Here is a 60,948-nt window from a genome sequence, read left to right on the forward strand (position 1 = left end):
CCCAAAGTTGTCCAAAGAAAATTTGATTGGTTTTGCAGATGCAGGCTATTTATCTGATCCTCATAATGGTCGGTCACAAACTGGATATGTGTTCACATATGGTGGTACTGCCATTTCTTGGCGTTCCATGAAACAAACCATTGCAGCTACTTCTTCCAATCATTATGAGATTTTAGCAATTCACGAGGCTAGTCGTGAATGTGTATGGTTAAGGTCGGTAGTTCAACATATAAAAGAAGTTTGTGGTTTATCATCTAGGAAAGAGGCACCAACAACTTTATATGAGAATAACGCTGCTTGTATTGCTCAACTTAAGGAAGGATACATCAAAGGCGACAGAACAAAGCACATCTTACCCAAATTTTTCTTCACTCATGATCTTCAAAAGAATGGAGATATAAATGTATTGCAGATTCGTTCAAGTGAGAATTTAGCAGACTTATTTACTAAGGCTCTTCCGACAGCAACATTCAAAAAGTAAGCTTACGGCATTGGATTGCGTCGTCTTAAAGATCTCAAGTGATGTAGTCATGAGGGGGAGTTAATGCGCGCTGCACTCTTTTTTCCTTAACCATGGTTTTTTTCCCACTGGGTTTTCCTGGTAAGGTTTTTAACGAGGCAGCATCTTATGCGCATTATAGTGTATTATTTTGTACAGGTTTTGTAGTAAATGTTAGTTATTGTTTTATTCAATATATAGTCATCCAAGGGGGAGTGTTATGATAATATCTAAATATGGATGACTATTATCCCATGTACAATCTAGAATATACTAGAGTTGGGTATTTGGTCTTATCCATTGATGGAACCCTAGGAAATGTACATTATATATATCCCGTACTAGATGGAATATGAAATACAATGTAACAATCTTCCCTCATCTCTCTTTATTTTCTATTCCATATTTAACAGATAATAATTCCGCTTGTTATTTTATAAATACAGTAATAATGTTGTTAGACTTAGTCAAGATTGTTGAGTTTGTTTCCTTATTAGCCTTAGCTTAATTATAGCCTTTTGTTTTAATTTTTTTTTTTTATATGGGATACAATTTATGATGATAAGTAATTAATTACAATAACTCGATTTATTAAGCCGTAATTTTTAAATTGACATATTGTAAGATTTGTATGTAACATAAGTTACTAAATTAGGCCTAACAAACTTTTGTCAAGTATTAAAGACATTTAGACATCAATTGTTAAGTTACCCATATAATAGTATATTTAATTCTCAGAAATCACCCTAGTGCCAACTTATATGAATAACTCATAGGTCATTGTTCGTTGGTTTTTAGTTAGTTGAATCACATTATTTCTAAATAAATACTTTATGACATAAGCTTGACATATAGTCCTATATCGCTTTATAATGTAATGACATATAATGTTATAGTCATAACCTTCATTCTGTTAATAATTAACATGTTAAAGTCATGATTGTAATTTAGATAAACTATTAATAGTTAAATTGAATTTGCATTGATAATCTAATAAAAATGTTTGATGATAACATAGATAATGTAACCACAAAAGTCGTAATCATATCATTCAATATAATTACAAAACTTTTTATGGTATTAGACGAATAAACAATAAAATTGTTAGTAATAAGTAATGTCATGCTAGCATATTGGTGAATACTTATTACAAAAACGAGATTTAAAATTTATCTTCGCTTTTTTTCATCAAACAAAGTTTTGAAGAAAATATTTTACGATTTCTTCCAAGATTTGCTCCACGAACCCATATCATCGAAAAGGTGAAAACATAAGATTTACGAATATATATAATCGCAGATTTCACATCATTGATTGAAATTGTCTAATTAAAGTGCATTATTTAGGATTAAGAAACAACTCAAATTTGCACGAACCTCGATCTTTGTAAACAATTTTTTTTTGCAGATGTTGTGTAGATTGGTGCATAAGTTCATTCTTTGTCAATGCGTGAGTGAATTTAAGGGACAAAATATCATAAATTAGGGTATGTTCGCGTTTGCTTAATTTTAGTTCAGTTTAGTTTAGCTCCAATCAGTTCAGTTAAGTCAGTTCAGCTTTTATCAATGCAGTTCAGTTCAGTTCAGCTCCTAATTGCCCTCTCTTATAAAATATTCAGTTCAACTCCAATCAGTTCAGTTCAATTGAGCTCCAATCAGTTCAGTTCAACTCCAATCAGTTCAGTTCAACTCCAATCAGTTCAGTTCAATTCAGCTCCAATCAATTAAGTTCACTTCAGCTCAGTAAATGTGAACAGGCCGTTAGTGGTTAATTTCATCTATAGATGAAAAATTTTGAAGAACATTGAAGAACAATGATGTATAATTTTAATTTTTTTTTTTATTATTAAATCTTATTTTTGGACTTTATTTTAAAGTGATTTAAATAAAATTATTATGAAAATAATTTATTTTTTTTTTTGAAAAATCAAAAAATAATTTTAAAAAAAGGAATTCAAAAAGAAAAACTTAAAAAAGAAGTTTGACCAAGTATTTTAAATAAAGAAAAAATCAACTAATATGATTTTTTTTTAAATATGTTTTAAAAATAGTAATGATCATTTTAAACATGACCATAATAGAATTTTTACTCCTATTTTAACAAACTTAATAATGTTCTCCGTAGAGAATAATATCACATCATGATCATATTCTTTTTGCATATCAAGAATAATATCATCATGATGTGATATTATTCTCTACATTAATGGATATAATGACAACTAACTATCTAATAATTGATGACTGATGAGAAATGTGTTAAATGTTAAACTATATTTTTTTTTTGAAACAAATTTAAATGTTAAAGTGTAGTCCTTACAGTTTGTTAACTGTCTAAATAACGTCCACAAATGTCATTTCCCTAGTGATGCTTCCTTAGTTACTCCCTCCCAAAACACTACTCGTATAATTTATTCCACGTGCTTAAATAGTCAAAGTATGCATATTATGGAAATTGGTAAGTCGTTGGAATAAGTATGGTCATCCGCAATAATGCTTATCCAGCTCCACCCGTAACTAGGGGTGTTCAAAAAAATCCGACCCGATTGTCCCGACCCGATTTTCAGATGACTCGGGAAATAACCGATGGGAAATTTAGGAGAAAAAACCATTTTTCCGGGACGAGTATCCGAACCGGGAAATATGCCTTCTATCCGGGTCGGGACACGGGGCGCATTTTTCTATTATCGGGTACCCGAATACCCGATAATAAATTAAAATTTTTTTTAAAAAAATATTCGCTACTAACTTACTAAGTCCAGCCCATAGTATAAGTTTGGAAATTAGGGTTCTCTTCCACAGTTCCACTCTCTCCGCCGCTCTTCCTCTCTCTTCCTCTCTCTTCCTGCCTTCTTCTTCTACCTTGAGTTCCTTCCTAGTTTAATTCCGTTGCTTCTACCCATAGAGATTGTTCGTGTTTTTCGATGGATCCGACGTAAGTGTCGGGTCAAAGGAGGATGTGTTCGAGCTGGGTTTATTTCTGGTACATTTCTTCGATGGTTTTTCCGGTGGTCGGAAGGGGATCGGAATCCATGGGAGATTGTTCTCTATTCTCAAACTCTCAAAACCTCTTCTCAAGAATCTCAACCGCCTTCTCATTTAATTCCCTCACTCTCGATCTGCAATCTCTCACTCCTAACTCCGGTGTCGGTGGTCCCTGCATGCTACTTTGCCCAACAATGTCGCGGTGGTCGTTGCTGTGTTCTATGTTGCAAATTTGCTACTGTTGCAAGACTTGCAACAGTACCTTGGGAGCAAAAATTTCTAATTATATTTTTTATTTTATTTTCTAATATAATTACTAGTTGCAAGACTTTCAATTTCTAATTATATATTTTTTTTTCTTATTCTAATTCTTTGTATATTTCAAATTTTATTATTATTATTGAAATAAAGCTTTGTTTAATTGGTTATTTTGTATGGTTGTTGATTGTGTGGAGTTTGGGTAGTAGATCTAAATTGTTTTTCAATTTTTTACCTTTTGGAAGAAAATTAATTATAGTCATTCAAAAATCCGGGTACCCTATGTCCCGACCCGAATAATTCGGGTACTCGGAATCCGGGTACCCGAGATATTCGGGTCGGGACATGGGACAAATCAGCAATTACCCGAAACTCCGGGTACTTGGATTTTCGGGTACCCGAAAACCCGGGTAACCGAATTTGAACACCCCTACCCGTAACTAAGTACTTCGTATATTTTTAAAGGCAATTGTGGATCATGTGATACGGAAAAAGATTAATTAGAAACAACTACATTTAATACTCTTAAGTCTCTAACCCACCATTTTAAATCCTATAATTAAAAACACTTAATAATTTATGGAAAATGCTATACATATCCTTTTTTTTGTTTTTTTGAGAAGATACTATATACATATAAGCATTAAATTTATATTTGAAAATTGTAAAAAGTTAAGAAACCATCAAAATATAAACACTAATTACACTGATTTACACGTGTTTTCGTCATAAATTCCTAATTTTATATAATTTTCTAGAATGTATTTAATGCTTGTATATAGCCCTTAGGGTTACATATAGAAATATAGAATTATCCATAATTTATAGTAATAATCAGTTGGCAGTTCATACTTGGTTTGTTTAACTATAAGCACCCTGGTTCAGCATAGTGTCACATATATCATTCATAATAACCCTTGAGAATCAAACAATTAAGATACTCTTTTTTTTGGGTGTTAAGCTAGAGAGCCACAAATGGCAGGTGTGAGAATCAACCTCATGATCTCCTAAAACCGGAAAGGAAGTTTTAACCATTTGATCTATCCCTCACTCTCAAACAATTAAGATACTCTTGTTGGTAAAACATAAACAGCAATAACAATGTTGTCCCTTAGTATTACCATCGTTGTATTATTCCTTAGCCTAATGGCTTCATGGAGATCACTTATGCAACTACTTAAACCAAAAATTACGATTATGACCTCATCAAAATCATTGAATACGCCAAAATTATCTCCCGGCCCACCAAAATTACCCATCGTAGAGCATCTTCACTTAGTAGGGAGCCTCCCACATCGTTGCTTTCAAAACTTGGCCAAAAATTATGGACCTATCATGCACTTAAAGCTTGGCTCCAAGCACGTCATTGTGATCTCCTCGCCACTGTTATTCTACTAAGCAATAAAACAAAAATTACTTATCTCTTGATGCGTGAACCAAACTGATAATAGCCGCGTCGTGGAAAACCACTAACCTAAAAGACGATTCCGCGCTACCTTCCTGAGCAGTAGACTAGAAGTGGTCGCTCTCTAGGATAAGCACGGCGCCGGAGTTTATGTGCACTCACAAACCCGACTAGAGCTCAGAATACTTTCCCAAAAAACAGAACAGAAAGAATTCGTGTTTATATATTTTTAGAAAAGAGAGAAGACTGATTGGTGTTGTATTTTTGGTTGAAGAAAGATCGAGTATATATAGCCACCCAACGGAAAACGGCTAGCATAAAACAAGGGAGAAACTTTGGCTAAGAAAATGTCCAGATTAATTTGGTTAATCAAGAACAAAAGCAATAATCAAGGAATTGAATTAGTCAACTAAAAACAAGGGATTAATGACTGATTAAATTCCGTAATCCCTTTCTCCAAAAAGATAACAAGGACCCACGCCCGTACATCGCATTCCCCAAGACCCTAAGTCCCGAGGCCCGAGCCCGACCTGACCCGGTTCGGCTCGGCGCACGCGTGTATGCGTTTGGAGTAACACATACCTCCCACTCACCCAACTAAGTAGTGCTAAGGCACTACAATATAAAAACAAGGCAAAACCTTTCTCCCCAACCAATGTGGGACTTTTTCCCTTTCATTTGTTTTTCTCTCTCTCTTGTTTTTCCCCAACTCTCTTGTTTTATATTAAGAACTTCCAACAATCCCCCACAGGTTCGAAGATATGAAAAAGAAAGGAAGGAAAAATGAATTCTGGGCAAAATAGACAATTGCATAAGTGTCAATGTCTCGCGACTTGAATTAACACATAGTGGACATCAAGCTATATATGATCTCTCACCTACCAAGTGACCTTCGTCTTGAACTCAATAGGGAGTTAGGGACCTGTCACTTTGAGCCACATAACTGAACATGTATAATATTCTGAACTTTCGCGAATAATATATATGACGCATTATACTTGCCATACGTCCATCCTGGATGCTCATAAGTGCTCTAGAGTATAAACCCACGAAATACTCATAGGAAGCGGCCACACTTCCATATCTAAGTAGGTGAACTCCATCAAGTGTGAGCTACAACACACCTCCAAAAGTATGAATATGGGATCATTAAGAGTCGTATGCTCAACCTCCTTCTCATTTGTAGCTAAGCACAAACCAAACACCTAGAGATGGACAAATAAAATAAGTTAAAAACGTGCTTCCGAATTATTACATAATGTTCTCCTTTGAACTCATAGTGATGAGTAGGAGTTCATTACTTCATAATTCATACAACGGGTTTTAGCCCTATCTCTTCCAATGTTTCCAAAATTAGTTTTTTACATAGGCCTTTAGTTAATGGATCCGCAATTTTCTTTTCAGACTTAACATAGTCCAGTGATATCACCCCTTCAGACAACAAATTTCTGACGGCTTTATGCCTCAGACAAATGTGTCTCTTCTTCCCATTATAGGCATAGTTGTGCGCAACAACAATCGCAGCTTGTGAATCACAATGAAGTGCAACTGAAGGAGCTGGCTTCCCCCATAGTGGAATATTTGCAAGCATGTTCCTCAACCATTCTGCCTCATGACCTGCCAATTCAAGAGCAATAAACTCAGATTCCATAGTAGACATAGCAATTGAAGATTGCTTACAAGATTTCCAGGATACGGCTCCACCCCCAAGGGTGAAGACATAGCCACTAGTGGAGTTAACTTCATCATTATTGGATACCCAGTTGACATCACAAAAGCCCTCCAAAACTCTAGGGAATTTGGAGTAGTGCAAACCCCAATCCATAGTTTCCTTAAGGTACCTAAGCAACCACCTTAGAGCAATCCAATGATCACTTCTTGGATTATGAGTGTACCTACTCAACCTACTAACAGAATAATCAATGTCAGGTCTAGTGTAGTTCATTATAAACATAACTCTACCAATAATTCTAGCATACTCAGACTGATTACCTAGATAACCATTATTTTTCTTTAGGTGGAAACTTGGGTCATATGGAGTCTTAACTGGATCGACATTAAATGAGTCAAAAATTTTAAGAAGTTTTTCAACATAGTGTGACTAATTAAGACAGATGTCATTTAGAGTCCTTTGGATTTTTACTCCCAAAATCACATCTGCCTCATCCATGTCATTCATATCAAAATTCGAACTAAAAAACTGTTTTGTCTCATTTACTCGATCCAAGCCAGTCCTAAAAATCAACATATCATCCACATAAAAACAAATAATTACACAACCATGACTATCAGGCTTAGAATAAACACAAGAGTCACCTTCATTAACATGAAAACCATTACCAGTCATAGTCTTGTCATGACATTGCTTTGGAACTTGCTTAAGCCCATACAATGACTTGACTAACTTACAAACCTTGTTCTCTTGTCCTAGAACAACGAACCCTTCAGGTTGGACTATATAGGCGAAAGTTTTGTAAGAAAAAATAAAATGGCGGAGGAGAAAGATTTGCCAAATTTCAAATACTTGGACCTAGTTATTAAAGAAATCTTTCGCCTATATCCAATCATTTTTGCTCCACATGTAGCCATGCAAGAAATTACATTTGATGGGTTATATTCCCAAAGGCTCACAGATTTTTCTAAATGCACGGGTAATTGGTAGAGATCCAACTATATGGTCAGATAATTATGAAGAATTTCGCCCAGAAAGATTTATGGTTAACGATGTTGATATAATTAGTGGACAAGATTTTCGCCTTGCACCCTTTGGATTTGGTCGAAGGAGATGTTTTATATTGGTTGTTTTACACAACTTTTGTGCTTATTCTTTTTTGAATTATAGAATTTCTTTATTAATAAATTTTGTTCAGGCTTGCTTTACACACATATATATATATATACTAGTATAGATCCCGTGCATGCACGAATAGTAGAATAATTTTTTTAACTTATTATCTGAAATATTATCGTAATTAAACTTGAATGCATGAAATTAATTGACACATATTTCTCACATTATTTTAAATATATAGTACTGACATTAATTTTATAAGAAAAAGGTATTATGCATAGTTTTTTTTTTTTTTTTAAAAAAAAAATTGATATTAGTTATACATTTTCCTTATTCGTTGATTAGAAATTTTATAAATTATTGGTTTGTTGAATAATTTTTTTCCACTTAAAATCTGTTGTAATATAAAAGAGAAAATTTATTGGTATTAATCATTATGAAATGATCTCTCCATTTTTAAATACTTGCTCCCTTTCTCAATCCAATTTATGACATAATCTTGGCATAAATATATCGTTTCATAATGTAATAGCATATAATGTATATGGGCATAACTTTGTTGATAATAAACATGTTAAAGTCTTCATTGTAATTATGATCAATTATTAATAGTTAAATTGACTTTGCATTGATAATCTAATAAAAATTGTGTTATTATAACATAATAATATAATCACAAAAGTTATCATCATATCATTCAATATGATTATAAATTTTTTATGATTTTAGATGAATAAACAATAAAAATTTTCAAAAAAAAATAAAAATAAACAACGAATAAACAATAAAATTGTTTGTAATGGATAATGTCCTATTAGCATATTGGTGAATATCTATTACAAAAACAATATTTAAAATTTCGTCTTCGTTTGATAATTGGATCAAACAAGGTTTTGAAGAAAATATTTTACGATTTCTTCCAAGGTTTGCTCCACGAACCCAGATCATCGAAAAAGTGAAAATTTAAGATTTACGAATACATTTAATCGCAGATTTTACATCCTTGATTGAGATTGTCCAATTAAAATGTAATATTTAGGATTTAGAAACAACCCAAATTCGCGCGAACCCTGATTTTTTAAAATAATTTTTTTTGTAGATGGTGTGTAGATTGGCGCATGTATTCTTTCTCCGTGAATTTAAGGGACAAATATCATGAATTAATGGTTAACTTCATCCATGGAATAAGAATCTTGAAGAAGCTTGATGAACATTGAAGAACAAAGATGTACAATTTTTTTATTTTAATTTTTTTGGTTTAATCTTATTTTTGGATTTTTTTTAAAGTGATTTTAATACGAGTAAAAAAAAAAGTTATGAAAAAAAAAGATTTTTGAAAAAAACAAAAAATAATTTTTTTTTAAAAAGAAAATGAATTAAATAAAAAAAAGAGGTTTGACCAAGTATTTAAAATAAGAAAAAATCAACAAATAAATTTTAAAAAATAGTAATGGTCATTAAAAATGACCATTAGTAGAATTTTTACTCCTAAATAACTTAATTATGTAGAGAATAACATCACGTCATGATACTATGATTTTTAAAATAGTAATGGTCATTTTAAATATGGCAAGCCTATGATTTGCATGCATATCAAGAATAATGTCACATCATGACAACTAACTACGAGTATTATTCTCTACTAAGGAGTAATTAATGACTATAATGACAACTAACTATCTAATAATTGATGACTAGTGAGAAAATTTGTTAAATGTTAAAGTATTTTTTATTTTTGAAACCAATTTAAATGTTAAAGTATAGTCCTTACAATTATTTAAATGTCTAAATAACGTCTACAAATGTCATTTCCCTAGTACGTGACGTTTCCTTAGTTACTCCCTCCCAAAACACTATTCTAATTCTACTCGTATAATTCATTTCGCGTGCTTAAATAGTTGTACTCGTATTTATTAAACCAAGTAAGGATTAGTCAAAGTATGATGGTGATGACTCATCTATGGTAAGTCGTTGGGACTTGGGATAAGTATGGTCATCCGCAACTATGTTTATTTTTAAAGGCAATTGTGGATTACGTGTTACGGGAAAATATTAATTACTCCGTAGAAACAACTACATTTAATACTCTAACCCACTATTTTAAATTCGATCTTGCTAACGAGTGTCCCGGGGCGTTAGTTAAGGATAAACTAGCTTTTTGACCCGTTCAATGCTCGGGTTGTTACTTGAGTTAATTATTTTCATATGTAGGAAGATTGTTTCATTTCTATAACTTAAAAGAAAAAAAAAGAGAGGGTAAAACCGTGAAAGAAGATGAAGAAATTTAGTTAGATATATACATGTGAAGACCGTGAGATATAAAATGACATTTTATTTTAAATTATATTTAAAGTTTAGGAAATGAAAAGATAATTTTTATTATAATTTATATGTAATGTGTATTAATTAAAACATTATTTTATTATGGTGAAATGAAACACTTCATTTTCTTACTTGAATTTGCAAGTTAATGCATAAAGACTTAAACATAAATATTAAGGGAGATGCATGACATGTGGCATATGGGGTGATGAGTGACTTGTGAATTGTGATGCCATGTGTCATATGAAAAATTTGTGGTTTGTGTTTTTAAATATTAAGTATAGATTATATTGGTTGAAATGGTATTAAGTTAGGAATTCATGACAAAATCACGCGTCGTTCGGTGTAATTAATGTTAATTTTACTCTAATATTTGCACTTTAATTCTCTTATTTAACTCCCCGGGGGCGCTCATTAGCTTTTAATTCTATAAGTGGAATCACTTAATAATTTTTGATAATCCGTTGGCAGGTTATACTTGGTTTGTTTACCTATAAATACCCTAGTTCAGCATAGTGTCACATATATGATTCATAATAACCCTTGAGAATCAAAAACTTAAGATACCTTTTTTTTTTTTTTTTTATGTGTGTTTATATTAAAGAGCCACAAAGGAAAGGTGTGAGAATCAACCTCAAGATCTCCTGAAACCCGAAAAAAAGCTCTTATCATTTGATCTATCCCTCACTCTCAAACAATTAAGATACTCTTGTTGGTATTACATACACAACAATAATAATGTTGTCCCTTTGTATTACCATCATTGTATTCTTCCTTAGCCTAATGGCTTCATTGAGATCACTTATGCAACTTCTTAAACAAAAAATTATGAGTATGCCCTCATCAAAATCATTGAATACGCCAAAATTACCTCCTAGCCCACCAAAATTACCCATCATAGGACATCTTCACTTAGTAGGGAGCCTCCCACATCGTAGCTTTCAAAACTTAGCCAAAAAATATGGACCTATCATGCACTTAAAGCTTGGCTCCAAGCACGTCATTGTGATCTCCTCGCCACAAATGGCGGAGCGCCTTCTTAGGAATCACGATGTACTTTGTGCAAAGAGGCCTATGTCCGAGGTTTCTCATGACCTTTCATATAATTCTAAGGGAATTATTTTCACACCATATAGTTCATATTGGAAAAATGCGAGAAAATTATGTGTCATGGAGCTTATGAGTGCTTCAAAAATTAAGTCGTTCGCATGGTTAAGGGAGGAGGAATTAGGTAAACTAATGACTTCATTGAAGGCTGCTTCGGAAGCTAATCAAGCCGTAGATATTGGCGCTAGTGTTGGTGGTGTCCTCGAGGAGTTGATATATAGAATGTTGTATGGAGCTCCCAAGAATGATTTGGCTCTTAGAGCTACTGTCCTTGAGGCTTTGAGACTGTCAGGAACCCTAAATATTGCTGACTTTTTGCCTTTCCTTGCACCATTTGATCCTCAGGTTTGTTTCAAGCATTGTCTCTTTTTTTTTTTTCTTTTTTTGGTTCCTTATCCGGTTCATCCTTTGGGCTAATCCGGATTCATGGATAAGTTCTTGGTAGTTAGGTCAAACACTAGATGCACTTAATGTTTTACTGGTTAATTTAAATACATGTTATAGTCTCTAAACTAAGAAAATGGTTAAATTTTATCCACCTCATATTTTTTAAACTAAATAAAGTTAACTAATTTACTTAATCAAAAGCTTACATCTACAATAGAAGACAAAACTAAAAAAAAATGCATATTAAATAAGATCAAATATAATTCTACTATGATAACACAACAATTGTTATATTGAAATGTTACACATTCGGAAACAATTAATTAATGCATTAGATATAGTAGAGTTTTTTTTTTTTTTTTTTTTTTTTTTTTTTTTTTTTTTTATATATATATATATATAAATAATGTTAATTATAAATCAAATCATATTTTAATTATTACTTATGTTATAATAAGTAGATGCCCATGCATGTTTTCCTATACAATTTAAATAAATCAAGCACGACTTGGGGCATTATGTGTATTAACTATTATGGAATTATCAGGGGCTAAAAAGACGCATCAAAAAACTTATGAAGATTGTGGATGATGTCTTGGAGAAAATCATCTGCAACCATGAAGATGAAGCAAAAAAGGAGCAACGAACTCATAGAGATCTGGTAGATGTAATGTTGTCATTGATGAACAACAACGACAATACAAAAGCATCATATGACATTCAAAGAGATGGTATAAAAGCCATTTTAATAGACCTAGTTGTGCCAGCAATTGATAGTGCTACCAACATAGTTAAGTGGGCACTAGCATCTCTATTAAAGCATCCAGAGAAAATGATAAAATTGCAACAAGAGATAGAAAGTGTTGTAGGAAAAAATAAAATGGTGGAGGAGAAAGATGTGCCAAATTTCAAATACTTGGACGTAGTTATTAAAGAAATCTTTCGTCTATATCCAATCATTTTTGCTCCACATGAAGCCATGCAAGAAATTACATTCGATGGGTATTATATTCCTAAAGGCTCACAGATTTTCTTAAATGCATGGGCGATTGGTAGAGATCCAACGATATGGTCAAATAATTATGAAGAATTTCACCCAGAAAGATTTTTGGTTAACGATGTTGATATAATTAGTGGACAAGATTTTTGCCTTGCACCCTTTGGATTTGGTCGAAGGAGATGTCCTGGTACGCAACTTGGTCTACTAAATGTTAAGCTAATATTGTCTACATTGGTGCATTCCTTTGATTGGCACATGCCTGATAATACTTCTTTCAACAATTTAGTCATGCAAGAGAAGTTTGGCCTTGTCATGTCCATGGCAAACAACTTGGCACTTATTCCTAAATATCGCCTCAATGTTTGAGTCTTTGTTTAAAGCTTTGGCACCTCTATTTTTTTTTTTTTTTTTTTTTTTTTTTTGATTTGGGACTTCATATATAGTGTAAGATTTTATTTTATTTTAATTTTTTTTATGTGCTCTATAGCCAATATAGTGTTAGATGGTATGTGTAATGCTTTGTAAAATATAAGTACTAGTTTTATATGCATGCGATGCGAAATAATATTTGTTGTTTTACACAACTTTTGTGTTGACTAATTTTTTCGAATCACATAATTTCTTTATTGTTAAATTTTGTTCAGGATTGCTTTATATTTTTGTATTTGTATTTTTAGAAATAAATTTATCTAAACTAATCTTTTTTTTTTCTTTTTTTTTTTTTTACTTTTTGATTGTTTTCTTTAATTTTTAGAATTGTGGGTTTTTTTCGTCTATTATGACTTATTATCCTCCTAGTCTTATATATGTGATGAAAAAAAGAATTAATAGAAGAAAGCATGTGTTTAAATATAGAAGTAGTGAAGAAAAATAAACCACACGTCAAATTTTAAATGTACAAAGCGCCAACTTTTCATTGGTGGCATGAAATGTAAATGTGTAATATATATTTGATGCATAATTGAAACTTAAATTTTAGCTAGGCAGTAAGATTGCAAAAATAGTGCTAATTCTCTTGGTAAAATATTGTTGATTCTTTTTTTTTTTGGAAAATTTTCGTACTTGTAGTTACATGTGATCTTAGATTGACTTGCAATTATCATTTGCATTGATTTGTAAATAACATTAGCAATTAACATTTTCTTATGTGATTTTGTTTGATGCGTTATTTACCTAAGGTTTGTAGGGCTTATTTAGAAATTGTAGTTGTAATTAATTGAAGCGAAAAAGGGAAGAATTATCTTTTTATATGGATACAATGACCTTATGTTTTGGCTTATATAATAGAGATGTGTCGTGCAATGTGAACAATAATTAGGTATAATATAAATAAAGTGAAATTTCATTAGCGAAGTTTTCTCTATCTTCTATATATTGTAAAATAGTATGTGCTAGTTATAATGAGTTTAATCTTTGGTTTGCATTCTTATTTTGTAAACTCTAAGGTTATATAATGTTACGATCATACAATCAACAAAATTAACAGTATGAAATGCTTTGACATTTGTTTGACTCTAGTTAATTTGTTTGAATCTACCACACTTGCTTTTGACTCAAGATACTTTGCTTGAATTCGTTTCACTTCCTTTTGATTCAATTGCTTTGTTTGAATGTATTTCACTTTAGTTTCATTGTAGTTTTCTGTTTTCAAATCCTTTTGACTTCTACTGGAATCAAAATGATTTGTTTGAATCCGTTTTACTTCCATTTGAATAAAAAAGCTTTGTTTGAGTACGTTTTACTTCCATTATATTCAAAATGATTGTTAGAATTTGTTTGACTAGTTTTTGATTCAAAATGCTTTGTTTGAATAGGTTTGACATCTGTTTGACTCTAGTGAATTGCTTTGTTTGAATCCATCGATCACACTTGTTTTTGATTAAAGATACTTTGTTTGAATTCCTTTCACTTCTATTTGATTCGATTTGTTTGAATGTGTTTCACTTATGTTTGATTGGAGTTGCTTTGATAGAATCCATTTTACTTCTACTTGAATCATAATAATTTGCTGAAATCTGGAAGCTTTGTTTGGATACATTTTACTACCTTTTCATTCAAAACTAGTTTTAGGCTCAAGCGATGCCCTGAGTTACTACATAATTCCATGATTATTGAAATCTTTATTTATATTTAATTTAAATAGAATGACAAATAATATGACAATAACTTAGTGACTAATAACACTATATTTTTAAAACTTAAGGTTGTGGGTTCAAATCTTATACCAAACTATATTATTAAGTACGTAATGAAAGACTTGATTGATTGAATAAGATGTCACGTGGCACCTAAACTTCTTTAGAAATGCCTTTTAATATATAATACATATGATTGTTTGAATCCGTTTGACTAGTTTTTGATTCAAAATGCTTTTTTTTAATTAGTTTGACTTCTGTTGACTGTAGTTGCTTTATTTGTTTCAATCCATTACACTTGCCTTTAATTCAAGATACTTTATAGGTGACTTCAATGAACAACAAAAGCTGAATGAGGCATAGGTTAAAGACCACTGAAAATGGTGTAATCAGTTAATTTATATATAAAATCTATTAGTAAATGTATAATTAATTTACCATTTTCAAACTTTTATTTATGTTGAATAAAAATAATCATGTCATTATTAGTTTTGGCGGGTTATTTTTTTATGAGAGGCTGACAAGTTATAGTTACTAGATTAGCTCTTGTGTGATGCACAGATATGATAAAAAGAATTTATAATTGTGTAAATTTTCAAGTCATATTATCACTCAAAATATGTAAAATCTTTGTATTAACATAAAATAAACTACTAAAATTAAAATAATATAAATCATATCTTCAACAAAATTTAGTGGACTTTGAAATAATAAGACGAAGTATTCACATATACAGGGTTAATATTTGCAATCCTTAAGATTAGCTATATGTAACTTAAGATAATGTATTGTATAAAATTATAAAGGTACTTACTATGTACTTAAGAAATGTTTTAGCGGGGAAAAAAATGAAGGAGAAACTGACACGTGTACAATTGGGGAAAGAGATGTGTCATCATTTGTTATTTTAATATAGTTATTGATTATAGATTTAAGTTTGAAGCATGTACTAAAAGACTATATATTCGTTGAATTTGGCAATTTGCATGTGAAAGCAACCATTTACTCATTCTAAAACACAGTACATGTACATCAGAATGATCGGAGTAAATTAAATAAGCAAAATAAAACATATAATAAAATAAAATAATAACAAAAGCTTGCAAAGACTTTAATTTTAAATGACTAATTCAAAGTCTTTAGGAACATTTGTTGGTTACCAGTAGCTTTGGATTCTAATAAAGTAGAAAAGTGCTTGTTAGTGGATTAATATTTTATGCAGTGAATTATGATGTGGGAACGTGGGATTATGTTTCCCATTTATTTAGCTAATTCGTTAGTTTTCTACAATAATTGATGTATTTTTCTTATTATGATGTGGGAGCGTGGGATTGAAACCATAATCAAATTCAGGGCCGTCCCAACTATTATGGAGGCCCTATGCAATTGAGATACATTTGGCCCTCCCCCCTCCACCCCCCCCCCCCTTTTAGTAATGTATAATAATATTGCCTTTTTTTTTATTAAAAGTTTCGCTATGATTTATTTGTTGAAAAGGTAGAATAAAAAAATATATGTAGTTTTTGTAATACTATTGAAGAGATCAAAATATGTTGAAAAGCAAAAATAAAAATAAGTTATAAAAGTATTTATGGGTTATTGTAAAGAGGAGAGAGAATGGTAATATTTTCTAAAAATGAAATTGAGTCAAGGGACCATTATTGGGGATAAAAATATAAATATTGTTACAATCTTCCAAAATATAGGAATGGAATTAAAAAAAAAAAACTAAAATGAAAAGTAAAGCACAGACAAAGTATTTGAAAATCGAAAGAATATCCAAACCTTTAAATTATAAAATTAAAATTAAAATTAAGATTGAGAAAAGTTAAAAAAAAAAATTAAAAAATAAAAAAAGTACATAAGAAGGCTCGAACCGCGTATCTACAAGACTTAGTATCACCATACTTACCACTAAGCCACAACAATAACACTAGAAATTTGTACAACAATTTTGTATATAATTGTAAACTTTGAGGCCCCAAGCGATTTTGGGCCCTGTGCGGTTGCGCATGCCGCACACCCTAAGGGCCGGCCCTGATCAAATTGAATTTTATGAAGAAACTTATACATTGAAGTCAAAATTGTAGATTAAAAATAAAAATAATAAAATAATTGATGACATTATATTCCCTCCGTATTTTAATAAGTATTACACTAAGGTTGGGATGTCTAAGGTTGGGATCATATGGCCAGCGGCCATTAGTGGAAAGAAGAGTACATGAAGCCTTTGTGGTTCTTCGGCTATCATTTTTATTAGGCAAATTGTAAACTAATAATCCCACCTTTAGGTGGTCTTCCACAAACAATCCCACCTTTCTAAAATCCAGAAACAATCCCACCTATTCCCCCTATCTTCCATTAACGATCCTTTTTACAGGTTACCCCTTAAACCGGTGAACCTATTCTATTTCCCTCCCTAAAGTTTTTCTTCTCCAACGGTTTTCCCCCAAAAAAAACATAAGTTTCGCCATTTTTATGAAACAAAGTAACAATTAAAAAAAAAAATTAACTTTCAGAAACTTATCTTCATCGAAAGGACTGCAATTGTTCATTGATTGAAGGAAATTAAGGTCCTTAGCACAGCAATTCAAGGTGGGCTAATTAGAGGTAAATTTTCGACAAACCCTAGCTTTCTTAAATTTGCGAATTAAAGCAATTAAACGAAGATAGCTTCGATTAACATAGTGAAGAGTAATTTAAGTAGTTATTGAGACTGTTTGCGTATTGTAATGGGTCTTGCATGTTTGAAAATATATCATGGTGGGAAGTTTAAATTTGACAGTAATGGTTACTGGGTTTATTTGGGAGGGAAGTTCAGAACTTTTGATGTTGATGTTGATGAGTTGTGTTGGTTTTATATGAAGGAATTAGTTGCTAAATGTGGTAATTATTCTGGAAATTTCAAACTTTATTACTTAAATCCTGCACTTGACTTAAGGGGTGGGTTAAAGTCTGCATTTACTGATGATGAATTCAGAGAATTGGGTAGGGTAATGGTGGAGAACAGAACAGTAGACTTGTATGTAGTTGTTGATGATGCTCAGCCTGAATTTGTTAAACAATCCCAGACTGGATCCAATACCACAACCCAGCCCACTTCAGCCATTGTTTCCATAGAACATGAGCCCAATAGGCCCAAAAAATTGATACCTAAGAGAGTTGGCATTTTGAGTCAGGCATCTAGTGCAGTTTCAGAGAAGCTGCACGTGTTGGAAAAGTCGAAAGGCAAAGCAGTAGAAGTGGTCCCCACTCTAACAACAAACAAACAACTTCAACCATTTCCTAGATCTAGTACCTCCATTTCATTACCTGAAAACCCTAGTCAAACAACAGCAACCCCAACTCAAACAGAAAACACATTAGAGCCTCATTCTGAATTCATTAGATGTGAAGTGTCAGGGGACTATGATTGGGAGGAAGACAGACCTAATAGCCCCATTGCCATAGATGAGTTACTGTATGGTTTAGGAAGTGATGAAGATGATGATGATAGAGATTATGTGTTAGAAGATGATTTGGAGGGTGAGTCTGATGCATATGAGTATGAGGATGAGGTTAATCTCAGAAATGAGTATGAGGAAGAGGATTGGCTAGGTGATTATGAGATTTATCAAGCTAACTTTGATTTAGATGGGGAAGACTTTGATTTAGATGAGTTACTGTATGGTTTAGTTGGGCATAGATTTGCAACTAGGGAGGACTTCAAGCAAGCTGTTGCTAAGTTTGCAATTTTTCAAGGTAGAAATCTAACTATTGTGACAGCAAATAAAAGTAGGCAACAAAGAATTGGTGTGAGGTGCAGTGAAGGGTGTCCTTTTAGGTTGTATGCCTCTTGGGACTCCTGGAGAGGTTCCTTTGTAGTTAAAACAGTAGTGTCAAACCATAGTTGCATCAGAACTATGGAGAAAAACAAGCAGCTGAAAGGGTCATGGTTGGCAGAACAACTACTTGATGTGTTTAAGGCTAGGCCTCATTGGCCAGCTAAAGAGATCATTGAAACAGTCAGGAGAGCTTACAGGGTTATCATTAGGAAAGAGTTTGCTTACAAGGTAAAGTGGCATGCTCACAAAAGGCTTCATGGCTCCATGAGAGAGCATTATGGGAAGGTTGGCAGGTATCTTGAAGCCTTGAAAAGGTCCAGTCCAAACACACAGTTGGACTTAGTCACATACATGGACAAGAATAAGCCACCACAGATTTTTCAGAGGTTGTATGTCTGTTTTGAGGGATTGCAAAAAGGTTGGATGGAGGGTTGCAGAAAAATTATATGTGTTGATGCTTGCTTTTTGAAGACATTCCTAGGGGGACAGTTGATGTCTGCTGTAGGCAGAGATGGGAATGATCAGATGTACCCAATTGCTTGGGCAGTGGTGGAGGGTGAAAATAATACTTCCTAGGAGTGGTTTCTGAATAACCTCAGCAAAAGCCTTCAGCTTGGTGATGGTTCTGGAACTGTGATTGTGTCAGATGAGCATCAGGTATAAACTTCAACTGTTTTTGGGTTTTTTTTTTTTCCTGAATTCATTAATACATATATTTGGTTATGTTGGTTTTTTTTTTTTTGCTGAATTCATTAATACATATTGCTTTACTAGGCCATTCTAAGAGGGGTTAGTGTGACACTCCCTCAAGCTGAGCACAGACATTGTGCAAGACATATTTTTTCAAATTGGCACAAGAATTTCAGAGGTGATGAAATGAAATTGATGTTTTGGAGCTGTGCAAAGTCATATAGTGAAGCTGACTATAGAGATGCACTTAATAAGTTGGAGACAACTAATGCTGCAGCTGCTGCAGGCTTCAAAAGTTATAACCCAAATGTCTTCTGCAGGGCATTTTTGAAAACTGATGTGAAGGCAGATGCCATCACATCTAACATGGCTGAGACATTTAATGGGTATATCATTAATGCTAGGGCAAAACATTTGCTTTATATGTTGGATGATATAAGGGCAGCTGTAATGAGGAGGTTGGTGATTAAGAGGCAGGAAATGGAAAAATGGAAGAGTGTTTTATGTCCAAGGATTCAGAAGAAGCTAGAATCAGAGAAAGAGGAAGCTGCTAATTGTGAGGTCATTCCTTCTTCACAGAGTGTGTTTCAAGTGAGCCATATCTTGGACACTATGTCTGTGGACCTAGAAAAAAGAACTTGCACATGCAGAAAATGGGACATGTGTGGGATCCCATGTTGCCATGCAGTGGCTGCAGTTTTTTTCTGTCATAAGAAGGCAGAAGATTATGTTGATGAGTGTTATAAGAAGGAGATGTACTTGAAAGCATATGGGAATTCAATCCCTCCAATTGAAGGTAAAGGCATTGGCCTCAATCAGAGTTGAGTATGGATCCACCCCCCATCAAAGTAGGACCAGGAAGGCCAAGGAAGAATAGAAGAAAGGATCCATTTGAGGACCCTAAAAAGCCAGGAAAGTTGACCAAACATTGCATGGAAATGACATGCTCTGTGTGTCAACAAAAGGGCCATAATAAGAGAAGGTGCCCTAACAGAGGAACTACTCTGCCACAAGCCCCACAAACCCCAGATGAGCCTCCAGCAAAGAGAGCAAGGGGTAGGCCAAGGAAAGAGGCTGCAGCTTCCCAACCTATGCACCCATGCTCTTCTACTCATCTAACAGCAACAACTGAACCTTCAAGATGATCAGCAGGTAGAGTGATCAGCAGGGGAGACAACTCAGCTGGAAGGGGAACTGGCAGAGCTAGGGGAAGGGATGCTCCAACTAGTAAGGGTGGGAGAACTGGTAGGGGAGGGGAAGCTTCAGGCAGTATGGGAAGAGGTGTTACCACAACAACAGGAGGTAACAGAGGTGGTAGAGGAACAAGGGGTGGTAGAGGATCAAGGGGTGGAAGAGGCAAAGGAAGAAATCAGGTCCCCCAAGGTTTTGGTGTTTATTTGACATCAGATGGCTCTACATTCACTAATGTATGACAGTAACTTATTGACTATTTTATTACAAAGCCTATTTATGTGGAAACAAAACTAACTCCTTTTTTTTTCAATGCAGCCACCAGGAAGTGCAGGACCTCAAGATGTTTCAGCATACGCCACTACTTTATCCTACAACTTCAGTCAGGGTTCCTCAAATTAGAACAACATGCAATAAGGATGTATTAGTTAGTTAAGATCAATGACATTCCTAAGTTTATGCAATTCAAACCTATGTTTATGTATCTTCATTTGAACAGAGTTTGTCTTGTATTTTGAAGAATTTCATGTTATGCTATATATGCTCTCTGTTTGTGCAATTTTTTCATAGTATATATGTTGTATTAAAGTGTTTAAAACAGTGGCTGCAACAACAATTAAATTGCAAGAATTTCAGCAACAACAATTTAACCAAGCAACATAAGTCATATATTCATTGAAATTGCCATGGTTACAAAAGTCAGTGAAGGTCAGCACCTACACTACAGTCAAGCCCTACTTCCTTCTTTAAGTCAAGTCTAGCCTACTGAATACCTAGCATGCCAAATTAAGCAAAAAAACCAAACACTTTCACATTTGAAAACTACCCAAAATACAGATGTCCCAACCAACCCACAACCAACTTATACTACACTTTCACAGCAACCCCAAAAAACTACCTTCACCCCATCATCAACACACCCTATTTCATCAACAGCACAAGGGTGAAAAATGCCCAAGAGAAGACCAGAATAAGCATTAGCCTTTTGTCAGTGTTGTTTCCTTGAGTTCAAACATTGTTTCAGTCGTTGCAATGCCCATTTCCTCCACCTCTTCAACCAGCTTCTCTTTCTTTGCCTTGAGCCTCTTCACTTTATCCTTCATCATGTCCATTTCAAACTCAAGCTCACAAATTCTGGTCTCCTTCTCCATAACCAAATGCTGCAGATCACGAACATCATCCACCTCATCAGCCCACTTGAAAAAGCCACAAGTCCTCTGCTCCTACAAATCACCCAAATTAGGCTATTACAGCAATAACAAAGCAAATTAAAAAAAAAACAACAATTTGGTGCGCAAATACTTACAGGCCAGTATGAGCACCCAAAAAACCGCTTCCCCTTTGTTGGACCATCGTAGCGCACTGTCCTCAGTGGTGCAATTTCATTGTGGTAGCAAACCACCTGAGAAGACGAGGTTTGCTTCGACCTCGACCTTGAAGAGGAGCCAATTGAATTATGACTTGCCATTGATAGCGAACTGGAAAAAAAAAATAAAAGAAAGCTTTGAGTACAAGAGAAGAGATGAGATGAAGAAAGATGAAGAAAGATGAAGAAAGATGAAAAAATTAATTGATGGGGGGGGGGGGCAATTTATAAAATTCTCAGAGAAGAACAGGGGAGAAGGCATTAATGGTGTATAAGCTTTTTAACGGTTGGAAATTAAATTAGAAGAAACCGGTTGTTCTAAGCAATCTAATTTTTTAACCGGTTTAAATAGGTGAAGGATCGTTAATGGAAGATAGGGGGAATAGGTGGGATTGTTTGTGGAAGACCACCTAAAGGTGGGATTATTAGGTTACAATTTTCCTTTTTATTATGCAAGGGATTTTGTTGTTTACTTAAGTTATACTTATAGAGCTATTTATGAAAGGGAAGAAATATTATGTTACTCCAAAAATCTGCAATCTGTTTTGAATTTATTGTTTAGATTAATGGAAAAAGGACAGTATAAAGTTGAGCACTTCTAAATAATCTTGGAATGTTATGGTAGTGGGAAATCTTCGAGCACCAAATACCATTGTCACTTGAATGATTTCAACGTAGAAATTGTGTAAAATTTGCGTAGCTAAAAGTAGACGATTGATGAGTTTAGGTTAGGTGAAATTATAGAATACTTAATAATAAGGAAATTTTGATTTTTACCACCTTCAAATAACGACTTTATTGAATTTACCACCTCCAAAAAAAAAAAAGATTTACTTTACCACCTCATAAAAAAATTAAACATCAGTTTTCCCACCTAAGCCTAACTCCGGTGACGGAAATCGCCAGAGGGGCCCGCCATAACAACTAGTTTTTGAAATTATCCCTAAATTCTCCCGATTTCCCATTGATTTAAACCTAACTTCTTCATTTCTACATCTATTTCGTGAAGATTGAAGTTTTTTTTTGCCATTTTCTTCACAAATTCTGATTTTGGGTGATCCTTAACAATCCCACATCCTCAAATTATCAAATTATTGAAGATTGTACTCGGCCCTGAATCAATTGAATTGTTCGACGACAAACAGCGAAAAGGTAAGCAATTTTCATGAATTATGTTGTAATTTTTTGCAATTGTTTGTGTGATTATGTTACAACTGCTAAGTATAATTGAAATTGCATGTTTTCTGTTATTAATTCAACCCCAATTTCATATTGTAAATAATTAGGGTTCATGTAAGTGTAAATTAATTTGGGGGTTTTTGATATTTCAATTAGGCAGTAAAATTAGGGTTAGATTATGGTAATTGTGTTCAAATGCAATTAACTTCAATGAAAATTTGGCAGTAGAAATGGTCACACTACCTCCGAATTACGAGAACAATTTTTTTCCAGAAGTCGAATCTATTCTTCGTCGCCGTTTGTTTTCTGAAACCTCTGTCATATAACAATCAGGTTCAGGAAACAGAAATTGAAGCAGCTCAGGTACGAGTAATTGTTGTTGCTCATCCACGGATTCGGTATTTATAAGATCAAACACGTTTTTGTTTGCAATCCTTAAGCCATTAAGGATACAAATCAGACCAAAAACCAAGCTATAAGCAAATTATAAGATGAACTTTGGCTCATTTACTACCCAAATTAAGGATTTGTAAAGAAAATCGCAAAAAAAAACTTCAATCTTCAACAATTTGATGTGGAAATGAAGAAGGTTGTTTAAATAGGAGGAAAATCGAGAGAATTTGGGGATAATTTCAAAAACTAGCTGTTATGGCGGGCCCCACTGGTGGTTTCCGTCACCAGAGTTAGGCTTAGGTGGGAAAACTGATGTTTAATTTTTTTATAAGGTGGTAAAGTAAATCTTTTTTTTTTGGAGGTGGTAAATTCAATAAAGTCGTTATTTGAAGGTGGTAAAAATCAAAATTTCCTAATAATAATATTAATAAATAAAAAACAAAACTACTTCCTCCGTTCTTTATTACTTGACCCACTTTGACTTTTACACTATTCACCATCCTTCCTTTGACCGTCTTTTGTGAATAATATGTAAGGGAAAATATATTCATGTATGATTTTTTGTTATTCGTCTCAATAAGTACCATCATAATATATAACTTTTATAATTTTTACTTATGGAGAATTTAAGTTATTGATCGTTAAAGTTTTGCATTGACAAACGTGATAAAAGAAACAGGTCAAGTAAAAAAGAACAGAGGAAGTATGTCCTTTCCACCTTATACTTATTTACACTTATATTATACGAAAACTTTAATGAAATTATAATGCGCTTATTTTGAAAGTGATTTTTGTTAAACCAATAAAGCAATAATTGATATGATTGGAAAATTGATTTTGGCATACTAATTATGAGAGCATGGTTTCCACTTTCCAGTTTTCTTCTCACATACAGAGTACTATAAATTGTTTTAAAAAAATACAAGTACTATATTATTGTAATAACATAAAATAGAGTTACGTAAAAGTACATAATTTACAATTATCATTAAAAAAAAAGGAAATTTTGCAAAAAAACCAACTTTTATAAGTAACTTTTTGCCAGAAATCACGTTATAATTTTTTTTTTTTGCAATAACACACCTTAATCAAAATTTTTTTGCAATGTCACACCTATGACAAGAAAAGAGGGTTTAGCCATGTTTTTAAGCGTTGACCCGACCACGTGCGAGGCACATGACGCAATCCACCAGAACGCTACCAAAGAGAGTGGTTTCGGTGGCAGTAGGATGGGTAAGGCGGTTTTGGTGGGGTGGGTAAGGAGGTTTCAGTTGCGTTCTGGTGGTTGGCATAGTTGGAGAGTGGTTTTCAGAGGTCACGTGCCTTTCACGTCAGGTCAACGTCGGAAAATAGGGTCAAACCTCTTTTCTGGCCAAAAGTGTCATTGCCAAAAAAAAAAAAAATTGATTAAGGTGTGTCATTGAAAAAAAAAAAGTTGATTAAGGTATGTCATTGCAAAATAATAATAAATAATAATAATAATAATGTGGTTTCTTGCATAAATTTCTTACAAAAGGCATTTTTTTGTAAAAATTCCTTATAAATAACTGGAAAATTTGTCTGGAAGAGACTTATATGTTCACTATTTTGTCTAGAATGACCTTATATGCTGAAAGTTGTCTAAAAGGACCTTATAAGTATGTTTTGTTATTTGAAAGGACCTTGACATCGGAATTCGGCGTTTGACTTTGACTCTCCGACATTGACCCTCCACGTGCATGTCACATGACATTAAAAAAAATACCCTCTCCCTTTTTTCCCCTTAACATTGGAATCCGGCGTTTGACTTTGCTAGTGTTTTGAAGGCTGGGGTTGGAGGGAAAAGGGAAAAAAGGGAGAGGGTAATTTTTTTAATGTCACGTGACATGCACATGGGGGTTCAACGCCGGAGAATCAAAGTTAAACGCCTGATTTCGATGTCAATGTCTTTATAAACAACAAAACATATTTATAAGGTCATTTTAGACAACTTTCAGCATAAAAGGTCTTTCCAGACAAAATAGTGAATATATTAGTCCTTTTTAGACAAATTTTTCTAAATAACGTTGATTTGAATGAATAAATACAAATGAAAAGGAATAAGGAAAAATGAAGACCCAATGAGTTAGGATCAACATATATAACTTGTAACTAGGAGATGTCTAAGAAATTACATTAAATCTTCTATTTTCCTTGGTTTTCTTTCGGTGTATTAGTATGTAACATTTTCATTTTCATGTGCCGCTAAGCAGAGCAGAAGGTATTCGATTGATTAATTTCAAGTTCCATTATAGCACTTTAAACTAAATAGGAAGATTAAAATCATTAAATGTTTTTTTTCGTGTTTAGAGAAACACAATGATGCGGGTGAGAATCGATCTAAGATCTCCTGGAATTGAGAGAAAAACTCTAACCACTAGAAAAACTCTAACCACTTGAGCTATCCCTCACTCTCTAAAATCATTAAATGTGATATTATGCACATTATTTTCTTGTTAACTTGTACAAAACCATACCATAACCAAGTTCAAAACAAGTGATCACTTGTAGAACTTATGGTTTATTTTATACGTACTTACTGATTCATGGCGTTGACTTTATCAAAATATAGACAGCAAAAAGTCCTTGTAAAAAATCAGGATACATGTCATCTAGCTCTTCTCTTCAAATTCAAAAACATGTGATTTTTGGCTAATTTTTTTTTAACTGTTTCAAAACATGTTGATCAAAATACTTATTTGGGCTTGTGCTACACCCGTCTAGACGTTAGTAAAAGAGAAAATCTATCTCGCAAATCTAAGGAACTTCCATTGTAAGAGTAATAATCACTTACAAAATATATAGCTCTGTCGAGAGCTGATACACATACAATCACTGTTTAGGGTCCCTACATACAATACCATTAGAAATTTAACACATCATAAAAAAGGGAAGAAAACTATGAGTCAAATATAAATTGAATTCAAATGAAACTTGGACCCATAATTTTGACTAATAAAAACATGACAAATTGTGGTTGTATGTAGGGACCACATACAACAATTGTATGTGTAGCCTTTATCAGCTCTGTCATCTACTTGTGTTGTTTGAGAATTGAGAATACTACGAGTATACTACTTCAACAACATTACATACCAACACTTTAAAGTATTAATCCAAATTTGGTCTAATAGAAAGGAAAGTACCTTACAATCATGAGTTTGAAGGTTCAATTCCCACTAATGAGAATTTGGGGTAGTGGGATTTCGCTAACTTTCTCCCACTTTTCCAAATTGTCCATCCCACTTACTCGGGCCGAGTTGAACCGTGAGGGTTTTGGCCCTATAGAGATCTTCATTCTTAACAACCAAACCAAATAAAAACTAAGAAACAGCAAATTATAGGCAAGCAACCATGATTCAAATTCTTACTATACATCACAATATCCAACCCAGGCCACAATGTAATAATTTAACATCTTACAAAGATCTATAGTTGTTTAAACAACGAAGTTATTAATTAATATTGTGAATGAATAGCAAAATCACATATGTAAAGATTTTAGCAATTTAATTATACTAGGTGCTCGTGAATATAATTAGGTATTATAGGAGCTCAATTCATGCATTAAGGATTGCATGTTACAATATGATGACCCACCAACTTCAAAAGCCACTGTTGCCAAATCTTTCAACTTCTTTGCCCGAATTCTCATCTCTAAAGCTTCTTCACCAACCATAACTTTTCTTATAGCCTCCTTTATATCTTCACGTTTCACATTCCCCTCCATCACTCTATTATGTTGCTTAGCACCCACACCAACCCCGGTGTTTAATATCGATGTGATGTATTTTTCATTACAAAATTGTTCGGCAAATACTGGCCAAGTTACCATAGGAACTCCACATGACATGCCTTCTAAAGTCGAATTCCACCCACAATGTGTCACAAATGCTCCTATAGCTTCGTGGTCCAAAATTAGCATTTGAGGTGCCCATCCCCTTATAATTAGTCCTTTTCCTTCCATCCTCTTTTCAAATTCGTGTAGTAACCACTCATTTTTCACCTCCTCATCACCATTCACCTTATTGTTTGTCCTCACCACCCAGATAAAATCTTGCTTGGAAGCTTCTAGACCCATTGCAATCTCTTCGAGTTGCAAGGTTGAGGCTTCTACTAAGCTACCATGGCTAATATAAACAACTGACCTAGCCTTCTTTGTATTGAGCCACTCGAGGCACTCATGCTCACTAATAGAAGAATCCTTCCCCCTTTGGAACTTAGCTTCTTTTCCGTGGTTGCATAGTGAAACAGGACCTATATGCCATGCCCTCCTACCCATAACCTTGGTATAATACTCAGCGTAATCAGGCTCTAGCTCATAGAAGCTATTTATAATAAACCCAAAGCTCCTCTCCTCAGCATCCTTAGCAAGACTTAGTATTTTCATCATTTCATCATTGATCTGTTTATCTCCTAGCCCTCTCATGGATGGATGTAATTGAGATGTTATAAATTTTATCTCATGAGGAAAGTGGGGGATGACGAATTCCTCCTCATCGGACAAAACTTGTTTGTGAGGCTCATACTTAAATATTGCATGCATCAAACATTGTGAAAAGTAACTAGTGCCATGAAATACTAACCTCGGTATGTTAAATTTTGCTGCTACATCAGTAGCGAAAGGCAAGAACATATCAGCAACTAGGCAATTAGGCTTGTGTTTCTCTATCACTTTCTCTAGTGATTCTTGTAGCACATAGGTGGAATTTACAAACTTCAAAGCCATTTCATCTGAAGTAAATTGCTCAAAGTTTTCGACTCCCTCAGGATAGCCTGCTTCTTTAGAATCAAATGGGATGATTTCAACATCAATTGGAGAACCAACATTCTTAATAACTTTCTAGTGGTTTTGTGAAGATTGGTGCATTATAAGGAGTTGTGACTATGGTAGCTTTGACGTGGTGTGTTGCAAAAATTTTCGCTATGTCTAAGATTGGGATCATATGGCCAGCGGCCATAAGTGGAAAGAAGACTATGTGAAGCCTTTGTGATTCTTCAGCAACCATTTTTATTTTATTTAAAGCTAGGGATTATGTTGCTTAGATTATGTTAATAATGTTATAAAGCTATATATAAAATTGAAGAAAGCATGTATGTACATTCTTATGCTTATGTCAGTCCAAAAGTCAGCATATTTGTTTGCATACTCATATTTGGATGCATGCTCCGCTTTAATATATGGTTTAGAATAAAGATTGAGCCAGAAGTTGCCGTTTCCTAGCAGTTCTTGATAACCTGTGGAAATAATAATGGGAAAAAAATAAAAATTGAAAGACTTGTGTTATTTTACCCTAATTTCACTTATAATTAATAAAGATCATTATGTTTAAAAAAGAAAATATAAAGATCATTATGTTAAAATCAGGGTCACTATACTATAACATAACTTCGACTAAAAATAATATTAAAGGTCACACAAGTATTAATAAATGTCACTATATTAAAAATACTATGTTTAAAATATTGTTTGTTACGCATGTATAGACCCTGGATCCATACAAGATTTTTCCCTTAGCCGGGATTCTTATCTCATAAGCTTCTTCACCCACCAATGACCCTACCCACCATAATTCTCTTATAGCTTTCTTTATATCTTCTTATTTTACATTCTCCACTATTCTATTTCATTTTTCTAACATCGATAGCAACCCCGGTCCTAAAAACTTGAGTCACTAATTTTTCATTATAAAACTGCTCATCAAACACAAGCCAAGTTATAAATTATAACCATAGGAACCTTACATGATATCCCTTGTCAAATATCATCCACAATGAGTCATGAATTCTCCGATAACTTCGTGGTCCAAAATTAACATTTGAGGTGTCTATCCCCTTATGATTAACCCTTTTCCTTTCATCCTTTTCTCAAATTCGTGTAACATTTGCACCCATATGCACTACATGCAATATTGCAATGGGTGGCCGATAAACACATAATTTTGTGGCATATTGTTGTTTGTCTCATTTGAGTCTCATCTTTGACTCTTTGTTGTAATAAGATATATAGTCCATAATAAGGGGTATCTACTATCTAGTAGACCTGGCAATCCTGACCCAGACCCGATCCATGACTCGAAATCGACCCAAAACTAGTGACCCGATATTAACCTAAAACCCGAATTAACCCGACCCGACCCATACCCAACCCGAAGTGGAACTGACCCGACCTTGACCCAAAACTCGAAATGACCCAACCCGAAACAACCCAAGATGACCCGACCCGAAGTTTACCCGACCCGAAAATGATCCGACCTTTAATTTCTTTTAGTAAATAATTATATAAGTTATAAAAAGTTTATATTAGGAAATTATACATTAAAATAGACCCAACAACATCTTACATGACTACATTGACTTTCATATAATAGCTAAAAAAATATGGTCAAAGTGAGATGTGTGAATAGTGTAAAATGTTAAATCGTTAAGAGTAATTTGGGACGGAGGGAGTATAAGAATAATTCAAAGAAATTATTACAACAATGACAATGATAATAAGAGTACTTATTAAATTTAAGATCAATAAGAGAGTGAGGTATAACTCAATTAGTTAGAGCATCCCTCTTAGTTTCAAGAGATTCTGAAAGTGATTCTCAATCTAAAACACACAAAAAAAAAAAAAAAAAAAGTCAAACAATTACTATAATCCATGAAAAAAAAACCTTAATAAATATAGTGAGTTTTTCGTCAAAAAAAATAAAAATAAATATATATACATAGTTGAATTTAACCCAATAAATCGCCTGAATATGACTTGACTCGAAGTTGACCCGACCCGAAAATTGGACTCGAAAATTGACCCGACCCAAAAATTGACCCGATCCAAACTTGACCCGACACGAAGTGTCAACCCGATACCCGACCCGACCCGAAATCAACCTGAAACTCGAAATGACCCGACCCGACTCAAACTTGACCCGATAACCTTTTAACCCGAAAATGACCCGACCTATACCCGACCCGAATGACCCATTTGCCAGGTCTACTATATAGTACTAGTACTTCGTTCCTCTATTTGTATTTTGACCGTTACTATGTTTGGAAATTCTAAGGTACTATTCGCACATCATTATTTGTTAACCTTTTGTGATTTAATTAAACTGAGTATTTCTCAGTTCTCACTTAATTATTTATGCATTTATGTAAAAACCAACTTAGCTATTGAATTTTAAAGTCATATACCCACAACACTATAAGTAATAAAGTACATAGTTTTGTGTTATAAAAAAAAAAAAAAATCTCCGTTTTTTTAGTACTTGCCGCTATGATTTGACTCTTACAAGTCATTTGCTTCACTTTGACTAGCATAGATGATTTATATCTAAGAGAAATTATAGCCATGTTAGACCTTGTTAGATTCGTCTCGATTTATAGCATTTTAATATCAAATGTTTATTATTTGTATATATTATTGGTAATTAAACATATTATTCATTGAAATAATGCATCAACAAGCATGAAAAGAACTTTTTAAAAAAAAACAGAGAATGCTATAGAGGAACGAAGTAACTATTAAAAAAATGTTATAATTGACTACCTAACTTTTGAAAATTGTTGTAATTTACTACCTTACGCCGGATTATGAAGTTTGACCAAAATTTTCCGGCGTTGACTTGGTCACATGACACTTAGTGACCATCACGTGGGAAAATTGTGAGAAAATTTGGGAAAGAAAAGGGTCATTAAGTGTCACGTAACCAAGTCAATGCTGGAGATTTTTGGTCAAACTCCTTTATAATCCGGTGTAAGGTAGTAAACTACAACATTTTTAAAAAATTAGGTAGTCAATTACAACATTTTTCTAATAGATAATTTCTCGCAAATTCTGAACTATAATAGGTAGTTTTTCACAAAATTTCCTAATAACAACGACAAAACTCTCATTAGAATAATTTTGTACCATGATAGACAATTAGACACAAATTTTAAACTGGACATCATCCAAAGTGATAAATTGGTATGCAACAATAACTATTACATCATAATAGCGAAGACTCCAGTTCATTCATATTATATAGTCATCGTTAAAACTTTAAACTACTCTTTTATTGAAGTGACAATTAATTAAATACTTGCATTAATCTACTCTCATTAGGACAATTAATTATAAAGAAAAGTGTGGTATTCATTTGGTCGTCGTTTATACTCTAAACTATGTACACTTTTGTTGAAGTGACAATTAATCACATACGTTGGGAGTAAGTAGGACAAACCAGCTACCATTCAATTAATACATAGCCCCCATTCAATCAATACACAATTAAATTACATTAAATTACTGAAGGCCCTAATTTGTGCATTAAATTAATTACATTAAATCTCCGATCCTCCTTAATGATCTAAATTTTAACACAAACTAGGGCAGAAAAAAATGGTCATTTTTTCTTGTTAATTCATTGCATTGAAAGCAAAAAAGTCCTAGTTAGAAATCAGGAAACATGCCGATACTTAGGGCTTGTTCTCATACATTTATGCTCGGCTCGGCTCGGCTCCTAATTTCCTTCTCTTATAAAATATTCATTTCACGTAAGTTCAGTTCAGCTGATTTCAATCTATTAGAATAGGCCCTTAGCATTAGAAACCAATAAAATAAACAATGAACATAGGCAGAGCATCAAAATTTAAATTATAACTATGATAAAATATCCAACACACAATAAACATCTGAAGGAAATCTGTAGTTGTTCTACATTTGGACAACTTTGACTCTTTCCAATCAAACAAGGAAGTTGTTTGGGTTGTGAGTGCGTAACAGAAGCAAAGATGTATATCTTGTAATGACAAATTCTTAGTGAGTGTGAATTTATTTAGACATTGTGGGAGTTCAATTCATGTAGTAAGGATTGCATGCTACAATGTGATGATCCACCAACTTCAATTCAACTACCATTGTTGCCAATTCTTTCAACTTCTTTGCCCGACTTCTCATCTCCAAAGCCTCTTCACCCACCATAACTTTTCTTATAGCCTCTTTTATATCTTCCCATTTCACATTCCCCTCCACCATTATGTTCCATTGCTTAACAACACCAACACCAACCCCAACCCCAGTCTTTAGTATCTCTACCACCAATTTTTCATTCAAAAATTGTTCGGCAAATACTGGCCAAGTTACCATAGAAACCCCGCATGATTTGCCTTCTAAGGTTGAATTCCACCCACAATGAGTCACAAATGCTCCTATAGCCTCATGATCCAAAATTAGCACTTGTGGTGCCCATCCCCTAATAATTAGCCCTTTTCCTTCCATCCTCTTTTCAAATTCATGTGGTAACCACTCGTTTTTCTCATTCTCACCATTCACATTGTTTTTCCTAATCACTATCCATATAATTAAAATCTTGTTCAGATGCATCTAAGCCCATCGCAATCTGTTGGAGTTGCAAGGTTGAGACTTTAGCTAAGCTACCAAAGCTAACACAAACAACTGACTTAGGCTTCTTTGAATCGAGCTACTTGAGGCACTCATGTTCATCAATTGAAGAAACCTTCCCTCTTTGGAACTTAGCTTCTTTTTCGTGGTTGCATAGTGATGTTGAAGTCAATGCTTCAAGTCTGTAGTATTAGTTTCCTTAGTTATAGGATAAATATCTTAGTTTAAATTTGTTAATTAGAATTAGTCAAATTAAGTACGTTAGTCATGTGTTACCTATTGTTAGTGGACTTGTTAACTAAGTAGTTGGAGTATATCATGGAGTACCCACTTCCTAGTTAGTTGCTTTATTTTAGTTATTTGGTTTATCTTGTAAAGGCTATTTATATGGCCTAACTTTCTATTATTGAATGAATTAGAAAGCATCAGTTCCATATTCAATGTGTTTCCTACTATTTTTGCTTTCTTATTTCCAACAAGTGAGACGGGACCTATATGCCATGCCCTTATACCCATAACCTTTTTATAACACTATAAGAAATAAGCTATTTTGCGACAGCTGAAATTTGTCGCTAAAATAGCCAAAACCGTCGCAAAAATTAGTTACGACAGTCAGCTGTCGTAATTATTTTGTCGCAATCAGCATTGTCGCAAAAATTCATTTTTACGACAGTTTGACTGTCGTAAAAATTATTACGACGGTTTTTACTAATTTCTGCGACAGTTTTATATTTTGTCGTTGAGATTACTCTACGACAGCTTAAAGTCATCGCAAAATTACGACAGCAAAGAAACTGTCGCAAAATTTAACTTTAGCGACGGTTGGCCGTCGCAAAAAAAAATAAAATAAAAAACTTTCCAACCTAGTTCTAGCAGCCGTCTTTCAAACCATTCACCCAAAATATCCCATCCACAAGCCATCAATACCACCCACCGCCTTCACAAACCACCCACCGCCATTACAAACCACCAACCACCACTGTAAACCACCCAATTAAACCCAGAAAAACATAAAATACCCAAAATAAACCCAAGATCTGAAATTAAACCAAAAAAAATCAAAAAACTAAAATAAAGAATGCAAGTACCTGAATATTCATCAAATTGTACAAAAATAAATGAAAACAACACAAACAATAATAATGTTAAACCCAAAAACAATAGTTAAGTTAATTCAAACGAAATAAACCCTTTACTAAAAAAACGAAATAAACCCAAAAAAATCGAAATAAACTTCAAATAAACGACAATCAACCAAGAAAATCGAAATTAAACAACAAAATAACAACAAAATCAGCCATTAAAACCGTATATAACATAAATAAATTGACATAATAAGAAAAATGCTCCAAAGAAACAAAAATAAACATAAACCACAACTACGAAAACAAAAATTACACAAAAAACAACATACCTATATCAAATTTCATCTTGTATGGGCTTTCGGTCAAATTCGACCTTGAAAACTCCAGATCTGGAATTATCATGGTCGAATTTGTCTAGAAAACCCTTAGCTCCGAAACCATTGTCGATTATATCGTGTAATTCGTAACTTAGGTTGAATTTCATGGTCTAATCAAGTTGAATTTATAAAAAATAAAAATAAATTAAAGATAATAAAAACAAAAAAAATGAAATAGCTTAAACATCTTATTAGAGAATGGAGAAAGGAAAAGAGAAAGAGATTGACGCAAAGAAAGTTGAGAGGAGGAGATTGAAGGCTTGAAGTAGAGAGAGATGAAAGGAGAAGGAGATAGGGTACGAGATCCAGAAAGAGAGATAAGGGAGAGAGCAAGAGAAAATAGAGGATAGGCGGCTAGGGTTAGATTGGGAAAGTGGGAAGGGTTTATATACCACTATTTGTTAAAAAAAAAAATGTGTTCTACGACCGCTAAAAGCTGTCGCTAATAAAGACGGTATTGTAAACCGTTGTATTGTAACATTTTTACGACAATTCTAGGCTGTCGTAGATATTTTAATTTTTTTTGCCTTTATTTTAGATACCCAGCGACGGTTTAAATAGTCTAAAACTGTCGTAATTCTACGACGGGGTGTAAAACTGTCGTAAATTTACGACAGCTAGAAAACACTGTCGTAAATTTCAATTTTTGCGACAAATTCATTGGTCGTCGTAATCAAACTGTCGCAATATGCCCGGATTCTAATAGTGTAATAATCTGCATAATCAGGCTCTAGCTCATAAAAACTTAGGGTTCTTTGTTTTTGCCCACTGACGATGGAATTTGGAGTAATTTCAAGGGGCCAATGTACACAATGTCTTTGATTCATTTTTTTTAAATTTTTTTTTTTTTAATTTTGTATGTGCTTGCTCTATTGGGCTTCAATGGAGGAAGGGGGTGAGGAGGTGGGGTGGGGTTTTTGGGTGGATGAGGCTGCATTTGGGGGTGGAATTTTCATGAAAGCAGATTTATTGGGTGAGATGGTGTTGGTGAAGGTGGTAGTGAATTGGTTGTGGCGGTGAGGGGGTGGTGTTGTTAGGGGTGGCAGTGAGGTGGTGTTGGTGAGGGAAAAGAGAAAAAAAATTAAAGGAAGATGGTTTATGAGATCACGTGACCCACACGTGCAATGTCGAAAACCAAGTCAAACACTGAAAATGGGATAAAGGTGTTACTTCGCAAAAAAAAAGTGTTTTTAGATGTGTTTTCACAATAAAGTTTTTATAAGGTGTTTTTTCACAAAAAAAAAGGTGTTATAAAATGTGGTTTTTTTTGCAATTTTCCCATATTATTAAATATGCGAAATGTTTACAAAATCTTTAATACACCTGGTTCACATTAATTAATTGTGGACCACTTATAAAGAGACACTATGATCCTTCTATTAATTAAAAAAAGTTACTATGTTAAAATAAAGGTTATTATGTTAAAATAAAGTTATTGTGTTTTTATAAAAGTCTTAAGAGATTTTCTTTCAAAAAAAAAAAGTCATAGGAGATTAAATTTTTATAATGAAATTTTTTAAAATACGGGTCAATAAGAATACAAAGTTCATCACTATATTAAAGTTAGGGTCACTATATTCAACATTATGTCGTACTTCAAGTTCGCAATAATATCAAAGGTCACACTAATTTTAATTAAGGTTACTACATTAAAATTAAGGTTATTATATTTAATATTTTGGTCATTATTTTCTATGTAAGGTCTTGTGTGTGTATGGACCTCCGGTCCACACAAGATTTTCCAGTTAGTATTACAGTAGTATATCTTCCCTTTTTACATTGGCATACACAATTAAAACAAAAACAAAGGATTTTTTTTTACTTTTACCACCAAAAAAAATCAAGAAATTAAATTGTATTTACCACCAAAACTTTTAAAAGTTTTATTTTACCACCAAATAAAACAATTAAAAATTATTTTTTACCACTTGCCGTCAAAAATCTAACGGATTTTTAAAAAAAAATTATATTTTCGTACCAAACACATGGTCTTTAGGGGTTTGGGGGGGGGCATTGGCCATTTGGATCTAATTTGAGGCCAGGATGGACCAAAAATGATCGTAAATGCCTCATTTTGCGTTTTTTAAAATACCTCGGTTTGCATGAAATACGCAAAACGAGGCATTTCTGACCATTTTATGTCAATTTTGACCACAAATTGGACCCGGCGTAGGATTAATATGCCCCCTAAACCTATGAAGAACATGTCTTGTGCATGAAATTCGAACAAATTTTTTTAAATCGTTAGATTTAACGGTTTTTTAATGGTAGGAGGTAAAAAAAACAATTTTTAGAATTTTATTTGGTGGTAAAATAAAATTTTAGAAGTTTTGGTGGTAAAAAATAATATCTTGATTTTGTTTGGTAGTAAAAGTAAAAAAATCCAAAAAAATATTAAAAAGAAAAATAATAAAAAATTCACGCCTGATATTTTTAATGCTAAGATATAGGACGTACTAAGAATAAGTTTTTTTTTTACATTACCACCTAGTTTTCTTTTTTGAGAAAAAAAAATTACATCTACCTCTTTTCCCAAACTCTCCTTAATGACGTCATAGTGGGCCCTGTATCAATTTTTCTTCTCTCATCCTTCTATTAGAAATTAGTAAAATGAAGTAAAATATAGGCAATTTCTTCAACCAAAAAAAAAAGTAATATATAGGCAAGCAACCAAGATTCAAATTAGTACAATATTACAATATCCAACCCACAATAAATTAACATCTTACAAAGATTTGTATTTTTTAAACAATGAATGAAGTTGTTAGATACTTGGGATATTAAATGCAAAAGTGCAAAACATAACCGATGTAAAGATGTTTAGGCATTATAAGAGCTCAATTCATTTATTAAGGATTGCAGGTTTGAATATGACGACCCACCGTCCTCAAAAGCCCTTATTGCCAATTCTTTCATCTTCTTTGCCCTATTTCTTATCTCTAAAGCCTCTTCACCCACCATAACTTTTCTTATTGCCTCCTTTATATCTTCACGTTTCACAGTCCCCTCCACCACTCTGTTACATTGCTTAGCTCCCACACCAACCCCGATCTTTAATATCTCTGTCACTAACTTTTCATTATAAAACTGTTCGGCAAATACTGGCCAAGTTACCATAGGAACTCCACATGACACACTTTCTAAAGTCGAGTTCCATCCACAATGTGTCACAAATGCTCCTATAGCTTCGTGGTCCAAAATTAACACTTGAGGTGCCCAACCCCATATAATTAGTCCTTTTCCTTCCATCCTCTTTTCAAATTCTTGTGGTAACCACTCATTTTTCTCCTTCTCACCATTCCCATAATTGTTTCTCCTCACCACCCAAATAAAATCTTGATTGGAAGCTTCTAGGCCCATTGCAATCTCTTGGAGTTGCAAGGTTGAGACTTCTGCTAAGCTACCAAAGCTAATATAAACAACTGACCTAGGCTTCTTTGCATCAAGCCACTCGAGGCACTCATGCTCATTAATAGAAGAATCCTTACCCCTTTGGAACTTAGCTTCTTTTCCGTGGTTGCATAGTGAAACAGGACCTATATGCCATGCCCTCCTACCCATTACTTTTTTATAATACTCGGCGTAATCAGGCTCTAGCTCATAGAAGCTATTTATAATAAACCCAAAGCTCCTCTCCTCAGCATCCTTAGCACGAACAAATATGTTCATCCATTCATCATTTATCTGCTTATCTCCTAGCCCTCTCATGGATGTATGTAATTGAGATGGTTTAAATTTTATCTCATGAGGAAAGTGGGGGACGACGAATTCCTCCTCATCGGACAAAACTTGTTTGTAAGGCTCATACTTAATAAGTGAATCCATTAAACATTGTGAAAAGTAATTAGTGCCATGAAATACTAACCTCGGTATATTAAATTTGGCTGCAACATCAGTAGCAAAAGGAAACAACATATCAGCAACTAGGCAATTAGGCTTGTATTTCTCTATTACTTTCTCTAGTGATTCTTGTAGCACATCGATGGCCTTCAAAAATCTCAAAGTCATTTCATCTGAAGTAAATTGCTCAAAGTTTTCGACTCCCTCAGGAAAGCCAGCTTCTTTAGTATCAAATGGGATGACTTCAACATCAATTGGAGGACCAATGTTTTTATAACTTTCTAGTGGTCTTGTGAAGGTTGGTGCATTATAAGGAGTTGTGACTATGGTAGCTTTAACGTGGTGCGTTGCGAAAACTTTCGCCATGTCTAAGATTGGGATCATATGGCCAGCGGCCATAAGTGGAAAGAAGACTATATGAAGCCTTTGTGATTCTTGAGCAACCATTTTTAATTTATTTGAAGCTAGGGTTTATGTTCTTAGATTATAGAGCTACATATAAAACGAAAGAAAGCATGTACGTACATTCTTATGCTTATGTCACTCCAAAAGTCAGCATATTTGTTTGCATGCTCATATTTGGATGCATACTCTGCTTTAACATATGGTTTAGAATAAAGATTGAACCACAGCTTGTTGTTTTCTAGCAGTTCTTGATAATCTTGGAAATGAACTTACGGTCATAACGAGTCTTACGTATGGGAAAAAATAAAAATTAAAAGACGTGTGTTATTTTTACCTAATTTCGCTAATGATTAATAAAGATCATTATGTTAAAATTAGGGTTACTATAACATAACTTCAACGGATAAAAATATTAAAGGTCACACTAGTTTTAATAAATATCACTATATTAACATTACTATCACTATGTTTAAAATATTGTTTGTCACCCACGTATAGACTATGAATCCATACAAGTTTTTTTTCCCTAAGCCAGGATTCTTTTCTCATAGGCTTCTTCACCCACCATAATTTTTCTTATAGCTTTCTTTCTATCTTCTTATTTTACATTCTCCACTATTCTATTCCATTTCTTAGCATCAATAGAAACCCCGGTCCTAAAAAGTTGAGTCACTAACTTTTCATTATAAAATTGCTCCGCAAACACTATCCAAGTTATAACCATAGGAACCTCACATGATATCCCCTTCAATGTCAAACACTCAAACTCCATTGCTTCGTCGACTCGTGGTCCAAAATAACATTTGAGGTGCTTATCCCCTTATGATTAAACCTTTTCCTTTCTTCCTTTTCTCAAATGCGTGTAACATTTGCACCCGTGATATATATGCATTATGCACTACATTTAATATTGCAATGGGTGGCCGATAAACACATAACTTTGTGGCATATTGTTGTTTGTCTCATGAGCCCATCTTTGACTCTTTGTTGTAATAAGATATACTTCCTCTATTCTTTTTCTACTTGACCTGTTTCTTTTATGACACTTGCCAATGCAAAACTTTAACGATCAATAACTTTAATTCTCGATAAGTAAAAACTATAAAAGTTATATATTATGATAGTACTTGTTGAGACAAATATAAAAATATCTTACATGAATATGTTTTTCTTTAATTATTATTCACAAAACACGGTCAAAAAATGAATGGTGAATAGTGTAAAAGTCAAAACGGGTCAAATAAAAAAGAACGGAGGAAGTATAGTCCATAACAAGGGGTATCTACTATCTAGTACTTCCTCTATTTTATTTTGACCGTTACGATGTTAGGAAATTCTAATGTACTATTTGCACATCATTATTTGTTAACCATTTGTGATTTAATGTAACAGAGTATTTATTAGTTCTCACCTAATTATTTAGAGTTAAGTATAAATACAATATTTAACATTTCGTATTTTTCATATTTAAAAACCTCTTTTTTTTTCCCACTTTTAAGGACCTCACTTTACGTTTAAGACCAAATTTAACCAAGGTTAACCCAAGAATTGTTTACATGTTAGCCCAAAATCTATTTACTATTATGAAAACAAAACATGCTGACATCATTATTCTTCAAAACTGTATACGTGTCGCTTTCTTATGATTTTTTTTTTCTACCTAAAACCATTGATGATGTTTTAAAGGATTTTTTTTTTTTTTTATAATTCGTAAACAAGGATATGTAAATTCTTTCAATACCTTTAATCTAGAGAATTGGAGGTATAGTAAATTGAATAGCAATTGTATTCCTTAACACTAATATTCAAAAGTCTATATATTTTCTACATACATTGAAATTGTATTTCTTTCAAGAAATTTCCTTCCAATGAATTTATGATAAAATTTAAAGATTCATTTTACATACAAGTTCTACACTATAATTTTTTGTAAAAATCGTGCATCACACGGGGATAATCTAGTTCAATACTAAGTAATGACAACTAATGTGGCATAAGGACCTAGCGCTTTCTCCTCCCCTGTTCATTTCTTTTCTTCCGTTGTTAGGTTCACACGCTTAATAATCTGGTAAAACATCAAATTAAAGCATAAATTTAGATAATAAAATCACACCTTTACTTCTTCATCAAATAACAAATTTTACAAATACTACACCTAGGATACAAAAAAGAGCCATGGACAGGGCACTCATAAACAGAGAGATACCCATTACTCGCCATTAGCAAAACCAACAGAGCTCAAACTCTCATCAGTCATCACTACTCATAACTATTTCCTCCAAATTCTTGAGCGCTTCCGAGCAAATTCTGGGCAATTTAGCAACATCACAACTCTGATTAAAAGGAATTGATGGTGAAATTAAAAGTTTGAATTTGGGGATATTTTATTGCTTTTTATTGGATTTTTATGCTGATTATTGTGGCCAAATACAAGTTGGTTACTGATATAAACGAATCTTGTTAGTTGTTAATATTAAGGCACGGAGGTCATTTCAGCTGATTTGGTGAGGGATAGTGGAGTAAAGGGTTATTTGCCTATTTGGCAATCGGCGGTTGGATGTTGGCTTGTTTGCTTGACTTATTTGATTAACTAGAAGTATTAGTTGTATGGTTTGGCCTTTTAAGTTATTGTTTAAGTCAGCTGTTTACAAATGTGACTGGTAAAATTATTAATGGTTGTTAGCTGTTTATTAGTGAAAAGTGGACCAACAAGCCAAAAGCCAATAGAAAAAGCTACTCTTATTAGCTTTTGGCTTTTGGCAGAAAAGCTAGCTTAAAAGCAAACAAAAAAGGCAACTACCAAACATATTCTTTGGTTGTTTGACCAAACTAAAAAACAAAAAGCTAGGCAAAAAACCAATTGTCAAACACCCCCTAAATTCAAGTACAGTACTACTAACAGTTAAAAGAAATCCAAAAATTAATTGGTTTCCTTGTTAACTCCGTCAAAGCTACCACCTCCATTATCACTTTTTCATCACTTAAAATTGAAACCTTTAATGGGGAATGTTCGCCTGCAATGGTCAATTCAAAGAAGATGATAAATCCCTAACCTTAGTTAATGAAAACCCTAAAAATAGTAACAGGTCGGGTTAAATTCGGGTTTTGACGAAAACCTTAATTAACATACATTTTTTTATTAATTAAAAGTTCCTGTAAAATTGGTGAATGGAAGAAGGCGAAGTGAGAAAGAATATTGAAGATAGTCAGCACAGTCAGCTTACAGAAGGAACCAACTGAGCTTCATACAGTCAGCATTTGGCTCTGCCAGCTCAGATTCTTCATAACAGAATTCCTAGGTTTCAGGGAGTTTGTTATAGATATTTGTTAAGTTAGTTACAGCTTCTTTTGGATTTCTTACAGCAGGTTCTAGATTCTGTATTATGTATATATACTCTTTGTAAACTGTAATATCATTATTCAGAAATATACACAAAAATTCTGCTCTTATTTTTCTCTCAATTTTCTCTGGTTTTCCAGAATTAACATGGTATCAGAGCTAGCAATTCTCTGATTCTGTGATTGTTTACTGTTGATTTCTTCCTGAAATTCCAAGATTCTTGCTGGTTTTTTTACTGATCTTCTTCTTTTTCTGCTGAATTTTTTGTTGAATTTCTTAGATTTTTTGGCTGATTTTTGCTGAATCTAATCATTTTGTCTCAAGTTTCTTCTTGATCATCAATGGCTGCTGAATCAAACACCTCGAATTTGCCTTTGAATCAAAATCCTGGAAGCATTTACTACATACATCCTTCAGATGCTAATTCTGCTCAACTTTTTTTCGTTCAAGTGCAATGGAGATGGTTTCACTAGCTGGAAGAGGTCAATGCCGCTGACCTTATCTGCTAAGAACAAGGCTGGTTTCGTTAATTTCACTTACACTAGACCTTTGGATGAACTGAGTGCTGAGTTTTTGGCTTAGCAAAGATGCAATAATCTGGTATGTTCCTGGATTCTCTTTAATCTTGATGAATGTATTGCTAGCAGTGTTATGTTCTTGAGATCTGCAAGAGAAATTTGGCTAGATCTGGAGGAGAGGTTTGGTTACACTTCTCTAGCTCAGATCTATGCTTTAGAACAAAAATTAACTTAAATTAGTCAAGGATCTCAGTCCGTTTCTGAATTTTTCATCTCTATCAAATCTGTTTGGGATTCAATTGATGAGGCTCATCCTTTGCCTTATTGTACTTGCAACAAATGCACTTGCAATTTGACCAAACGTATTTTTGAGAGACATCAGCAGAAGATGGTGATGCACTTCATGATGAAGCTTACATAACAATTTTCTACAATTAGAGGCAACATTCTAATGATGCAAGCCTTGCCTAAGGTGACTGAAGTTTACAGAATGTTTGCTCAGGAAGAGAAACACAAAGAGATTTCTCAGCTGAATTCTGGTAGTGATTCCTTGGCATTTGCTACTGACAGGAAGAAATTCAGTCCTGTTTCATACAATAAGTTTGCTAAACCTCAGCACAGTAATGCTAGTCACTGAGCTCATTCCAACTTGCAGTATTCTCAGCTATTCAAGCCTGGTGCTAATGTCTATTCTAAACCTAATTTTGGTGATCAGAAAACTTTCAGGCCTGGATCAAAATTTTTCTGTACTCATTGTGAAATTCCTGGACACAGCATTGATAGATGCTTCAAGCTCAATGGTTATCCTCCTAATTTTCAAGGTTTTAAAGACAAGAAGGTGGCAGCCTTGAGCATTTATGAGAATTCTGGTATGGAAGTTGATTATTTTGTCAAGACTGTTTCTGCAGCTGAATATGATCAGTTTATGGCGTGTATGAGCAATCAGCAGTCTATTGATCCTTCTCATTCTCAGAGTCATGCCATGATGGCAGGTAATTTCTGCCTTCTGTCCTGTTCCAATACTAAGTGGTTGCTTGACAGTGGTGCTTCAGATCATATTTGTTCTGATATTACTTGTTTTTCCAACTGTAAACCTGCTTTTTGTGATAAATATATCACTATTCCTGATGGTAGGAGAGTCTTGATTACTCACATTGGGGTAGTGCAGCTTGATAGTGGACTTGAGTTGCAAAATGTTTTATATGTTCCAGATTTTAAGTACAGTCTTATTTCTGTGCATAAGTTGTGCACGGATTTGCAGTGTGAGTTACTCTTTACTCATGATCAATGTTTTGTTCACATTCAGACAGGACAATCGATTCCTCTTGGTAAAATAAACTCAGGATTGTATAGAGTTCCAGAACAGCAGAATAATGATGACAGTTCTTTATCTGTTTCTTGCAAGACCGCTTGTGTTGCAGTAACTGAGGAAGCAAAGCTGTGGCACTTGAGGATGGGTCATTTACCCTTTAATAAGCTGAAAATGGTTATGCCTGTTAAAGACATTAACCCTTGTACAGACAGTGCTATAGGTACAATTTGTCTAGTTTGTCCCAAGGCTAGATTCACACTAGTAGAAAAATTGCTATTTGTAACTAGCAAATTGACTTTTTGTAACTGACATTGTTGGTTGCGAATGCCACCGTTACAACTAGTGTTAATTATCCGTAACCGACTAATGTTAGTTACAAATAATGTACTATTCGTAACTGGCTTAACCTAACGCCAGTTACAAATAGGCTATTATCCAAGTTAGAAAGCATAATATTTGTAACTGGAGTTAAGTTATGCCGGTTACAAATAAAGTATTATTTGTAATTGGCATACCAGTTACGAATAGTGTTTTTATTGTTTAAAAAAATAATAATAAAATGGTAGCAGTAGCAAATTCCTCTATTGCCACCACTCGTACACTACATTTATATTTTTTTTTAATGTAAAGACCATGTATTGTTAATTACTATCAATCTATTCAATATAAGACCAACTTTAAGCAACGTCTTGTAAATTATATTGAATTGATGTACTTGTAAATTACAAATATTTCTCTCACAATTAGCAATAAATAATACTCTATAACCAAAAAAAAAAAAAAAAAAAAATTAAAAAATTAAAAAAAAAAAACCTAGTTAGTTAACTGATACAATGGTCAACCTTCAAATATTGACGTTTTTGTCTGCTTCACAAATTTGATTGTTCTGTATGGGATAGCTGCAATTCACACTAAGTACTTGATATTGCGACATAATTCTGCATGGGAAAGAAATATATACATAAACAAAAGCCAAAATTAAAAAAGGGTTGTTTCAAACAGTCACCAAGTGTTATCATGAGATAATTAATTCTAATAAGCAAACCTATATATATATGAGGTTTTTACCAGATAAATAGAGCTGCTTGATATACCTCATGAATGGTAGCATCCATGCATAGAAGAGCTTCTGTGGGGTATTCTTCCAGATTAACAAAGAAACACTCAAGGTCACATATACCTTTGTGAACTCTTGATAGTTGAGTGTTAAGGAAAATGTGTCATCTTTTTGCTTTACCTGCATGTACAAAGCATTTTCTTCATCAAGGCTCTTTGATAATTAAGAAATGAAAGACAAAATAAACAAGTCAACATTTACAAAATTCATGCCAATTCTTTATTAACGGCATGTATGATACTTTGGGCGACCACCCACCTATATAGGTGATAAAACATACTTTGGGCGACCACCCACCTATATAGAAAAATCAACAATAACATCTTGTTAGTAAAAGGATGACAAAATCATTAATTATTTGGAAACAAATATAATTAATTTAGCAACACAGGTATTGTGTAAGACTCAACGGACAAGATCCTAGTAATAAGGATAAAACTAAAATATAAAAAGTAAGAAATCTAGGAAGTTATATAGTTTAAGTTGGAAATTTTACCAACTCGGGAAAGAACTTTATTGTACACATTAGAGTATTAGACCACACCACGTGAACACTTAAGATATTAATCTGAAGTGATTGAATTCTTCTAATTGAAATGAAAATTTACAGGTCAAGATACCTCTAAACAACCTCAATTAAGTAGATTATATGGAGGGAGCGATTACAGAACTCTTTTGTCCATCTTCTGGATATTTTACCAGGACATGTAGAAATCTATAGAGGGCAAAACCAGTGCAAACACAAGATCTACAAAGTCCTTGTACTTGATTAGGATATAAGTTAATAGTGCCAAGATGTTGAGACAAAGGCAAACCATGCTGACAACTAAATTCCACTGTATTTACACCAATCAATTCTTATGTGCAAAAAAATTAAGATACAATACAAAATATTGATTCTTAACTACAAGAAGAGCAACAAGAAAAAACAGAGATCGATATCACATACATAACCAAATAGGAACCACACGGAAAACATAAGGGGAAAATCATGGGGAGTAAATAAATTACCAAATAAAGTTGAGTCTAATTTGAGAAACATCCTTCTCCCATCCAGCAGCCCACATTTAGTGTCCCTCCACGGCGATTGCAAATGGAGTGAGAAGTACAAGAGAGAGAATCGACAAACAAGCATAGTAGTTCATCCCACTGACAGACTTCCCTTTCATGCCTTTCTTGGAAAATATGTTGCGGAAGACAAATGCCAAATTTGATATCATTGCTCCCATAAAACCTAGAATGGAACGAACACATACCAAACTTAGCATTAAGAAAACAACAGAATAGACATCAAAGTGGAAGCCCCTAGCCAACACAAAACTGGGAGGTCTAAGTAGAGAACTTCTAAATGCTTGAAATTTTGTGTAGACTTATAAGAAGGAAAAGGTACATTCTATTAAATAATTCCCTCGGGTGTTTTATTTTCAAGAGTCTCTTATGTTTTCATATTTCTATTGTGCAAACCCAACATTAGATGTGAAAACATAAGCGAAATGAAAACATTATTAAAAATTATTAGACATGTTTAATAAATGTTTTGGAACATAATAATCATACCTATCATTTAAAAGTGCACGTATTCAACCAAACCTTACCCCGATGAGATCTCGGCATCTAATTACCCATTGGCGGACCTGGGCTTGTGCCTGGTGGGTCAAGTGACTCACCAGGGCCCAAAAAAAATTCTAAGTTTTCTTTTTTTTTAAAAAAAAAAAAAATAAAAATAAAAAATAAAAAATTCTAACTTCAGCCTGTTCCCCTTTCACCTTCTCCTCGCCGCAGCTGCAACAACATTTCGCGTTCCCCTTTCATTCTCCCTCCTCATTCACTAATGGTCATGGTGGTCGTGAGAGATAACGACTGTGTGGTTTGATTTCTAGGATTTTTTTTGGTGTTCATGGTATGAGCTTCTTTAAACTTTCCCCTTTAAATTTCAAATTTAAGGTTTCTTTGCATAATTACTAGTTCAAATCTTTGATTTTTTTTCGATTTCTAGGGTTTCGATTTGTAACTGTTGGTGGTGGTGGAGAGCAGCGATGGTGAGGTTCGATTTGTGCATATAGATATGCAAAGTAGCTAGAATTTTGAATGTGTTTGGCTTCATGTGTGTTTTTCATTTGCTAATTGCCTAATTTAATTTACGATTTGGGGATTTTTGATGTAGGTTTTCTGTATTTGATTTAATTATGTCATTTTTGTTTAAATTTGTGTTTTGTGCCAGTTTTTGCTCGGAAAGTTGAAGGGGTTTTGTTATCTACTAATGGGTAGTCAGGATTAGCTGATTTTTGTGTGAATAAGGATTGTTTTGAAGTTTAATTAGCTTAATTTATGTGGAATTTGTGCTCAAATAAAGTACTTGCTATGAGCTATCTGTATAATCATTTTGTTTGCTTAAACTAAACAATTTCGTCTAAAAAAGTAGAAATTGAAGATTGGTTTTGAGTCTTTTGACTGTGTTTAGTTATAGTTTTGTCTAATTGTCTTCATTATAATTTTTAAGTCCCAAATGATTTATTTTAATATGATTAGCCGATTAGAAACTGAAGATTGGTTTTAATTAGCCGATTTGGGAATTTTTCCTCTAGAAACTGAAGTTGTGACCGGATATTTGAGCTATCTGAGTTGCCTGTGCATAGGTATTCTTTTGAGAGGTGGTTTCATTACATTTTGGTTTCTTTATGATCTCGCAGATGTAATTTGGACTACAAATTTTGAATCCCTGACAAATAAGACTTTGAATTTATGAAATTATTATTAATAAATTTAGACAGTTTACCCGTAATTTGATCTAGATTGTTTGTGTGGGTGATAGCTGTTTTGCCTCTGCTTTGATTATGGCGTATAGATTCCAAGAGCTTATTGATTATTTGTTCTAAATTGATCTGTTACATATTAGCTGTATGTTTTGCCTAATTGTATTTTAAGAGAACAACTTCTATTTCCACTGTTTTTGGAGTTTATTTGTCCCCGGTTTAAATTTGTGTTTTTTCCGGGTTACAGGCTTGCTGATTGCATTGCTTGTGGGTCTGCTGTTGCAGAGTTGCTTGTTCTGTTGGGGTTAGGAGATCTGTGAAGGTATCTCTTTTGTTTCTGGCATGTACTTTTTTTGTATATACTTCTTACCGAGCTTTATGAGTTCATGATGTCGCTTAGCTATCTGGAATTGTGCTTTTGTTTCTGGGGAATATTGCTTGATTTAGTTGAATATTGCTTGATTTAGTTGAATATGAACCGTCCAACCAATTATGAATAGGGGTAATTCGCTGTTGGGGTTATTTGCATATGATTCATACTTGTGATTTCATTTGTTTTGTTAACTTTGTGTTTGATTAGGTTGTTGAATTTATATGCAGGGAAGACTCAGCTTATCAATCATTTTCTAATCAACAAGAGTTGGTATATTGTTAATTTGCCTGGATATGGGTGAGTCTCTGTAATTTTGGTTTTAATTTGGGCAATTTCTGTAATTCTTGAGTCTATTTCATGCTGGGAATATTGTATACTTGTATTGTGAATCAATTGTTATTCGTGTTTATTCCTGATCATATGCTTGAATCATATTGAAGTGCCAAAAAAGGATTGCTTTTACGCCTTGAGGCATTGCTTCAAAATTATTGATCATCCTGTAAAACATGTTGCGGACTGATATGTATTTAGGCTACATCCGTTGTAGTTAATTGGTCTCCAATCGTGTTGTTTATTTTCAAGTTTAGGAAGTAAATGTCTCCTTACATGTCATTGTGAAATTTTATTTTACATATTTGATTATCGATTGTGACTCACCAGTCGGAAATTCCTGGGTCCGCCACTGTAATTACCTTTCACATGAAATTTCATCACAATCAAAATTATATTTAGACCTTCAGCAAACTAAAATTCCCAATTCTACAGAGGCTAGATTCACATAAGTCAACCACAATTACATGTCTAATAATGAGCAAAAGTACACAGCTAATATTTATAAATAATTTTACTAGATAAATAACTCAATTATAGCTAAGAGGTTGGCTGACCTGATGTAGTATCATATCTAAAGAGCAATTCCAGCAAACTCAAATAATGATGGTGAGGAATTACGATTTTGGAATCATCCCACTACTCGAAACTCTCACTTGCGCTCAAAACTCTCGCCCCCAATCTGCTACTATGAAACCCAAATTTCAAATTTGAAAGATTCATGTTATGAAACCCCTTAACACCCAATAAATTAATTTTTTTTTTTTTTAAAAAAACGAAAATAAACCCTAGAATTTCATATTTTTATTTCTTGATCAAATAATCGGTTAGATCAGTATTAATTATAATATAAATAAATTAGGAGGAGATCGAGGGCGTACCTTGTTGATAACTTCCATTATTGAGTTTTGGAGGAGCTTCAGAGCAGATTCAGAGGAGAATGAAAAAAGGAGGTTGTGAAAAAATGGAGTAATTGATAAGGTAGGTTGTATGCCGTAGGAGGAAAAATATCCTAATTTCTAAAAAAAAAAAAAGAAAATTGTAGTTGCATTAGTAAGTGGCCTTAATCAAACCCATTACATTTAATTAAGTCAATAAAGTTTGACTTGCTATTTATAACTGGCTTTTTTAATGCCCATACTAATAATTGGTCAGCCTATCTTTAACCTAATATTTGTAACTGACTTTGGTTATGCCAGTTACTGATGTTATTTTATTTGTAACCTGCATTAGCTATGTCAGTTACTAATACCCTTGTAGTAACTAACATAATTTATGTCAGTTACTAATAGGGTGTTACAAATAGCATTTTTTGTACTAGTGTCAGCAAACTTCCTTTTCCCATTAGTAGTATAAAATCTAAGAAACCTTTTGATCTTATACATATAGATGTTTGGGGCCCACACTCTGTAAAGACACCAACAGGTTGTAATCAATTCCTGACAATTGTAGATGATTACAACAAATTTACTTGGGTTCATTTGATGAGAAATAAAACTAAGGCTGTTGGTATTATGTCTAATTTCATTTCTATGGTTTCTACTCAATTTGATACTAGAATAAGAGTTATTAGATCTGATAATGCTCAGGAATTGTGTGAGGGAATTATGAAGTCTTTGCTTCATAAATGTGGCATTATACATCAGACTAGTTACAGTGACACATGAGCAAAATGGTGTAGTTGAAAGAAAACATAGGCACATTTTGGAGACTGCTAGGTCACTCTGTATACAGGCTAGGGTTCCTGACAAATTTTGGGGTGATAGTGTTCTACGTGCAGTTTATTTGATTAATAGAATGCCACTTTCTGTCATTGATATTAGCATTCCCTTTCAGAGGTTGTATGGTTTTGTTCCTGATAATTTTCATCTAAGAACCTTTGGTTGTTTATGTTTTATTTATACATCAAAGGTTCACAGAACAAAACTTGATGAAAGGGTTGATCCTTGTATTTTCTTGGGATATTCAGTTAGTCAGAAGGGATATAAGGTTTACAGTCTTGCTACTCACAAAGTTAAGGTGTCTAGAAATGTTTAATTTCATGAGAAACATTTCCCATATCATTTGTTCTTTAAGAAACATGCATCATCCTAATTATGTCTTGTCTACTGCTATCTACCTACCTGCAGTTACTTCTCTTGACAATACAGATGATTTTTCTCCACCCCTCACTTCCAATGCCATTTAGCCTGCTCATGACATTCACCTACATACTTCTTTTGATCCCACACAAACTTTTTCTTCAACTCCTTCCCAGCTAAACACTAATTCTTCCTGTTCTGCTTCTTCTGAATTCACTACTGGTTCAGATTCTTCCTTAAATTCTTCTCAACTTCCCTATCCTACCTCTTTCTTCTTCTTCTTCTTCTTCTTCTTCTTCTTCTTCTTCTTCTTCTTCTTCTTCTTCTTCTTCTTCTTCTTCTTCTTCTTCTTCTTCTTCTTCTTCTTCTTCTTCTTCTTCTTCTTCTTCTTCTTCTTCTTCTTCTTCTTCTTCTTCTTCTTCTTCTTCCTCTATCCAACTTCCTGAACTAAGAAAATCTTCCAGACCTCACAAATTTCCTTCTAAATATGACATATATCAATGTCATATTGCTGGTTCTAATAAACAACAACATTGGTGCAATTTGCTCATGTTTGATGATTTTACTAATGATCACAAGTGTTTCTTGGCAAATACTTGTGAGATACAAGAACCCTACAATTATGCTCAGGCTTCTTTGGATCCTTTGTGGGTGGAAGCTATGGATAAGGAGATCACAGCTTTACTCAGTAATGATACTTGGGAATTAGTAGATTTGCCAAAGGGTAAGAAACCTATAGGCTGCAAATGGGTTTATAAGGTCAAACTTAAGGCAAATGGTGAGCTGGAAAGATGCAAAGCTAAACTGCTTGCTAAGGGGTTCACTCAGAAGTATGGTGTTGATTATGAGGAAACATTTAGCCCTGTTGTAAAAATGAACACTGTCAGAAGCTTAATTGATGTTGCAACTTGCAAAAATTGGCCTCTTTATCAACTTGATGTGAATAATGCCTTCTAGCACGGTGATTTGAAGGAAGAGGTTTATATGAGAGTACCAGAGGGGTTGCCTAACCTACATAACAAAGTCTGCAGGCTCAAAAGATCCATATATGGTCTTAAACAGGCCTCAAGGCAGTGGTTTGAGAAGTTAGTTCATACACTTCTGCTTTTAGGGTTTGTGCAGTCTAAGAATGACTACAGTTTGTTCATTAAAAGTGCTGGAAGCCTGGTTTGTATTGCTGCAGTATATGTTGATGACATCATCTTAACTGGTACAGATGAGTCATCTATGGATCTACTTAAGTCAACCCTTCATCAGAAATTCAATATAAAAGATTTGGGGAGATTAAGCTATTTCTTGGGCATAGAGGTTGGTTATTCTGCAGATGGAGTGATTTTAAGTCAGAAGAAGTTCACTAAGGAGCTATTACATGACTGTAATTTTGCTTTAAGCTCTAGGGCTGTTACTCCATTGCCTTTACACCTCAAGCTTCAGTTAGAGGATGGTGATCTACTGCCTAATCCTGAGATATACAGATGTCTTGTAGGCAAGTTGAATTTCTTGACACATACTAGACCTGATCTGTCTTTTGCAGTTCAGTGTTTAAGTCAATTTATACAGAAGCCAAGGACTAGTCATATGCAAGCTCTTATTCATACTGTTAGTTATGTTGCTAACACTGAAGGGCAGGGCATTCTTTTAAGAGCTGCAGACCAATTGATTCTCCAAGCCTTTACAGACTCTGACTGGGCTAGTTGTGCTGACACCAGAAGATCTGTTACTGGTTATGTCTTGATGCTAGGTACTTCCCCTATTGCCTGTAAATCTAAGAAGCAAAGTCTGGTTTCTAAATCTTCTGCAGAAGCTGAGTATAGAGCTATGGCTTCTGCAACCTCAGAGGTCATCACTTGGTTGATTAGATTACTAAAAGAGATTGGAGTGATTAAAATCTGAAGCCTGTCACTTTATATTGTGATAACCAATCAGCTATACACATAGCTAAAAATCCTGTCTTTCATGAAAGGACAAAACATATAGAAATTGACTGTCATTTCACCAGAGATAAAGTTCTTGAGGGACTTATTAAACTTGCATATCTTCCAACTAGTGAACAACTAGCTGATTTGTTCACTAAAACTGTCCCTTCTTCTCAGTTGAGGTTTTTGTTGTCCAAGTTGGGAGTGATTTCATCAGCTCCCACCTTGAAGGGGGGTATTGAAGATAGTCAGCACAGTCAGCCTACAGAAGGAACCAACTGAGCTTCATACAGTCAGCATTTGGCTCTGCCAGCTCAGATTCTTCATAACAGAATTCCCTAGATTTCAGGGAGTTTGTTATAGATATTTGTTAAGTTAGTTACAACTTCTTTTGGCTTTCTTATAGCAGGTTCTAGATTCTGTATTATGTTTATATACTCTTTGTAAACTGTAATATCATTATTCAGAAATATACACAAAAATTCTGCTCCTATTTTTCTCTCAATTTTCTCTGGTTTTCCAGAATTAACAAAGAATTCATGTTTAGAATTAGCGGACACAAGACCAATGAATATTATACGGATTTAGAAAAGCAAAATCATTTATTTTAATTTGTGATTTTCATTCTTAATATTTTAATTACAATCAACAAACAAACGAAATAATTTTTTTTTACTATCATTGTCCCCACTTGGTTAGATTATTTTTGCTAAAAATAATTTATTAGTCAATTTATATTAAGTTATTAACCCACACACATATCGCGTGTATAAAAGACTAGTATTGGCTAAAAAGAAAATAGAAAAAAGAAAAAGAGGATGATTTTGGAGGGAAGAAATAGCATAGGAAGTGAATTATCTAAAAAGTTTTCAAAAAAAAAAAAGTGAAGTATCTAAAATTGTAGATTGATTGATTCAACTTTGACATAAACTCGATTAGACCCCTCCTCACCGAGTTGGACTCAAGTGCATGAACTAAAAATTCTCTATAAATATTTTTTTTTTGTAAAAACATGTGTCTAATACTTTTTAGGGTTTTATAAAAAGTTATATTTAACTCTATAAAGGCAATAGCAATAAGAGGTTTGTGTTGATGTGGGTTAAGATTTGTGTAGACAAATGGGTTTGTACTTGTTTAGTTGGCAAAAATTGTAAGCTTTTCTTTTTTTCTTTACTTTTGGTTTGGATGAATTTAATGAGTTGTATTGATAGTGGGTCCCCTACATGAACCTGTAAATAGGTTTATCTATTGTTGATAAAAGATTTGTTAGGGAAGAGATTTGTGTAATGATGACGTGTCAAGTGAACAAACTTCTTAAAGTTTTGTTCTATTGTGGATGCCCAAGTTTGTAACCAATCTAACCATTGAAAGCATTTGCATATCATGTCCTACTAGAAGTTAGAATGAGTAACATAAAGATTTGATAACAAAATATAATCTAATACACAAGACTTTATATTAAATTTATTTAATAACTAATTCTTCTGTTTCCTTGATATTGCAACAAGGGGGAAGACGCCATAATTTAGATGCGGAGAGAGATAGAAACAAATAATTAGAGATGGGGAGAATACCATTACATCAAAATAAAAATAATGTCCATTCATCTAGTATCATTTAATTTTAATACGGACATTGAGTATAAAAGTTAAAATAATAATGAACATTAGTCGTTGTTTAAACTTTAAACTAATTAGTGACCCAGGCGATACCTCAGGTTTGTTTCTCTTTTTCTTCTTCTTCTTCTTCTTCTTCTTCTTCTTTTTTTTTTTTTTTTTTTTGGGGTATGGAAGATTGTGAATATCACATAAATATTTTTTTTTGTTGGTATAATACTTTTTTGACTTTGAAAAATATTTATCTTTGATAGGAAAAATTTCAATAAATAAATCACATTAATAACATATCGGCTACAAATTAAATGGGTCAAAGCAATTTTAAAACATTGTAATTATTCGTCGTTCTAATTGAGCCCAAAATAAATACAATCGGTTACAAAACTTAATTTGGGTGATGAAAATTAATTTAATAATTTTTTTAACAACTAATTTAATTTATTTAATTATACAATCAATACTATAATAGAATTAAATTTATCATAAAATTTATTGTACACAAATTTAATATGTACAAGCAAAGTAATCGCTTATGTGGTAATTTGATGACATGGCTAAATAAGAAAAAGAAAGTGACACGTGGCGATATGACACTCCTTGCCTTTGCGTTTTAATAATAATATTGATGATTGATTGTGTTAAATATATGGTACATATTTTTGTATTTAGTCAAAGAGATAATCTTTAGAGAAATTATCTCCCTAGTTTATTGCTTATGTTTAGCGTAACTGATGTAATTAGTTCCTAGAATATTAGTTTTATTGTGGTGAGTATTGGGACAATTAATCACAGACATTATTGGTTGGTGGCTTTTGCCTTAGGTATTGTTGTATGACATTACTTTAGATCTCCTTGATGATGTAAACTGTATATAAAGCCATACCAAATAACCAATAAGTTGTCACCCAATTTTTATTTTTATTTTTTAAAATTTTGACACATTGTCAGTTTTACGAGTCATACATTGTCTTCAAATAATTGAAAGCAAAGAAATCCTAGATTGAGAAATTAGAAACACGCCGACACTTTGATGCATTAGAAACCAATAAAATAAAGGACGGAGTACAACGTAGGCAGAGCACCAAATTTTAAATTAGCGATAAATACGCTAAAATATCCAACACACAAACATCTTACAGAAACATATTAAAGATAGCTAGAGTTCAACATTTGGACATCTTTGAATCGTCCCAATCTAACAAGGGAAATTGTTAATTAGGATTGTGACTGCGTAACGGAAGCAAAGATGTATATATTGTAAACTCTTTTTTGTCAATTTTTTAGCCTATTTTTGCCACCGGTTTGGACTGAATCGGTAGCAATTAAGAGGTGCCTTTTTGATTTTTTCTACTAGTGTAATTTTTATTAAGTGCAAATATATTTAGGCATTGTAAGAGCGCAATTCATGTAACAAGGATTGCAAGATATTATATGATGACCCACCAACTTCAACAGCCGTTGTTGCCAATTCTTTCAACTTCATTGCCCTATTTCTCATCTCCAAAGCCTCTTCACCCACCATAACTTTTCTTATAGCTTCCTTTATATCTTCCCATTTCACATTCCCCTCCACCATTATGTTCCATTGATTAACTCCCACACCAACCCCGGTCTTCAGTATCTCTGTCACCAATTTTTCATTCATAAATTGTTCGGCGAATACTGGCCAAGTTACCATAGGAACCCCGCATGATATGCCTTCTAAGATTGAATTCCACCCACAATGAGTCACAAATGCTCCTATCGCTTCATGATCCAAAATTAGCACTTGCGGTGCCCATCCCCTAATAACTAGCCCTTTTCCTTCCATCCTCTTTTCAAATTCATGAGATAACCACTCATTTTTCTCATTCTCACCATCCACATTGTTTTTACTCATCACAACCCATATAAAATCTTGCTCAGATGCTTCTAGGCCCATCGCGATCTGCTGGAGTTGCAAGGTTGAGACTTTAGCTAAGCTACCAAAGCTAACATAAACAACCGACTTAGGCTTTTTTGAATCAAGCCATTTGAGGCATTCATGCTCATCAATAGAAGAATCCTTCCCCCTTTGGAACTTAGCTTCTTTTTCGTGGTTACATAATGATACGGGACCTATATGCCATGCCTTCCTACCCATCTTCTTTCTATAATAATCTGCATAATCAGGCTCAAGCTCATAAAAACTATTCATAATGATTCCATAGCTCCTCTCCTCAGCCTCCATAGCACGACCGAATATCTTCATCCATTCATCATTGATATGCTTTTCTCCAAGCCCTCTCAAAAATGTAGGTAATTGAGATTTTTTAAGTTTTATTTCATGAGGAAAGTGAGGGACATCGAATTCCTCCTCATCGGACGAAACTTGTTTGTAAGGCTCATACTTACCTAGGGCATGCATCACACATTGTGCAATGTAGCTAGTGCCATGAAATACTAACCTTGGTATATTAAACTTGGCTGCTACATCAGTAGCGAAAGGCAAGAGCTTATCAGCAACTAGGCAATTAGGCTTGCATTTCTCTATGACTTTTTCTAGTGATTCTTGTAGCATCTCGGTGCCCTTCAAAAACCTTGTTGTCATTTCATCAGAAGTGCAACGCTCATAGTTTTCGACTCCCTCAGGAAGGCCAACTTCCTTGGAATAAAACGGAATGATTTCAATGTCGATTGGAGGACCGACATTTTTGTAACTTCGTAGTGGTTTAGTGAAGGTTGGTGCATTAAGAGGTGTTGTGACTATGGTAGTTTTGACATGATGTGTTGCAAAAATTTTCGCCATGTCTAAGGTTGGGATCATATGGCCAGCGGCCATTAGTGGAAAGAAGAGTACATGAAGCCTTTGTGGTTCGTTGGGAAACATTTTTATCAAAATTGAACTTGGGATTGTGTATATTATGTTGTTTAGCTCGTTTATATTAAAGAGCTATATACGAAATGGAAGAAAGAGTGTTAGGCATATTCTACTTAATTTTATAAGAGGTTTAGATTTAGTACGTGATTGAACCCTTGACAAAAGACAGTAGGAAGTTGGGTGTTTCCTAGCAATTCTAGATAATTGGAAAGTTAATATGAAAAGTAAAATAATAAAGTTATCACATTATTAACCTAACTTGGGGCCTGTCACTTCAGTTTCACTTCGTACAGCTCCAATTAGTTCAGTAAATGTAAACAGGCCCTCTTCATCTTAAAAATCAGTAAATTTAAAGAAAAAAATATAATAGAGAATAAAAAAAAAAAAAAATCAGTTTACTAAAAATAATTTCAATTAAGCAAAAATAAAGTGAAGTTGTTAAATATTGGGGAAAAATAGTTTTCTGTATTTTCCATTGTATTTTCCCATCTATCATATTCGGTCACATTACAATATATATAGACAATATGAATATCTAACCCTAATATTCCTAATTATCTTAAGTTCCTAAATCTATCATAATTGACATATATATCTACAAATGTTTAATAACATCCGATTTACACTAAATTAGTGTAAATCAACTCTCTAAACAGAAACAATTTTGTTTCGATCTTGATTCACACATGCCAATCAAGCTTCATTGCCTAAAAATAAAAACCAATATTTTCTCTCTCTTTCTCATTCATTCAGAAAGTTCTTTCTCTCTCTTCTTTCTTCCTCAATTGGCAATTCTATCTCTATTCAACCTGGTTTATGTTTCTTCAACAACGATTATCTCTCTTCTCTTTCACTTGTAAAGTTGTTATTTGCAAATTTAGGTTTGTTTGCTTAATTTTATGAGATTTTTGTTTGTTTTAGTTGTTTTGATTCTTCGATTTTTAGGTTTTTTTATTTTGTTTTTGTTCTTTGTTTTTTATTTGATTCTACAATGGTGAAGAAGAAGAGTACAAAGAAGTCGTCAGAAGATCAAGGTGTGTTTTATTAATTTTTTCATGATTTTTTCAAAATGTTGATTATGTTAATGCAATTGAAAAAACGCTGCAATTGCAAGAAAAAGAAGAAAAAGAAAGATGCTGAGGAAAGAAGAAACGTTGCAAAGGAAGCAGAAGAAGAAAAAAAAAAGGGTAACTTTTATGCATGAAAAGGGTACCTTCCATGGGTAAAAGGGTAACTTTTATGTATAAAAAGGGTACCTTTTGTGGGTAGAAAAGGTAACTTTTATGCACGAAAAGGGTAACTTTTGTGGGTAAAAAGTGTAACTTTTGTAGATAAAAGGGTAACTTTTATACATAAAAAGGATAACTTTTGTGAATAAAAACGGTATCTTTTGTGGGTAAAAAGGGTAATTTTTATACATAAAAAGGGTAAATTTGTTCAATGTGCTATAATGTTGAACAATATTTCGATTACTATTTTCTTATCCCATTCTTTTATCATTGCAATTTGATGAGTAGTAGTATACATTAAATCTGGAAATATTATGCATACCAAACATAATAATATTTATGTTTTCCATCAATTATAACAGAACAATTTTTCAATTTCAATTAATTTTTTTTAACCTCGAATGCGGAATTCTCCATATCCAAATTCGAAATCGATCTTCAAACGGTTGAATTTGATTTCAGTTTTTGCATTGAGTCTAATCGCATATCTTCACAATTTCTTCTGAAATTGATTATAATTCGAAATATAATCTTGAATACAACGATTTTAAATTGGGGTTTCTATTTTCTTTGGTTTTTACAATTTTTTCTTCGAAGATCGGGATAGAAATTGGTAGAGTGTTGGCACGTGTGAGTTTGCTTACATGACCTGATGTACAATATTTTTACTGTAAACCGGGTACATGTAAAATCTTTTGTATCTTTTCACAATAATATCTCATATGATATTATTCTCATAATATCATATCACATTATATTCCTATCTCAATAGAAGTGAACAAGACCTTAATTTTGCTAATGATTTTCTCCCATTTTAATGTTGGAGTTATTCACTTATTCCCATAGTACAACTCCAAGTCTAGGTTCATTGATTTTGCTTCAAAAGATCAAAATTCAAATTTGCTTGATTGATACCATGTTTATGGCAATTAGTTGACTTTGATACCATGATTATAGCAATTAGTTGACTTTGATCATCATATATTTCCTCCTCTCTAGCCGTTTAATACATAGATGGAAGACTAATTAGTATACATGCATAATTTAAGGGTTTTTGATTGATTTCTTATGCATGGTTGCTGTGAAATATTAATTCCCATCTTTTGACTTGAGCTTAGTGAAACTTCTATATAAATGAAGCTCCTCCACTTCTTTTGGGACAGACAAAAGATTACATACTACTCCACAATAAATTGAAGCATCCTCCACTTCACAAGGGATATACACAATTAAAAAGATATACTTCTCTTCTTTACTCCAAAAAATGTTACAAAAAATAATTTCTTGTTTTGGGCATTGATCATTGTGTTCTCAATCTAGCTCTTTGAAATACACCGGAGAGTTAGAGTCGTGTAACCCTGGAGGTCGATTGCTATGAGTCCGTGTGTACGAGTACGGGGCAAATTCGACTTTAGGGCAGTGATGCTATGTCACGCCACGACATTAAATTAGATAAGTTTGTTCTATTATTAATTGCTATTAGTCATATTTCCTACATTTAATTCACCTCCCAAACTGCATTCATTCAATTCAATTTATCTAACATTCAATTCAGTTATCTCTTCTTTCTCTAATCATCTTCCTCCTGTGGCAATTAAGTCAGATCTACCCCGACCACCATCTTCAGTGGCTTGACTCTATGCTCTCTATAAGAAGCTCGGACGACTCCCTGGCAAAATTAAGCTTCGTTGTTGCGAAATAAGACTGCGTGAATTGAAGCCTTTGTGGTTCGGCATCCATTGCATTATAAATCAAGGGAATTTGTTATAAGCTAAGGTTTAATATTTGGGTGTTCCAGTGTGTTTATAAAATAGTTTTGTACAATTTTAAGTTGCTTGCTTAATTACTCAAGTACAATCACTTTGAAGTGGAAATTTTTTTGATCTAGTGCATTATTTTAGGCCATTCCTCACGTGACTATTTGTATTTTATTTATTATTGTATAATTAAATATATGTCCATTTAATGGTCGCTTTGTATGTTCATTATACACGTAGGGCCTGTTCATATTTACTTATTTTCAGTTCAGTTCAGCTCCAATCAGTTCAGTTCAGTTCAGTTCATTTCAGCTCTTAATTTCTCTCTCTCATAAAATATTCATTTCAGCTTAGTTCAGTTCAGTTCAGTTCAGTTCCAATCAGTTCATTTCAGTTCAGCTCCAATCAGATCAGTTCAGTTCAGTTCAGCTTAGCTCAGCTCAGTAAATATGTATATTTCCTCCATTTTGTTTTAGTTACACATTTAAAATTTTAGCACTGTTACAAATTATATTTTGACTATCTAATATTTGTAACTTATATGTATAATAAAACATTGTCATAAGGATTTTTGTTACAACAATCATCCAAAAAAAAAAAGTGTCAACCGATCTATTCCTGATTTTGTGACGTCGAGTTTGCTCTACTAAAAAAGTTTAAACTTACGAAAAAAATATTGTTATTTGCTAATTAGTAATTACTCTAAATGATTGTACCATCATCACTCATGGTATAAAAATTTATACCACCCCTCTCTCTCTACCACTTTCTCACTCCTCCACATCATCTATACCACAATACAATATACTTTCTCCAAAAATCACCCCACCCATGGCAATATACTTTCTCCAAAAATCACCTTACCCATGGTATAAAAAAAGTTTACCAACACACTTTCTCTCTCCTATATGTATGAATTATACACTTAATTAAATTATAATTATATTTTTTTTATGTTGAAAATAACTAATTACTATTTATAAAGTTAATTAAATAAAAATAAGCAATTTAGGTAGAAAAAAGTGAATTCCAAAAACATATAAAATTATATCAATATGGGTGTCTATGTGTATGTCTTGAAAAATTATGAACAATGGTAATTTTTTTTATAATTTTTGACTTAATAATTTTTTCATAA

General features: G+C 33.4%; 4 protein-coding genes, 2 long non-coding RNA genes and 1 pseudogene across 9 annotated transcripts; 2 read left to right on the forward strand and 5 right to left on the reverse strand.

The window, feature by feature from the left end:
* Window positions 1–10,840: 10,840 nt before the first annotated feature.
* On the forward strand, window positions 10,841–13,138 carry LOC110720837 (cytochrome P450 CYP736A12-like). The gene is made up of 2 exons (XM_021899896.1): window positions 10,841–11,711; window positions 12,301–13,138. Exons 1-2 carry the CDS (start codon window positions 10,998–11,000, stop codon window positions 13,117–13,119), a joined length of 1,533 nt encoding a protein of 510 aa, XP_021755588.1. The 5' UTR covers window positions 10,841–10,997; the 3' UTR covers window positions 13,120–13,138.
* Window positions 13,139–26,890: 13,752 nt separating this feature from the next.
* Window positions 26,891–34,844, reverse strand: LOC110720847 (annotated as a pseudogene).
* LOC110740162 (scopoletin glucosyltransferase-like) lies at window positions 32,374–34,409 on the reverse strand. The gene is made up of 2 exons (XM_021920674.1): window positions 34,337–34,409; window positions 32,374–32,870 (listed from the first exon to the last, which is right to left on the reverse strand). The coding sequence occupies exons 1-2, from the start codon at window positions 34,407–34,409 to the stop codon at window positions 32,374–32,376; spliced, it is 570 nt and encodes a 189-aa protein (XP_021776366.1).
* A 2,212-nt stretch (window positions 34,845–37,056) lies between the features above and the next one.
* LOC110720850 (scopoletin glucosyltransferase-like) lies at window positions 37,057–38,835 on the reverse strand. The gene has a single exon (XM_021899923.1). The coding sequence runs from the start codon at window positions 38,669–38,671 to the stop codon at window positions 37,205–37,207; it is 1,467 nt and encodes a 488-aa protein (XP_021755615.1). The 5' UTR covers window positions 38,672–38,835; the 3' UTR covers window positions 37,057–37,204.
* Window positions 38,836–44,475: 5,640 nt separating this feature from the next.
* LOC110720854 lies at window positions 44,476–49,436 on the reverse strand. Of its 4 annotated transcripts, none has more exons than XR_002511364.1 (6): window positions 49,254–49,436; window positions 48,930–49,054; window positions 45,928–46,150; window positions 45,175–45,213; window positions 44,868–45,036; window positions 44,476–44,737 (listed from the first exon to the last, which is right to left on the reverse strand). It is a non-coding gene; the product is annotated as an uncharacterized LOC110720854 (long non-coding RNA). The 4 variants fall into 4 exon arrangements; XR_002511362.1 differs by having other exon boundaries at window positions 48,930–49,060; XR_002511361.1 differs by lacking the exon at window positions 48,930–49,054 and having other exon boundaries at window positions 49,254–49,431.
* LOC110720869 lies at window positions 46,157–48,652 on the forward strand. The gene is made up of 2 exons (XR_002511365.1): window positions 46,157–46,816; window positions 46,913–48,652. It is a non-coding gene; the product is annotated as an uncharacterized LOC110720869 (long non-coding RNA).
* Window positions 49,437–55,010: 5,574 nt separating the features above from the next.
* On the reverse strand, window positions 55,011–57,432 carry LOC110695530 (scopoletin glucosyltransferase-like). The gene has a single exon (XM_021872778.1). It carries the CDS (start codon window positions 56,831–56,833, stop codon window positions 55,367–55,369), a length of 1,467 nt encoding a protein of 488 aa, XP_021728470.1. The 5' UTR covers window positions 56,834–57,432; the 3' UTR covers window positions 55,011–55,366.
* Window positions 57,433–60,948: the final 3,516 nt, after the last annotated feature.

Source organism: Chenopodium quinoa, unplaced genomic scaffold, assembly GCF_001683475.1.
Source record: "Chenopodium quinoa cultivar QQ74 unplaced genomic scaffold, ASM168347v1, whole genome shotgun sequence".
Taxonomy (NCBI): Eukaryota; Viridiplantae; Streptophyta; class Magnoliopsida; order Caryophyllales; family Amaranthaceae; genus Chenopodium; species Chenopodium quinoa.

Bases quoted from the DNA above. Each gene is read 5' to 3' on its own strand.
- LOC110720837 (XM_021899896.1), top strand. From the start codon at position 10,998: ATGTTGTCCCTTTGTATTACCATCATTGTATTCTTCCTTAGCCTAATG. The intron at 11,712-12,300 runs GTTTGTTTCAAG...TGGAATTATCAG, and splicing joins TTGCACCATTTGATCCTCAG to GGGCTAAAAAGACGCATCAA.
- LOC110740162 (XM_021920674.1), bottom strand. From the start codon at position 34,409: ATGATAATTCCAGATCTGGAGTTTTCAAGGTCGAATTTGACCGAAAGC. The intron at 32,871-34,336 runs GTATGTTGTTTT...TTATATGGATAG, and splicing joins CAAGATGAAATTTGATATAG to TGATTAGGAAAAACAATGTG.
- LOC110720850 (XM_021899923.1), bottom strand. From the start codon at position 38,671: ATGGTTGCTCAAGAATCACAAAGGCTTCATATAGTCTTCTTTCCACTT.
- LOC110695530 (XM_021872778.1), bottom strand. From the start codon at position 56,833: ATGTTTCCCAACGAACCACAAAGGCTTCATGTACTCTTCTTTCCACTA.